At 31.9% G+C, this 61138-nt stretch overlaps 5 protein-coding genes, 1 long non-coding RNA gene and 1 pseudogene across 11 annotated transcripts; 2 read left to right on the forward strand and 5 right to left on the reverse strand.

Annotated features, from left to right (window-relative positions):
* Window positions 1-4935: 4935 nt before the first annotated feature.
* On the reverse strand, window positions 4936-5338 carry LOC129322042 (dirigent protein 5-like; annotated as a pseudogene).
* Window positions 5339-7905: 2567 nt separating this feature from the next.
* Window positions 7906-13649, reverse strand: LOC129284319 (cation/H(+) antiporter 18-like). 5 transcript variants are annotated; one of them, XM_054919740.1, is made up of 5 exons: window positions 13429-13574; window positions 13083-13170; window positions 10637-10864; window positions 9523-10524; window positions 7906-9435 (listed from the first exon to the last, which is right to left on the reverse strand). In XM_054919740.1, exons 3-5 carry the CDS (start codon window positions 10823-10825, stop codon window positions 8176-8178), a joined length of 2451 nt encoding a protein of 816 aa, XP_054775715.1. In that variant the 5' UTR covers window positions 10826-10864; window positions 13083-13170; window positions 13429-13574; the 3' UTR covers window positions 7906-8175. The 5 variants fall into 5 exon arrangements, with proteins under 5 accessions (XP_054775715.1, XP_054775716.1, XP_054775718.1 ...); XM_054919741.1 differs by having other exon boundaries at window positions 13083-13213; window positions 13429-13562; XM_054919743.1 differs by having other exon boundaries at window positions 13083-13135; window positions 13429-13540.
* Window positions 13650-25808: 12159 nt separating this feature from the next.
* On the forward strand, window positions 25809-29606 carry LOC129284425 (uncharacterized protein At5g41620-like). Of its 2 annotated transcripts, XM_054919906.1 has the most exons (4): window positions 25809-26487; window positions 27227-27352; window positions 27778-29348; window positions 29423-29606. In XM_054919906.1, the coding sequence occupies exons 1-3, from the start codon at window positions 26098-26100 to the stop codon at window positions 29299-29301; spliced, it is 2040 nt and encodes a 679-aa protein (XP_054775881.1). In that variant the 5' UTR covers window positions 25809-26097; the 3' UTR covers window positions 29302-29348; window positions 29423-29606. The 2 variants fall into 2 exon arrangements, with proteins under 2 accessions (XP_054775881.1, XP_054775880.1); XM_054919905.1 differs by having other exon boundaries at window positions 25810-26487; window positions 27778-29606.
* Window positions 29607-32251: 2645 nt separating this feature from the next.
* LOC129323195 (uncharacterized) lies at window positions 32252-34343 on the reverse strand. Its single transcript, XM_054969795.1, has 7 exons — window positions 33970-34343; window positions 33725-33894; window positions 33527-33629; window positions 33291-33407; window positions 33034-33204; window positions 32696-32819; window positions 32252-32623 (listed from the first exon to the last, which is right to left on the reverse strand). Exons 1-7 carry the CDS (start codon window positions 34255-34257, stop codon window positions 32493-32495), a joined length of 1104 nt encoding a protein of 367 aa, XP_054825770.1. The 5' UTR covers window positions 34258-34343; the 3' UTR covers window positions 32252-32492.
* Window positions 34344-36826: 2483 nt separating this feature from the next.
* On the reverse strand, window positions 36827-38050 carry LOC129284661 (uncharacterized). The gene is made up of 2 exons (XR_008586910.1): window positions 37493-38050; window positions 36827-37352 (listed from the first exon to the last, which is right to left on the reverse strand). It is a non-coding gene; the product is annotated as an uncharacterized LOC129284661 (long non-coding RNA).
* Window positions 38051-46017: 7967 nt separating this feature from the next.
* Window positions 46018-47491, forward strand: LOC129284347 (uncharacterized). Its single transcript, XM_054919796.1, has one exon. The coding sequence runs from the start codon at window positions 46465-46467 to the stop codon at window positions 47344-47346; it is 882 nt and encodes a 293-aa protein (XP_054775771.1). The 5' UTR covers window positions 46018-46464; the 3' UTR covers window positions 47347-47491.
* A 5384-nt stretch (window positions 47492-52875) lies between these two features.
* Window positions 52876-55969, reverse strand: LOC129322662 (V-type proton ATPase subunit E). The gene is made up of 6 exons (XM_054968982.1): window positions 55650-55969; window positions 55398-55498; window positions 54978-55140; window positions 54490-54686; window positions 54058-54157; window positions 52876-53247 (listed from the first exon to the last, which is right to left on the reverse strand). Exons 1-6 carry the CDS (start codon window positions 55749-55751, stop codon window positions 53215-53217), a joined length of 696 nt encoding a protein of 231 aa, XP_054824957.1. The 5' UTR covers window positions 55752-55969; the 3' UTR covers window positions 52876-53214.
* Between the last annotated feature and the right edge of the window lie 5169 nt (window positions 55970-61138).

Raw genomic sequence — 61138 nt, forward strand, 5'->3', positions numbered from 1 at the left:
GAGGAAAGACTATCATTTTTAACTTATTTTTTTATATAAACAAAATCATATTTTTCAATAAACATTTATTGCAAGCTTTTTAAATTACCTGTCATAATTTTATTATTAAAGTCATAACAAATAACTAATAAAGGCTTAATTAACATAATTAATGAAGGGCATTGTAGTCCAATTTTTTATTTTTAAACACAATTAATTTATTTAATTGATTTTTTTAAACTATATGATATGGTTTTTTTCTCCTACAACTAAAAATAGAGGGAGTATATATTTATTATCAACAAACTTAAGTGTAAATTATGCTGAGGAGCAAAGCCAGAGAACATATAATTACTGAGAATCTAACACATGGACAGTTTGGTTATTTAATTAATTTATACTATTTATTTTCGGCCTGGGAAGCCATTTTTGAGCAAATAGATTGATTGATGCAGGATTTGAATTCTATGACTGTATTTAGAACAAACATTGAATGCATGTACTATCTGAATCATTGAAATTTAAATCATGATTCAAATAAACTCATTCATTTATTAATATTAATTGAAGTATAAATTTATAATTACTAATTTAAATTTTAATGGTTCAAGTGGTACAAACATTTAATATTTATATTAAGTACAGTTATTGAATTTAAATCCATTGATAAGGGGTCTGAATCAATAACTTCTGGAGTAAACTATCCCTCAGTTTACGCATGAGTATTATTAATTGTTCTCACATAATATTGGATTTTAATCTAATTCTTATAAATTGTCTACCAGTCTGTTATCATGACCTTTTGGAGGTAAACTTAATGAAATCCAGACATATCGCAGATCAAATTTGGGTGGTTTGGTGTCTCCTCTGAAAATGGACACGGACACGTAGAAATGAGATGGAAACATTGATTAACGATAGACTTAATGTTACCAATGTGGCAATGCGTGTGGCTTCATAACCATGCATGTCGTTGCTTATTTTTGCTCCAGACAGGGTTATCTGTCTCGGGGTCAAATCGGGTCCCGAGACAAAACTACATTTTCCATACCAAGTGCAAATGCCAGAAAAGTACCCATCCACGTTCGTGGAAATGGCAACACGAATCTAAGACGGCATTACTGAAAATGATGCCTCCGGGACCAGTTCTGGAGTTAGCTGTACCCTCACCAAATTTTGGCCCACCCCACTTTTAATTAATTAATTTGTGGAAAAAGTTAACGTGCGTGACTTCTTCGGCACATGTATATAGCATCTAATTTGTCGGCAATATTTGAGTTTCACTTCTTTCTCGCTACTCTCATCCTCATCATCAGGCTTTGGAGTTTTTTGACCATGCTTAATTAAACTCCATCCGTTTATGGTATCAACTTTCTTTAATTCCACTTATAATAATTAACATTTGTAAGCCGAGTGTTTTTTTCAACTCTAAGCATTCACCAAAAGACAAGTGCATTTAGCTTGCCTTTAGATTAATAGATTTCAATTTCAATTTTAGATTTAAAACCTCACAATTAAAATTCATATATTTAAAATTTTTTATTTATATAATATAAAAAAATTGAAAAATAAAAAGGAGACAAATTGAGATTCAAAAACACATATCGCATATTGAAAGTAACGACCTTACTTTATATTCCATTTTTCAGCATGTAAGATATGAAAATAAGACATGAGATGAAAGGAAAGGTGATAATAATAAAAGTACCAATAATAAAAATGTGAAGAAAATAAGAGGGTGAGTAACTAAAATTTCAAGTAATTGAGATATAGATGGAATTTGAGATTACAACAAAATTATAATAAAATATGAATTTTAATTTTAATTATGTATTCAAATGAAAGATTTGGTTTTGAACCAAATCTAAATTCAAATCTTCATCCAAACACAATATTCTAGAAAATAAAGGAATAAGGATATGGATCCAATGACTATACTTAATACATATATTATTATAAAAAAAAGTTTATATATAGAAATTATTTTTTTGCTATATACAGTGATTTTTAATCACTATATATTATAGCTACATATTCTTCAATATAATATATAGCGATTTTTAATTATTGTATAGTTTTCAAATATACAATTGTAATATTTGGCAACTATACAGCAATTATTTTCAAATAACAAATATATAGACATTATATAGCGGTTATTTAGAAATAACTATTATATATATAAGCATTTCTTTTAAAAAATAGGGGTAGCATTTCAAGTAACCCATCCATTATAATTTATTTTTTTGCTTTTTTTCACTTAAATTTTTAAGCAAAATATAATGAAACAATAGAAAAAAATAAAGACTATAGTAGTAAAGATAACATCTGGATCTAAAATTAACAACAGTTGATATTAAGGTTTTTCACTTAACAACTTAAATGTAAAATAAAAAAAAACTATAGATTTGGAAAATAAGAAAAAGACGAAGTTAAATTAGTATCACACAAAAAAAAAACTACATATATGAAACAAAAAACTACAAATTGTGATTGCAAATCTAGAACACTAGCCTTCCATTTAGCAATATATAATCAAGGACAATGATGAGATAGAGTTGAGAGAGATTGATGTTGGCGAAATTGGGTACCATATAGACTAGACAATAGAGCACGACACCGCATGCACATAGAATGGAGAAGGAACGTACATAACATAGGAGATCTTGGTCGGAGTTGATTGTGTGAGTGTTGGAGATGAAAACTCAAAATTTGGAGTGAGAGAGATTTTTAAATAATAGAGAGGGTTGATTGTGGAGTGAAGCAATGAGGCTAGGTGAGAGAGAGAGAGTTGAGTGTCATAAAAGTAAAATGTAAGAGATGAATTTGAATTTGAGAAATGACAATGAGGGAGAGAAAGAGCATGTGTGCTGTTGGTAAAAAAAAAATAAATGGTTCAAATATAATGACATCATAAATCCGTGTATTATTTAAAATGTGTGTATTTTAAAAGTTTTTAAAGTCTAAAAATTATAGACTATACGACGGTTATTTAAAAGGAATTGTTGTATAGTCTCTTTTTATGAATCTTGCCTCAATTGTATAGTGATTTTTTTTATAACTACTATATAAAAAGCACTATATATAGCTTTTTTTTAGGAATGAAATATTAAACCATTAAAATCTAAATTAATAGTTCTGAATTCATACTCCATATGAGTGATGAATTTATTTAAATTATTAATTTAAATTTTAATGACTCAGATAATACAGACACACAATACTTGCATTAAATACAGTCATTAAATTTAAATTTTAAAAAACAACCAGTAAAAAATTATAGCGCCAAACTTTAACAGAATGATTAGCATTGTCGTAGGGTCTAATTATAGACAAACGATCGACGACCAGAGACGTTGGGATTTTTTTTTAGGGGTGGGTGGGGGAGTAAGGTTACATCTCCCTTTTCTTGCATTATAATATAATTAATTACGTCTCACTCGTCATGCTTTTCTAAATGTTACCCAAATAAGGGCAGCTAGAACGCACGATCGTCTAAGATGCATTGATTTAAAAAAAAAAAAAAATTCCCCTGCTAGCCCATTTATCATTGGTTATTTGCAGTTTCTTTTAATGTTTAATGTAATTTAATTTGTGTGCTGGACATAATGTGAGAAGCCGACGTTCAGTTTCTTTTGTTGATTTTTTAGTCTTTTGTTTTGATTCTATTTCTTTTATTACTGATAGATTTAGTTTCTCTTATTCAGTATATAGCTCAAAGACTTGTATTTCTGTAAAATATCTTTTTACCCTTTTTAATATATTTGATATTTTATCCAATAAAAGATAATGTGAGAAGCCCGTTTATTTCTCCAATGGCCTCACAACTTCATATTTATATTTTTATAATTTCAAGGAGCCAACTGATATACATACATACATATATATATATATATATATATATATATATATTTTGTGCATGAATGTTCCTGTGTTTATAATTACAAAAGAAACTTAGATAGAATTTATATATCTTTGTGAAAAAAAAAGAATTTATATATCTTTTCTCCAAACTAACATATTAAATATATGATTTTAGTATATAATTTTATTCGATTTTTAAAATCAAGCATCATATAATCGGGTTTTACCTATTATATATTTATTGAAAATTCGATCATAGAAATATAAGAAGATGTACCGTATAACTGTTTCATCCCTACCATAGAATCTGGAGCTACAAAGTTGGAGACGGGCGGGCAGCCATTATTGACCAAATCTGTTGACACAGTGATATGGGGTCAGGATCAATGACTTTTGGATCAACAACTCCGTGTCCATGCCGGAACCAGTAACTTTTCTTGCATAGTATTGATTTAATCTAACTTTTTTTTTTGGCCAAATTATTTAATCTAACTTGAAAGCATTTTAATTTATAAAAGTGTTGTTTAACTGAGTCATGTTTTAACTTTAACACAGAGCGTGGTTGATTTTGCAATAAAAACCATCATAACTCTGGTGGTTGCTAACGTGAAATAAAACATGTCCTTAATGATTTTTTCTAACTCACGTAAATTTGTTTTATGTAAAAAAGAAAAAGAAAAAGAAAAAGCATAAAGAAAGTGTGTTAATGACAAACCGGACATGGACTTTCGCTTTTTTGCTTCCCGGGTGACATTCACGGACCTGAAAATCTCAAGCCGTTGAAAAAGCTAGAGAACGAAGCCCATTACAATACAGTCTAACTCAAAATATTCCCTACGGCATACAAACATGCATGCATCCACGTGACTTGGCCCGTTTGCGGTTTTTAAAAGCCCAACCTTTCGCAACGATTAAAGTGCAGAAGAAGCATTTTCTTTTCTTAAATGAATCCTGTTAAGTGAAGCAGTCACAATTACAGAGTCAATGAAACAGAGACGAGTGAAAGGTGCAAGAAAAGAAAAGCCTGATAAGTAATACTCGGCATTACAGTTCCTCACATGGAAGGAAGGAACAAGAATGCAAACGCAGAGTTAATATTGGAGAAAGGGACGAAAATGTTGAGAAGGACTATTGCTAGTAACACCCATACAACTTAGTGTCCATCTTGAGGCGAAAGTAATCTAAACCCTCACTCGCATCAGTCTCAAAAGTCGCAATCCCTCTGGTGATGAAGTCGTCACCAGTTCCACCAACCACAGAAAGATCTCTGGTCTTCTGGCCAATGAAATCAGCTCCCATAATGTTCATGGTATCCTTGTAGTCGCTAGAGTTGAAGATGAGCGTCTAGGTAAACCAAGGCAAACCAAGCATTGTAAGAATCTTTAGTGTCTCAGAAATAGAAGCCTGAAGCTTTGGCCTCAGGAGGAGAATGGAAGTTCCTGTCACTCGTGGCAGGGTCATCGAATATCACCAACATGCCCACCGGGAATTCCATGACATAGAGAAGAGCTTGTGACACTTAATGTTGGTTGTTAAAAATTTGATCATCTTTTAAATTGTGATTATGAGGATTTAAAATATGCATTTTATATATTCCATGATATAGAGAAGAGCTATCTTATTGTAAAACCTTTCATTAGGTTACATAGTTAAAGAAATTATTATTGGACATATATTTTGTTGTTTTCTATAACTATTAATGCAATATTTTGTCTACCTTAAGCTTTTCTCAAAGATTTTGTTGGATAAAGTTATAAATACTCAAACTTATCTAGTTCATATTTGCGGTGAATACTTGCATAGTGTATGACCAAAAGCTTACCCATGTGAGTTGTATTAATCTTTTATGATAGTTTTGGTTTAATGAGAGTCTAAGTTGTGTCCTTTTAAGGGACATTTAATAGTTTAAGGCCATTTTGCTATTATGCTCAATTTTGTTTTAGAAACAATGAGATGCTTTATATCATTTGTTTTTCTATAGGATTTAATTATTCGTGTTTATATGCATCTTGTATCACTTGGTTGTTCATGAGATTCAATGATATTGAGTTGTTTCTTTATTGAGTTTCAATTTCGGTTTAGAGATATTATAATGCTTTATATCATTTGTTTTTCTCATACAATTCAATGATTTGTGTTAATGCACCTCATGTCACTTACTTCCCTATAAGATTTAGGGACTTTGTGTGGTCTCTTTATTGAGTTGTGGTCAAAAGACGCATTATATATCTAGTTCAGTTAGATATATCTATATCATTTATATCTTCATAAGATTCAATAATTATGTTATGGTATGCTATACATGTCACTTGTTTCCCCATAAGAATTAGTGATCTTATGTTATTATCTTGTTAAACTGTGTTTGGAATAAAATTTTATATTCTGTTCTATTCAGATTATGAAATATTACTTTTCTATTTTATTATCACATGCTCCCCTATAGGATATAGTGATTTGCAAAGTCTCATTTTTTGAATTTTATCGATGGTCCAATGTTGTTTAATTAATTCAATCTAAGTGGGAGATTGTTGAAATATTTATAAAAGATTTATATATTATAAATTTGCATTAATTAGATATTGAGCTCAAAACATATTGGTCTTTATGATTTTGTATGGAATGTGATAGGTAAATCACACAAGTAAGCTCAGTGGCAAAGGTTGACCTACAACCCTATAGCCATTACTTATTTTTTATTTCTTAACTGACCGAGTCAAGGATAATGTGAGATTAATTAATTAATTAATTAATTAATTTATGAAGGCAGTTATTAATATGATCCATATAAGTTAATCAGTCGATAACTAAAATATATGACACTTTTGCACTCTCTCCATTATCTCTGTACTCTCTAGAAACTATGGGAATCTAATAGGTTCTAAGTTTGCCTAAACTTGAGGTAATCGATGTGTTATTTTTGAGTTATATATTTTCTCCATATCAATGGATTCACAGTTATGCTTACTAAATTCTACTCTAATCATTTTATGTTGTTTATTGAGACATTAATTTCTACAATATATTCTTGATTAATGCATCGCCCCCGATGAGAAAAAATGAATATGTTAGAGCTCCAAACAAAGCTTACGATTTTTTGGATCATCTAGTAGAACTATTCATTAGTGACTCCTTCTTGGTTTGGATAATCTAAGCCATGATAAGCTCTAAGGTACACGCTATTTATCTTTTTTATTCAACAGTAGACCCATTTTTTTCTTTTGATGGCAGCTAACAAAATGAGTCATGGCTCGCCTGAGCATGGCTTGGGGAGAGCATTGGAATACAAAACGAAGACACCAAAAAAATGACAAGTTAGTTCAATCTCAAAACCTCTTGTCAAATTATTTAGGTTCCAGTCTTCCAGGCCATTACACAGCTGCTTACTAATTAATACTACTATATACGCACATGCTATTGAACCTGAGAAAGAGATGGAGATGCATGCTGCCGCCAAGGGAAAAATTAAGAACAAAACAAAGAATTAATTACAGAGAAGAATGGGCAGAGAACAAGTTCATTTGAGGACATTTCAAGCAAGTATTGAATTTTATTGTTATTTAAAAAAATCTTCAACATCTGTGATGTTTAACAAAAAAACAAACAAACAAACAAAAAGGCCATCTCGTATTGTTGTAATCATCGTCTAATCACTCTGTTACACTATATATTGCTTAAAAATGTTAGGTCAAAATATGCTAGTTTTTTTTATTCCAAATCAGAGCAAGCTGATTCGATTGATAAAGGTCTAATGAAGTAGATAGTAGTAATTACTAGGTTTAATTTAGGAGGGAAAAACTAAAAACTTCAATTATTAGTTGATTTATTAAATAATTTAGAAAATTATATCCCTTGAAAAAAAAAACAAAAGGAAACCATTTTATGACACGGCTTGTTCTGTTTAAATTTAACCTTTTAACAATCAACATCACATTTGTTATCAATGAAATGAAAGGCCTTTGTTACCCATTGACTAATGCCCAAGATTATTACATTCAGGTCTTCAATGGCTGATCAAACTTCAAAAAACATAAAAGTTGCACAAAAACACAAACACAATAAAAATTACAAGGAAGATTAATTGTAATCTTTAGAAAGGCAAAGCCGTGATGAAAGTTGGACATAGATCTCATCGTTGATTTGCAGTTTTACATTTACATCGCACATAAAGTAAAACAAGCTAGATCTCAAAGACCATATCTCTTGCTGAATTTTTCCAATACAGGCCAACACATAGCAGCTACTATTCCCATATATGGAAAATGAACTTGCACAACACATATTTACAGGTACAAACATCATTAAATTAAACTTTATGGAGAGTAGATAAGAGAGTTACTTAGAATCCTTGCCCACATCTGCATTCTCAAATATAGTTGCTACCCTACTAGAGGCGAACGAGGAGTGTGCACGATTCACAGCTTTCTGGCCTTGGTATTGTTGCACCACCAACACTGATGCAGAGGTTGAGAACTCTAAAGAGGTAAGTATATTACATATTGGTCCCAATTCTGGACACTCGCCTTTACCTTTGTTATTTTTCAAAGCTATTGCCACTTCACCTTCTGGCTTCCTTCCTACTAAGAACAAATTACATCTACTATACTCTCTAGCCATCTCCACAACTTCTTCACAATTCTTTACCTTCCTCTCTTCAAACTTCACTGAATTGTTATTTGATACCATTTGTTTCACTTTCGTCAGGAATTTCTCATCTCCTAATCCTTCTTTCTTACTTAATGTCTCCTCATTTATATCAACACTCACAATCTCTCCTCCTGCTACTACATTTTCTGAGCTTCCTGCTAGGAAACACACAACAGTTAAACTAATACCAGGATGCTCTGCCATTCGTAGACCACAAGCTAAGGCCTCTTCATCATCTGGACCCCCAAAGAACAGCACAGTCATTACAGAAGAAACATTACTTGCTGCAACATGAGTGCTTCCACCAAGTCCACGGTCTACTAAGATCCCCACTGAGCACGGTGCATGTGCTAGAACCCTTCGATTCACTGCCCTAAATTCTGATCGAGTGGTTTCTAAGGATCCATCTACTCTTTGGTGTTTATGAAATGGGATGATTATCATTGCTACTCTTTTACTATCTGCAATTTCACATATGTCCTCGTGAATGTTGGACATAGCAGAGATGGCTGTCATGGGACGAATGGATACTCGGTTAAGTTGCTCGAAAGCCTCAAAAGCAACTACAATTTGGTTTGTGTCAGATCGTCGTGATTTGTTCCAAAAAGGGAGCCCATTCTTTCTAGCCTTGTGAACCATCAGTATAGCTGACGGCCTCTCTGTTAATTCCATGAGGTGTAATGCATATAAGCAAAGCCCTTCTCTTTTTCCAGAGCCGCGTGAAGCTTCAACTAGATTCAGCAGTGATGGTATGTTCCTTCCACTGTGGAAACATATCAAAAGTCGAAGCTCAGAGCTCGGGTCTTCCCTCCCAACTGTCCTATGTTTATAGTCAGCCTTTGCCCTTCTTTTAGCTGGTTTATACACTGACATGACTGTAGGTGTTGTGATAAAGGTTGTGAAGATAGCCATCAACACCATGATAGCAAAAGTTTGATCATTCAATACCTACAAAAATTGATTAGAGACTTTAATGAATATGCAAGCTAAAATCCTTCTATACGATTTATGTTCAAAATAATTCAATTTAATTACCTGTCTATCTCTACCAATATTAAGGACGATGAGCTCCACCAATCCCTTCGTATTCATAAGGAACCCAAGAGCAAGAGCCTCTTGTACAGGTACTCTACAGAGGAGGGAGACAACTATGGTGCCAACTATCTTTCCAAAACAAGCAGTAAATATGACTAAAATGAGAAGACCCCATGATTCTGCTCCTTGAATGGTGGCCACATTAGTCTTTAATCCACTAGAGACAAAGTATAATGGAAGCAAGAGACCAGAAACTAGATCCTCTACTTTTTCAACAAGAGCTGAAGAAAAATGCCCTTCTTTTGGCACAATAACTCCAACCACAAATGCACCAAAGAGGGCATGAATCCCAATAAGATCAGTGAGAAAACCAGCAGCCAATACTATAACTAACGTGGCACAAATGTACAATTCACCGACAGGTTCACCTTCAGGGCATCGTCGAGCCATCCATCCAAAAATTCGAGGGAGGATAAGGATGCAACCTAATATAAAAGCACAACCACACAATAGAACCCAGAGTGTAACCAAAGGAGAACGTCCAGAACCAGAAAGAGCAACAGCGAGAGCGAGCAGAACCCATGCAGCAACATCATTAACAGCAGCCGCTGACATGGCCATTCGACCTACATCAGTGGTTAAGAGCTTGAGCTCAGCCAAAATACGAGCCAGCACGGGAAATGCAGTGATGGAAAGTGCCACTCCCATGAATACCAAGAATGGAGCTTTACTGACTTCTTCTGAAATAGTTGTGCGAAGTACAAATGATGTTCCGATTCCTAATAAGAATGGGAGGCTGATTCCAGCAAGGGCAATGGCAAGCGCTTTCTTTCCTGTTCGGCGAAGGGACTTGGGGTCTAGCTCAAGGCCCACAAGGAACAAAAAGAAAAGGAGACCAAGATTGGCCAAAGTGTCCAACACTGTGTGGCTTCTAGAGGGAAATATTTTATTCAAGTAGGTTTTGTTCCGTCCCAAGACTGATGGGCCTAGCAATATTCCACCCTGAGATAAGAGCAACAATTGCCACCAAAGTTTTCAAAATAATATTATGATCAGCACCCAAAATCACACACATAGAGTCATACACACACACAGAGCAAGTGGAGGGACTTACAACAATCTCTGCGATCACCCGAGGCTGCCTTAAAGGCTTGATGAGAAAAGCAAGAATACGGGTAACAATCACCACGAGGCAGATTTGCAAGATGGCAAGAGGGAGAGCATAATCTAGGGGATTATCTCCTTGGAACACTCCATTAGACGTGGCTTTCATGGGCTTATAAGTACAGTTTCCACTAGCCATTTTGCTCCCAAAAGCCTCACTTGCTAATAATTTCCCTAGCTATAATGACAAAATCATATTGTGAGACTGATCTACAGCACAATTAGTATTTAAAAAAAATACATGTTTAAAACAAAGATTCTTTATTGTTTAATGTACGTAGTATTTTTTTTTAACTGAAATGTACGTAGTATTTAAAAATAAGAAAAGGCACTGACATGGTTGAATATGGGTTTATGCAGACTGGTTGCTTTATTTGGTTAATTAGCTATTTGCATCAAGGTTTTCCAAGGGATTGGAGAAAACCCAGACTTACGTAGCTAGGAAGCTCAATAATTAATATGAACTTTCCTTCTGTTGACATCTATTGTTTGAATCTTCGCGCTGCCTTTTCTTCCTCAGTTTATTCAAATTGATTGTGTGTGTGTGTGCATGCTCCACAAAGATTCCGGGAGAGCAAATATTATATGCTAGAAGAATAAATTCAAACCCTTAATCAGTATATTCGAACCAAATGGGGAGACAGAGTCTCAATAAGATGAGGTGAAGGATTCATCCTGGTAAGTTATTTTCCCTGTTTGGGATGGAATCATCAATATAAAATTTAATATTTCAAAATTATATATATAATAAATATAATAAATCAATCTGCTTATGAAATTGTTTCATCAAAATACATACACGAAACCACAAGTATACTTAAAAAACTTGAATGATGTAAAATTTACAACGTAAGCGATGCGAATATAAAAAGATTTGACGAAGTTCGCCGCAATGACATAACCGACATACAGCTGAAATTATTGTAACATGGTCAGAAGAAAATACAATTTACGGAAAGATTTTATATTTTATAAAAATAATAAAATAAATGAGAATATTAAAAGAAAAAAAGAAATTGACCAAAAATTCACTCATCACAATTTCAAAGAATTTAAGTTCTTTCAGTTACCGGCCAAGAAAATATATAGCAAGTGTGCAATATTACGTGGCATTGAAATCCCTACGCCGCGCTTCTAGCTTTATTTATGGCCTTCCACGAAATCATCGGAATGCCGTTATGGCATCCAAAACCGGATGAAGATGATACATTTCAGATTAAAATGACGCCAACACTCTTTAGAGATATATTATATTATCTCATATAAAATCTATAAAAATGATTACTTTATTTATAAATCATAAATAATAGACTTATTTTGGACTTTCAAGAAAACAAGAGCTCATCAGATCCATACATAATTATCTTTTCAATTTAAATGTAACATATATATATATATATATATATATATTGTTGAGACACTTGTTTTAGTAATCCAGTATAAACATAGGTGCACGTTTTTAAAATTAATAATTTAATATTTTTTTAAAAAATATTGTATCTTGTGGGGCCTCATATTATAAAATCGTTAACTAATCATCTTACTGTCGGTGCTAAAAAATATATATTTTCTACATCTGATTTTTCACAAATTAATATATATTTATTCATTAATGAATCTCTCATATGATTTTGGAATCGATTTTTTACAAATTTTATAGTAGAAAAGGTTCTTTCCATCATTGTTATGATAACCGATATCATTGTTAACTTTGAGAGAGTATAAAACTTTTTGAAATTCAAATATCTTTGAAATTAGACTAAAAGATGTAAAATATTTGAGCCAAATGATACAAAATATTAAAACATATGAACTCTTATTGTAATTCTAAGTCCAGGGGTGCATTTATATGTGGGGCTGCCCATGAGTATAAATAATTAAAAAAGATAAAAAATTTAAGAATTACTTTCTCAGGCCTACAATATCGAATATTTAATGATTTAAAAAAATTAGTTAAAATCTTAACCTGTTAAAAAAATTGCACATTTTTAAATAGAAGAAAACATATATACTTAACTTTATATATTTAAGATACTAAATTTTTTATAAATTATTTATTCTATAACTAACTATTGTTATTAATATTATCAATACATTAAAATTCGCTTGTATCGATTTAATTAAATAAAAATATATTAAATATAAAGGCTAATTATCGTATAGAAAGTTTTAACCTTTCAGTTATGTAAATAGAACCTTAATATGCTGATTAAGAAAAAAATAGTATCCTAATATGAGGATTGAAATTTTAATAAATTATTTTTTAAAGGAAATAATAAATGAAATAAGAGCGTAATTAAAAAAATTATAGAAACTATACAATTTTATATTTTGGATAAGTATGATTTCTAAAAAAAAAATGCCATGATATATTGTTACCTAGGAGGAGAATCTACCTTTAGGATCAGAGGGTATCCCCTTCTCTCTCGATGCCAATTCGACCAGTTGACTTTGGAAGGATGGTCATAATCAACACCAAAATAACTGACAATGGAGTGGTGGTAATTAGCCACGGCAAAAAACCACGCTTCCAAACATCAAACGTAGAAGAAACATTTTTATATCGTCAATTAAATGAAACGTGGTTTGGGATATAGCAAAAGTGATCTTACTTCCCAAACCTGGGCATGGTAATATAGTTTTCGGAGGAATGAAACGAAATCAGTACGTAGAAGAAAGACAAATTAAAGGCTGCAAGCTGTTTGGTTGAGAAAGGAAAGAATTAAAATGAAAGGAATATACCTGTTTGGGAGGGCGACGATGGATCTGCACAGACTGTTTGGAAGCGTGATTATTTGAAATTCGTGGCCGTTCCGGAAGCAAATGATGCGAGGTTTCAGAAAGTCTCCCGAGAGCGGCGAGACGATGAAATTTCAGTGATTGACAAAGTATACTGGAGCTGTTTGCTCTTGCGGTATTTATAGAAAACAAACGTACGGTGCGGTACGATTTTTCAAATGCTAACTATGACATTTAATCCTTATTCTCTCTCTCTCTCTCTCTCTCTCTAACAGAATTATTCTCTCGTTCATCATTTATAAAGCTAAAATCTTTTTAAATTTTGTAAACAATTATATATGATTTTTCTCACTTTTAAATGCTTAAAATTAACCCTCCAACTTTTAATTTGTTTTTTAAAACCCTTTTAATTAATTAACTGTTATTTTATTAATATAATTATTGTCATGTTAAATTAATGCAATACATGTGGCACATGATGTAAAAAAATATTTTTATTATTTTTGAAGACAAATAAAGGAGGAAAAAGATTTTTATTTTTATTCTTAACATACCTGATGATACTCTCATTTAGTTAAACAACATTGTTTTCACTATCCGTAGGTAACATAATTTAAGAGAAAAATTATAATATCATTATTCTTTATTAATTAAAATAACCTATTATATTAAACAAATGGAAAAATATATCTAAAAGTTGTCATTAATAAGAATTTTATTAAAAATTTTATCATTTAATATAAGAAAATTATGATATTTTACAAGTTGTTTTTAACAAAATCGGTACATGCCACTTGTAACATTCCATTTGCAAAACTATAAGTCTTGTTTCTAAAGCCACGCACCATCCATTTAAAATATACCCGTGACATATTATTTGAATAAATACTGAAAATTTTATTCAAAAGAGAAAATAACAACTACAAACAAATAAGAATATGAAAAAAATTAAACAAAGCAGATAACGAAATTTATATAACTCTTATAAATTATATCTTTTAGATATTTTTTTCATTTATTTAATATAAAATATTATTTTAATTGATAAATAATAATACAATTATAATTTATTTTAATTATATTACTTGTGAACAATAAGAACAGTGTTGCTCGACTAAAAAAATGAGAACATTATCACGTGTGTTAAAAGTAAAAATGACAATCTTACCCTCTTAAATTGTGTTAAAAATAATAAAAATATTTTTTTCATGTCATGTACCATGCGTATTGCATTAACATAACATGTCAATAATTATATTAATAAAATAACATTTAATTAATGGTAGGGGCTTTGAAAAAAATTAAAAGTTAGGAAAATTAATTTTAACTATTAAAAGGTGAAGGGAACCGTATACAATTGTTTCAAAATTTAAGAATTTTTTATACATTTGAGCCTATTTATAATTTATATCACCAAAAATTAATGCCACTCGTCTTAAACTAATAATATGATATTTTTTCGCTCATATAACTCCAAACTAATATTAAACCCCAAACACACACACACAACTAGTTTTTAATCTCCGTGCACAGAATGCATTGAATCATATAATTGATACGTGATAAGTTATTACTTCTCACCCTTACATATTAAAAATATAAAAAAATAATTTTTTGTTTCAATTTTTTATTAATGTACTTCTTGAAAATATAAATGACATTTTATTTTTTTTATAACACTTCACTGGTGTAATTTAAAATCAAATCTAGATAATAATGTGCATATTGTAGCATCCTAAAAATATAAACTAATATATTAAAATAAATTAAGCATTAATCAAGATTATTTTGGAGTTAAATTATGTGGACTTTATTTTAAGTCAAATTTTTTTAAATAAATAAAGAAGGTTAAGTGAAATTAAATTAAATTATTAAAGATATTTTTCTAACTTAGTATATTATAAATATCATAATTTTAATAAAAATTTATTTGAACAAAAATATACAAATTTAGCTCAATTCTATCAATTTTAGAAGAGTAGGTAAAAAAATAAAAATAAAATAGATATTGAAATAAAAAGAAAGAAAGACAAGAGGTGGTTTTTTTTTTTCCCCATTTTCACAAGAGGTAGTTTTTTTAAAAAGAAAAAAGAAAAGAAAAGCGGGGGCGGGGGGGGGGGGGGGGGGGAATCAGATTTAAATGGGCCGCGTGCCCATTTATGTTGGCAACACCCTCTTCTCCCACAATTCATTTTTTCGGAGCCCTGGTGCGAAAACGTCGAGCCAGTTGCGAGTCTTGCGACTGCGACTGCGATGAGAGAAGGAGGTTTTAAAGGTTAGGGTATATTATAAGATATTTTTAGTGTGATTTAAATTTTTTAAAGATTAGATAAATTTTTTAAATATTTTTTAAAATTTATTTCTGTACTTCATTTTCAAGTCCTTGACAGTGAAAAAAATTAATATTTCCTGTAATTTCAAATTTCTGATTATTTTAATTGTGAGGAAAGTTTTTGCTGTCTTAAAAGGATGAAATAGAGTTGTTGGGAGTATATTTTTATTGCTAGAATAGTAGGTATGAATTATTTGGGTATTTTATCTGAATTTTTGTTGATTTAAGCAAATTCTAGGTTGAAAATAGGCAATGTGAGGATTATATGAGTGGTTAAAGGGTTTAGTTAAGCTTATTAGGGTCTAATGAAGCTACTAAAACTATTAGATAATACGATTATCTAATAAATTAAAATTTAAAATTTTTGAATAAAAATGAATAGTAAGGAAAGTGGTGAAATTAGTATTGTATTGATATTTTTAAATTGTCTCATGGTAGACTAAACTCTCTTGGGCTCTTGTAATGTTTGGGAGCTTACAATTAGATTAAATTCATGGGTGTTCTTTTTGAGTGACTCAGGGGGTGAATGTAACCAAGAATTTAAATTCCTTCACATGCATGTTTTAAGTATTTGTGGTGTTATAAAAATTATGCCATGTATGTTACATATGTAGATGCAATTTTAGTGTTTTTAGAAAATGTATAAGGTGAGTATGAGTTAACTTGTTGAATAACGTGGGAAAAACAAGTAAGATATATGCTTCATTGTAAATTAGGAGAATGGTTGATAACTATTTGAATATAACTTGTGAAGTATGTATATGTAGATAAAATTGAGCATGTTGATTATAAGTTGTGATTTCTTGACATGTGAAATTGCATTATGGTGCATAATTAAAATTATAACACATTATGGCACAATTGAGAATTGAAATGGGTGGGAGTTCACCTAGTTAGGGGATTGATTATATTATAAGTTCATGTGGCACGGACAATATTTGGATAGCTTTTGGTATTAGATAACTGTGGCACCAACTTTGACGAGAGTCTAATATGGTTCCGGCTTAGTCGATAATACCCACTCTATCAGCAATAATCATGACACCCTGCGGGAATTTGATTAACAAGAGAATCCATGATCTAAGTTATAAAGCGGTAATCTTTAGCCAAGTTACCTTTTTAACATTGGAGAGCTTGAGTTTATCCAGTCACATAGGCTAGTCTTCTTATGGATTGTAGTCCATGGATTCAGTCAAAAGAGATAAAAAGAAAAATTAATTGATCATGCATATTTAAATGTTTTATTTTGATCTAATGTTTCTAGTTATTGCTTTACATGCCTTAATATCTATGCATGTATATGTTAAAAGTTTGGATTCCTTGGTTATTGAGATGTTTATTTCATCTCGTAATTAATATTTTCATGTAACACTTCGATTAGTGGCAAAGAGAAGGATCTAGAGGCTTAGAGCTAAATTACATCTTGCATAGCCTCCTTTATTTTTGTGTAGTAAGATATATATATATATATATATATCTATTTATTGTCAACTTATACTTGAACAATTTAACAATCTTCCTCTCAAGTGTAGGTACACAAACTTCTTATATCAAAGAAGCCTTAAATACCAAGTTTTTTTTTAGGGCTAGCCCACTTTTTAGGCTTCAAATGGTATGGTGCATGCAAGTCCCTGTTATAACTAGAGCCAATTCCATTTTAGACTTCAAACATGTACGTGATAATGGGTTTATGGATGAAACCAGGCTCTAATATCACTTGCTACGAATTACACAAATAATAAGTGAAAATAAACAGGATAAAATAATTAAAAATTATAGAGAAGTTAGAGAAATGATAAAAGATGACTATTATTAATGATTATTGCAAAGTTTGAGTTTATTTTCTCAGGAATTAAAAAAAAATTTTATTTCCAAAAGTAAAAAATTTTAGTTGAGAAAAAAATAGGAAGAATGTTTAAAAAGTTAAAAACAGACAACAAGTTAAAGTTCTATGAAAATAATTTTAATGAGTTTTGTACTAATAATAACATTGCTGGATATAAGACACTTGTAGGGAAGCCCAAGCAAAATAGTGTTAGAGAACATATTAACATAAATCTACTTAAAAGAGCATGGTGTATATTCTCTAATGTTGGGTTATAACATCAATTAGGTTTATAGGCTAAAACTACATTCGTTGCATGTTATTATTTAATCATTCACCATATACATTACTTGGTTTTAGGTTCTAAGAAAATTTTGGTTAGGTATCCCTGTTAATTATTCTACTTTAAAAATTTTAAGGTGTCCTATGTATTTACATGTTAATGACGGTACATTAGCCTTTAAAACTAAGAAATGTATATTTCTTGAATATGCATATGAACATAAAAAATATTAGTTATGATGTTCTAACTTTAATATGAAGAAAAATATGTTATGTAGTATCATCCTTATTATCCCAATTACATAACCAAAACTACCTTAATAAAAATAAGAATTATCCAAATAATAAACATTCTAAAGTAATAATAGTTTAAAGAATTATTGCAGAAACACATGATGGTAATATTGTATTAAGACATTTGGAAATAATTTGAAAACATTGAAAATCCATACACTGAGTCATTTGCTATGGCCAGCATCGAAATTGCCTTGTTGGTTTCGAGATTATCTGCAAAGACAATAATGATGTTTTTATAGGGGTGCTTGCAAGAGAATGGCAACAAATACTCTTTTTTATGGCAAGATGTTTTGCATTAAAGGAAGCATTTTATCTACACTAGAAATTCATTAGGTATCATGTTTGTCTTGAATTAGATTGTAAATGTCTATTTGATTCGCTTAGCAGGAATTCTACTTCCGGTTGTGACTGGCAAAGTGTAGAGGTTGTGCAAGAGCTGCTAGACTTGAAAAAGGACCTTATTGATTTCAATTTTTCTCTTGTTGCACGTGAAGTAATAAAACTGTTGATTCTCTTGCAATATTTGCTAAAAAGGGGATGTACCATGTTGATTGGATGATGGTGCCTGCATCCCATTTAGCTTCCTCTTTGTTTTTTGATCTGAAATTACCGCAGGATTCTTTATTTTCCGATTCTTGTATCAAGAACAAGAAAGGGATTGGTTAATTGTTGCTTTCTGTTTGTTTGTTTCTGTTTTTTTTTTTTTTGGGTGAGTTTGTTTGTCAGGCTGTATGTTAGGTTTTTTTTTTTTTTTTAAGTGCTTGTTTTGGCTTTGGCTATTAGTATTTGCAATTCTTTTCTTTTTATTAATAAAATTGATTTTGTTTGACCAAAAAAAAAAAACCTTAACAAATCCACAATCTCATTATCGTTAACATATTGAATACTGATCACGATAATGATTCCACGCATAGCTAAGTCACTCAATTGTAATTATTTTTCTCATCTCTTATCTTGTTGCTTGATTTTAAATAATTCAAAAAATAAAAGGGCTCGGTCATCAAGGGACACATGTTTACATGTGAATCAGTTAATGTTGAATGATTCTTCCAAACATCATCGTGGAATTATGATGGAGCACATGATGTTGCATTTCAATTGGAGTTAACTTCCAGCGTCTATCCTTTTCCTTGGTTTTTTATTATTCTAAGTGATAACATTCATTTAGTTTATATATTGATAAAAAAAGCCTATTTCATGTAAAAAAAAAAATATACCGGCGCCGGTACCAGAATCTAAAATTCAAGCCTCGGAGAATGAGGATATAGATGCTTGACTTTGCATATATATAACTGCTAATTATTATCCCGTGGACTTTGCGCTTAATTATTGGTACATTTAATATTTTCGTATAGAAATCCAAAGCGTCAAGCAAGGTACTTCAACCCCCAACCACGATTTTTTTTTTTTAAAAAAAAAACTTTTGTTTTTAGCCAACGAACCAATCAATAATGACGTCGGTAGTTTATGCCAGCTTGGCAGCTCATTCGTTATTTTCTGTTAAACAAATACTCTTTTAAGTTCGGATCATGAGACATTTATTTTTTAAAAAAATTAGCCTTTGATATAAAATACATGAAAAATTATTTAGTATTATTTTTTAATTTTATCCTTGTTATAAATTTAATGTTATGGTTCACGTATATCGTACATTCTCTTCCTATTTTAGGTGTAAAGTTGAGTTTGTTTTAATATTAAGACATTTAATGAGTTAATCATTATTTTCATAGTTTTGGTGAAATAGCTGAAAACACCTTATAATAAAGGCAGGAAGGAATAATTAACTAATCAAGTAACCAACTAATCAACGTGGAGTTCCCTTATTAATATCACATCACTTTTCTTAGCAGTGTTATCCTATGAATCATGTTCTAGGTTCTTTGCATCAATAATATTCCATCCGTTGATGAAACTATCTTAACTAATTTATATATATTTCTAGTTTCATCGTTGATTGATATCTATTTCATTTGATAACTTGAAATACTTGAAAAACATTTATAATAAGTCATTTCCTACGTCAACTGGGACGTATTGAAAAAATATTTCACTAAGAATTACTTACATACAAGATTGGAGTGAGTACTAATCAATGCCTAGATTAATGGTTTCTGATACATAGTTGCGGCATGTTGTTCTCTAAGACAAGTAGAAAATAAATTGTATTTAATATTTTGATTCTTATCACAATTTATAAAGTACCGTAATTTTATGGGTGTGATTTAATTTAAAAGATTAAAATACTCTGATTTTCCCTTTATTTTATTTTAATTATAAATATTTTTTATTTTTGAAACCTATAGGAACTTTTCTTAATATAAATAGTTACAAGAACACAAAATATTCTCTCTTTTTAAGATTTCATTTCTATCTATCCAATCATTAGTTGATAGTTAAGTTATATTTCTTGAACTAAAATACCCATTTTTTAAACATAAATGTTATTTAAAAATCACTCAAATTAACAAAAGAATTAATGCATTTTTTTACTTTTTTATTTATATTTTAATTTTTTTGGCTATATGAATATATTTATTTAGTAACATTTTCTAAAATTTCAATACATAAATGGGCAAAAATACTTTTTTTTTTGGCCAGGCAAAAATAATATTTTAAGATGCAGTTGTTAAAAATTAATGAAATAATAATATTTAATATAATAAATTGCTCAATATAAGTTATATTGTTTTAATTTTATTAATTTAACACAAAATTGAAAATTATTTATCTAAATATTGACGTAACTATTTAAATTTTAAAAATAGGGAGAAAGAGAGTGTACAATTAAATTATAAGGGTAAAATTTTTTTGACAATATTATAGCTAAAAAATTAAATATTTTAGATGCTTTAAAGAAATATTCTTAACTATGTTGCAATTAAACTAAATTGTAACTTCTTAAAATAGAAGAAAAATATTTATAATTTAAGCAAAACAAAAGAGAGGTCATTGCATTTTACTCAATTTAAAACAATTAAACTTCAAATCGTGGCCATGCATAATTAATCAGAACAAGCAGATTATAAGGTTTATTTTTCTTTTTTCCTAAACCACCCATGAAGCATAAATACCAAATGAAAAGTTGTAAAGTCAACTCCCCTCCAACCAAACATCATTTTAAAGTATTGAACAATAATTGGACTATATATCAAGTGGATTGTTAATTAAAATGATGTAAAAAATGACACCCCCGAGCCAAGACCCTATACGGGACTCAATGTTAGCAGCAACCAAAAAAAAAAAAAAAATCAGAATTTTTTTCATGCATTGTCTAGTCATGATTTTTTTTTTGAAAAATACAATTACAGATAAGTCATTTAAACATGGATAAACTATCTGCCTTACCTGTGATATATTATAATTAATTGTGATTAAATCTTAATTTCACACAAGCTCTTTAAATTGCATGCACTTACAATATTTCTACGTTTAAGAATTAAGATTTAATCAGTTAGAAGATTGTATTATCCAATATCTAGTCAAAGAATTGAATATTATTCCCTCTCTCCGATTCAAAATATAAACAGTTTTTTTTTAAATCTACATATCTATAAAATCCTTATTTTCATAAAAATATATATGACTTTTTTTATTCTTAATTTTGATTATCAAAACATTTCATGATAAGTAAGAGATGACTTTACACAATAATTTTGGTTTATAAATATAAGGGGTAAAGTGAAAAAAATTTATATATGCTAAATTATTTATATTTTAAATCGCCATTAATTACTAGAAAATATTTATATTATGGACTGGAGGTATTATTCCTGTCTTCTATCACAATTCAGAGTTTCATGTTCATATTGATCACTCAAATATATATTGTTTATCATGAACTGGACGTTTCAATGTCATGTATGGTAATTTGATAATCGTAATTTGACATCGACGTGTCAAAATAAATATTCAAAGCGTGGACTTTTTTTGTTTTTCTGAAATCAGGAAACAACAACTAAGAAAAACTCAAAACGAAACTAAACTCTCTCGTTCAACAAATAAGATGCATATCATTTTAGACCTTTCTTTTTAACCAAAATATGAATGGACACCTGTTAGAGAAGTCGCAAACTGGCAATAAGATATTCGCTATCAAATTAGTCAAAGCAAACTTCATCACAATTTTCCTTTGGGAGTAAAACGCAATAAATAATTAAAATACAAGACCAGAAGGCAGCACGTGTTTTGTAATATATATATATATATATATATCTCACCATTACGATAAAATTATAAACAGAATTACAAGATTAAAATAAGTTTTTAGACATCAGCGTCAACAAATCAATGCAGGCTGTTTTTACGGAAGAGAAATTCCACAAAAGAAAAAAAAATTGCTTTCGGCAAAGGAAAATAAAAGCCTCCAATCAAGAACAAATAAGATAAAGAAGATTATTTTTTTAATAGATAATTACTTGACTGAGTGAGATTTGAATATTGTTGGATCTAATTGAGAACATCTCTTCTAAAAATGTTTTTGAAAAAATTACAATTAGATCCCTCATAAAAAAATTAATTATTGTAAAATTCATTTAATGTAGTTTAGTTCAATCATCAATAAACTTTACAGTAATTAATTTATTTTTGTAAAATTTTAATATAATTTTTCCAATGTCTTTTGCATCTGCGCAGATCAGAACCTGATCTTTTGTTCTTAAACGGCTGTGAATTGAAGGAGAAAATAGAGAAAAGAATTTCTGTTGCATTTGTTGCTCGAGAGCTCGTTGGATCCCACTGGGCCCTGTCCATCTTTATCCCCGTTTATCCTCGTGTGTTGCCGAAACCAAAGTTAAAAATGGGCTTAATCCAAAAGAATAAGGACCGAGACCCGCCCTCGGCCCACTGGCACCCTCATCCTAATGGGCCTTCTCTCATTAATGGGTTCCAATTATTTGGATCTCTTTCATTGTCTGCCATATGTTCTTCCTTCTGATTTTTTTCCCCCATTGTTTGCTATTTATAGAGTTGGGAATACCGACAGATTCTACTTTTAAAAGCTTAGCCCTTAAGGACCTGAGCCTTAAAACTTGATTCTCTATTTTGAACCTCATTTCTCAAGCCCAGGCTTGCAAGTCCTTTTTTAAAAAAAATAAAAATAAAATTAAACATTATACATTAATTAAAATATTTTAAAATTAAAAAAAATAATTTTTTTATAATTTTTTAAAAATTAAACAACATACATTTAAAAATCTAGTAATAAAATTTAAATCTTGATTAAAAAATAATTTATTTTTTATAATACACAAACATAATAATTATAGAAAAATAAAAAATATCAGGAATTTTATACTATACACTGATATTTATAAATTATATTAAATTAATTTTAGAATAAATTAAAATTAATAATAATATAATGTGTGGAGGATCAGGTAAGTAGATCATTGGCTTCAAACATGTGTTCTATCAAAATAATAATAATAATAATAATAATAATAATATAACAGGACTTGAAGGGCTACCCGAGTTCGAGCCCTTTTTTACATGGTTTATCAAGGCCAAACCCTCAAGCCCGATTATTTTAAAAAAAATTCATTTTTAAAGTTTGAACCCTAATTTAGTAGATCATTGGCTTCAAACATGTGTTCTACCAAAGAAAATAATAATAATAATAATAATAATAATAATAATAATAATAATAATATAACAGGACTTGAAGGGCTACCCGAGTTCGAGCCCTTTTTTACATAGTTTATCAAGGCCAAACCCTCAAGCCCGATTATTTTTAAAAAAATTCATTTTTAAAGTTTAAACCCTAATTTAAATAGAGCCTTTAGGCCCGATACTTCAGGTTCAACTATTATTTTCAGCTCTAGCCATGTGTTATAAATTAATGAATGGGTTATAAAATATTTAAAAAGAAAAAAGAAAAAAGAAAAAAGAATCAGCATAAAAATTAAATTAGTAGTCCAAAACTACAAATGCAAGAATGGGAACGTGCAGAGTGTAGGAAGAAGCAAAGAAAGATAGGCAGGCACGCTACCTATCTTTACCATGCTGCTGCTCACAATTACCAAATTCGATTCCCTGCCTCCTACCCCAACCCTACTAGGCCTATTTTTATTTTTATTTTTTTATAAAAAAAACAATCTTTACTTCAAAAATAAGATATCTTTTTATAAAATTGATGCGAACACAGCCTTTTAACTATAAATAAAACTTATACCATGCTATGAATCCGGTTATTTATCTTGATATATTTTTAGGATAGATAGGATTTAAATTTATTGGACGGTCTTAAATCAGACCAATTAAATTCTATCTGTTATAGTAATAAATACAAAAAGGTACTTCTGAATTGATATCATCCCTTAATAATTTGAATTTATTGAGTAATAATTGAATTCTTTAATTCAATAAAATACTTCTTTAGAATTTTCAATAACCCGTCGTTTTCGATTACGTAAAAAAATTAGACACTAGTTTATGAATTATGACATAAATTGTATATCCATAAATATGGATATAAGAAAGAACCTAAAGGGATCCCTCTTTTTTTTAATTGTATTCTATTCTTTTTGTATTTTTTTGTTCCTATTCTTCTTCTTTTTTTATGTGCAAAACAAAAAGGGACTTAAAAAAAATTAAAGGATTATTTCGTTTCTGATAGTTATTTATTTAATCAGTGGATAGGAGCATACTCTGGATCGCAGTATTGCCTGATTTTTTCTACCAACTTAAAGCCCCAATTTGTATTCTTTTTATATTATGTAGAAATGCTCTTTTGGAGAATTTACATAATCTTCATTACTAATCCTCCATTCAAAAATATAAAATATATTTTAAAAAGTTAAATGTTTAAAAATATAAGATATTTTTAATTTTTTGAGGTCTAATCATTGTCTTATTTTTTAAAAAAGTGTCTCTATTGATAATGACTTTATATTTATTGTAGGGTATTTAATAAAAGTGAATATAAAAAGATAGAGTTAATTAAAAAATAAATAATTATTTTATTAAAAATAAAATTTAACTAAAAATACTTTATATTTTTAAATAAAGGAGTATGCTTTTTAAATTTTCGGTTATTCAACTATCCTTATTATCAGTAGGAATCAATCAGTATATACAAATTATTTTAATATGTACTATTTACGGATCATTAAAGATTGCAATTTTCCTAAAATTTAATGCGACGAATATGCCCAACTTATAATCTTAAAATTGACATTATAAATAAAAGTAGACTCTTATATAATAGAAAAAGATAACTTTTCTTGTACAAAAAGAAATATTCCCTCAATTAAAAATTTAAGACATTTTTTAAGAGGTAAATATTTAAAAATATAATATATTTTTAATTATAAAATATTATTTTTTTTTAAAATATTTTTATTGAACAAATCACTTTATATTTTTTTAAAAATAAAATACTATCTTAAATAAAAATAAATATAAAAATATTGAATTAGTTTAAAAATAAAAAATTATTTTATTGTGGTATAAAATTTAATTAAAAATATTTTTTTGGGCTGTGGAGGGAAGTATTTGATTTGATCCTATGCATAAAAATATTTAAAATATAAAAAAAAAAGGTTTAGCGTAATTTATTAAAGTAACTTTAATAAAATTAAACGCAATAATTTTTGGTGAATAGCATATGATATTTTGGGGATAAAACTTGGAAACACACTAACACAGTTAGTGCGAGACAGAGAGGCGATCAAAGCTGTTGTCGTGAAGCCATGGCCACGGCGATCAAGGACTCGGACGAGACGAGCAAAAGAAAACAGTGAAAATTCATAGGATACGCTCGCAGCACCGGAAATTTCATTTCACTCACCCACAGGCCACAGGGAAAGAGGAAAAGAGAAAAAAAGAAAAAAAGAAATCGAAAACACAAGCTGATGATAAGAGAGAGAGAGAGAGTGAGAGTGAGAGTGAGTTAATGAACTTGAAAAATATAGAAAGTGTGTGACTGGAAGAGAGAGAGATGAAAAAGGCGGAAAAAGGTAGGGAAGCGGAAGCGGAAAAGGAGGACAATTTAGGGGAAAAGTTGAGGAGAGGGGTATTAGCAGGGAAAAGAGCGGGCCCTGCTACTCCAGTGCTCTCTTGGAGACTTTGGTTTTCGCACGATACCATCATTAAGGATCACCGTCTCCGTCTCCATCTCCAGCCTCTGCCTCCCCCCGTCACCGCCAGAAAGCTTGCCGCTGCTCTCTGGGAGTTCCACCACTACTTCCCTATGCATCGCCCTTCCAACAATGGCGCCTCGTCTGATCCCAGACTTCGCCGCCATCACCACTATCATCTCCACAAGGACAACCCTCCTCACCTTTCCTCCTCCTTGTTGCCTGATGCTTCTCCCAGTTCCCCTGATCAGGCACGCCTTCTCTCTCCTTGATTCCTTTATTTTCATTTTCTGGGTTTATACACTTATCTCTGATTTTTGTTTCTGTTGTTTTGGACCGGATTGGTCTAGTCTCTTCCTACATGCTCCGACCTTGTCTTGGACCCCAGTTGCCAGTGGATAAATCTGTATATTGATTTCATGCATCTCCCTGATTTCGGATTCTTTTTTAAATCTCCATGGACTTTTTTGGGACATATTTTTCTTTTTGATTGATGCTGAAGTGTTGTTTCCTCAAGTATTTGCCTGTTCAAGGCATGGCAAGGTTTTCCCTGTCCGCTAATATTATATTCATTGAGATTGGCCTCGAAACTGAGCCGATTTTTGTCTTGGAATTTAATGCTGTTTAGTGTTTTTTTTCCTGTTAGCTGATCTAGTCAAGTCTCAAATCCTTAAATTGGTGGGGAATTTCTTAGTCAAGTATAATGTTGTAGTTAACACTAAAGGCTGATACATTGCATTATTTCGACATAAAAAATGTTTATCAAGGAAGTAGCCAGTCTTTCTTGAAGATCAACTGATGATTACTTGGCTGTAATTACTGAAAATCTTGACCTAGTATCGTTACTACTCAGAAGTGTCTAACTGCATTGAGCTTACGGAATCTTGCGTACGGAATTGAGCTTGCACTGCATTGACCGTTTCAACCATTCAAAAATGCAAATACCTGTAAAGTTATTCTTCAACTGATGTTTCGATGTTTTCCCATCAGCCAGCTAGTGCGAGCAGTTTGAGGAGGCATGTTGCAGCATCTCTGATGCAACATCACCGAGCAATTGAAAGAAATAATCACGCATTGCAGCCCATATCTCCGGCAAGTTATGGCAGTTCCATGGAGGTAAGCATTCGTTAACTTTCCTTTAAGTGTTCTTCTATAATGCTGACGGACTGATTGTTAAAAGTAAAACTGCCGTGTAAAATACTGATAAGGATTCAGGATGTTTACCACAATCTCCTCTAATATTGTTTTGTTGAATTATAAATTATAAATAAACGTGACACGTGTCAGTAAATTCTGTGACTTTTGACCTTTTTTTTTTTTAATGATAATGGTACCACGTATCTGCTTTAAATCAATGAGGAAACTTGTTAAAGATTTTATTTTGATATCGGTGAGTGCATTTTGTCCAGTTTTTGCTTATAGAATAACATGCTTTTTAACATTTAAAAATCCACACTGAACATGCTTTCATAACTTGATGATGATGGTTGATTTTTTACTGCAATAAATATTGCATTTTGTTGCTGCCATTTTTCTTGCAGATGGCGCCTTATAATCCTGCAGTTACTCCTACGAGCTCCCTAGAATTTAAGGGAAGGGTTGGGGAGCAACATTATAGTCTCAAAACATCCACCGAACTCCTTAAAGTGTTAAACAGAATCTGGAGCTTGGAAGAGCAGCATGCATCTAATGTTTCTCTTATAAAAGCTCTTAAAACTGAGCTGGATCATGCACGTCTCAGAATCAAAGAGTTGCATCGAGATCGGCAAGCAGATCGACATGAGATTGATGGACTGATGAAGCAAATTGCGGAAGATAAACTGGTTAGAAAGAGCAAGGAACAGGATCGACTACATGCTGCTGTTCAATCTGTGAGAGATGAACTGGAGGATGAAAGAAAACTGAGAAAACGGTCAGAGAGCCTGCACAGGAAGTTAGCTCGAGAGCTGTCTGAGGTGAAGTCCTCTCTTACTAATGCTCTGAAAGAGTTGGAAAGAGAGAGAAAAACAAGGGCGTTATTGGAGGACCTCTGTGATGAGTTTTCTAGAGGAATCAAAGAATATGAACAAGAAGTGCATGCTCTAAAACAGAAATCTGACAAGGATTGGGCTGAAAGGGCTGATCGCGATAATTTAATTCTCCACATATCTGAATCATGGCTAGATGAACGGATGCAGATGCAATTAGATGCAGCCCAGACTGGTTTTGCGGACAAGAAGTCAATTGTGGATAAATTAAGCCTTGAAATAGAGACCTTCCTTAAAGCTAAACACAATAACAGGAGTACAGAAAATCTGGTAGCAAGAGATCGCAGGAATTCACTGGAATCTGTACCCCTGCATGATGCTGTGAGTGCACCACCACAAGAGGTGGGCGATGATGATTCTGTGGGCAGCGATTCAAACTGTTTTGAGTTGAACAAGCCCAGAAACAGGGGATCTGCAGTGCATGAAGACGAAATTGTAGACCCTACCGTTGATGAGACAATAAAAGCCAAGCAAACAAGGAAAAAGCCAGTAAGTCGTGAAAGGATAAAAAATCATAGTTCTTCAAGCTTGCAAGTAAAGCTTGAAGAACAGATGGCTTGGGCCATGTCAAGTAACTCTAACAAGAAATCTCAATCAATTGATGCGGAAGCAGAACATGAGAAGACTACAGATACAAGGGCAGTTGAAGGAAGTATAGCTGAGAATTTTGAACAGAGCGAAGCAAGGGAAGAAAGTAACAACTTTGACAGAAAGAATAGCCCCCTTGAATTGCAAAGCTCCAGTAAAAATCACATTATCGACAATCTCATCAGAAGCCAACTTTTGGCATCAGACGGGGGAGACATTCATGCTGAGGTTAGTTGTGGGGAGGCTTCCTGCAGTAACGCTGGATGGAGGAATCAAGCAAGTCCTGTGCGGCAGTGGATGGCAAGACTTCCATCGCAAAGCGCTGAAATCACCGAGTCTTCGAAAGTGCCTCCAGGTTTAAAGGAGAATACATTGAAAGCGAAGCTTCTTGAAGCAAGGTCCAAGGGACAACGGTCGCGTTTGAAAGCCTTGAAGGGGGTTCCCCTTTAAAGCAATGTGAATTGTGATTGCATGAGGAATTGAGTTGGAGAGTTCTGGTAAGTTCTGAGTTCGCTGATAAATTTATAATCTTTTGGGTATTACTTAATTCACCTCTGCCTCTTCCTTTCAGCTCGAGAGTTTTGCTGTGTTCATACTGTATCTGTAACTTTGTGTCGTGGATTTAGTCAATATACTAGTATAGATGTTGTCAGATAGCTGGAAGAATCAGATCAACTTTAAAGAACAAGGAAAAATGTGCAATCTACTGTATCTGAAATGCAACTTGAAACTTGGTGTTTTTTTCCTTCCTGAAATTGATTCGAAGCAAATCTAATCTGCGGCAAACCGATAAATCCATTTTGATAATTGAGACCAACATGACACAAATGTACTCATCAACCGATGGATAGGGAATGTATTTGTTCACTAACTTCGATATTATAAAATGTACAATAGAAACGATCAGAAGAATTGAGTTGAGGTTCTATAAAATACTATCATCTATGTTCCACATAGGCCCAAAACTCTTCATTTGAAATGTACTCGTCTCCAGAAGCCACGGATATTGTTCTTGTATACGTAGTGTTTTCTGGATGGCTATCCCTCTCCTATTCGGCAATTGACTGATTGATAATTTTGGTAGGGAGAAGTTTAGGCTTGACTTGTCATGTCTTGCGTGTTAGCTCAATATATGTTTACTATTTTCATAGCTATACGTGGTTTCAAGTATTGTAAGACGAGGCAATATGCTAATCGCGTTTCACGACAGCACACGCGTCGTGTAGATGAGGTACTCGTAGCTTTTATAATTTAAGGGGGCTGTTATCAACAATACAGTTACTAAATTAATGGCATATTAGGAGCTGAACTAAACAGTCCTTTAAAATACGATACCAATGGAACGTTAATGATTCGTTTAACATATAAAAAGCTAATATATGTTCAACCTTAGTTTTAATTATTATAAAATAGAGAAGATTTTGTTTAATAGAGAAATGTTATGGCAATTAAGGAATTTAAAGGGTAATTAGACTTATGCGTTAAACTGTGATTTCTCATTCTTTTACGTCCTTATACCCTTATGATTTTGCTTGTACCGATGTAAGTGTAAATCTCCTAAAATTCTAACCTCTGTTTCTATAAGATTTTCTTTAAATTGAGTATTTGATTTTTTTTCAAAACCTTTTTTGAGCTTATTTTGTTTCATACCTTGTTATCTAAGAAGTTGTTCAGTTGTTTCTCATAGTTGTGAGCTTGCTTCCGAGACACTGAACATTCTCTATTGTATAAAACTCCTGGAGGGATTTTTATACCTATACTTCTTGTTTATGCCGATATAGTGTTCCCTTGTTTCCTTAGAAATTCATTTATATTAATACTATCTCCCTATTACTTGTATTATCATTTATACTAATACTAACACTCTTTATATTGATACAGTGGTCTTTGTTCCCTTAAAACTTAACTCATACCAATATAGTGGCACTTGTTTCCTTATATTTCACATTATACCCATATTGTCCGTTATTCCGGTACACATGCCTGTTCGGGTACAAACCTCTCTTATTGGAATACAGACTTCATTTATTTTGGTATAGTGTATTTCTGATCATTGTCTTTTATAAAAAGCTATTCCGATGTAATTCATTTATACCCATACATTAACTTTAGCACTTAGAATATTCTTGCTTATACCAGTACAATAAATGTTTATACCAATACAAATATAAAGATTTGTGCTCTGATTTGCGTTCCAAAACTGTGAGCTTCAAGTCTCACTTGTTTCTTATTCCTTTCTCATATTAAGTGTTGTGATTAACTTGTTTGCCTATCTAGAAGTCTTACAAGCACAATCTTAGATGGGATTAAACATTTATCAATTCTTACACTTTTCTTTGTATCAATATTGCATTTAACGCTACTAATATTAACTTACCTACATTTTGTCAGAATACTAAATGAATATAACCGTTGTTTTCTTACTTACTGTGAGTACTCAACTTTTCTTTAAAGCACTGTGCAATTGCCTTATTTGTAGATAAACTTAGATGAAGAATCTAACGGCTTGTGAAATATGTCTAACGGGTTATTAATCATCTTCAATTATAAATAGGCACATTTATAAAGATAAATATAAAAGAGTTATTGAACAATCTTAAACATTCAATTTCTTACCTACCCTCTATAATCATATTTATTATTTGAGTTTCACTGATTGTTAGAGAGAGTTTGTGATAAGAGTTGTTCATTCTTGAACATACTCTAATTATCTCAAATTTTCATACTTGAAATAGAGGACTTAAGTTATGGAAACTTAAGTGGGTTATCATATTATCTTTACAATGGGGAGTAATTCAAACTTGAAGTTTGGTTTATATTGAGACCAATGATTTAAAAATCAAATCAAATTGAACATTCAAACTGTCAGCTGTAACCGCTAACAGTTCAATTGGATCAAAAAATCAATTTCATGATGGAGCCAGATTATATCGAAGTTGAGCCATTATTGAACAAGAAACCAAAGTGGTTTTAAAAAAAAGGGGGGGGAACGGTTTTAAACATAATATTAAAAAAACTTAAAAATTTTAAAAAATAAAAATTAAATTGTACAAAAATCTAACTTTATTTTTGAATAATTGACATGTACAAAATATGATTTGAGACTATTTTTTTATAAAAATGTTGATAATTATATATTTTTGAGTCAACTCATATTTAATTTAATCAAGATTCATCTATATTTGATAAGTTATAAAATTATAATTTATAATATTATTAATGTACAGTTATATTATATTATTTTATTAACATACTATAAATTCTTTTCTTGTATTTATTATATATATATAATATTATTTTTATTTAATTATTACCTCACAGATTCAACCATGTAAATTGTGAATCATTGACCTTTCCAATTCAATATCCAATTTGATTTTGAAAATATTGACTAAGACAATGAAGAGCTCGAAGTAATTTTGATAAAGTGAAGAAAGTCTCAAGTGTGATTTGAAGGCTAGATATAACTTCAAGTAGTTAAAACTGAATTAGGATAAATACGCATGTAAAGCTTCTCTCCTTCACTTTCAATATATTTAGTGATATTATTCCTAAACTTGGACCAATTCACCCCACTCTTGTACATTTTTACGACATCTTCATGGCTCAAGATGATATGAACCCATAAAAGTAGCTCGTTATCAGTTTGAGCTCGTTTGGGAGATGGAGAATACATGTGAAACATTTCCTTTCCTCGGATTCCCTGAAAGTATTGATAGTGTTTGTTCGTCCAAATCTATGACGGCAGTACAGAGCGTGTGAAGTAATGGACCTGAGAGTAGGGCAAAAGGATACCAATCAAGGGAAGATTGAAGAATAGAAATATAAGATATCTCCTTCTTACCTGTCATGTAGATGGGGTATTTTCTGTCCTCTGTGTCTCCAAGAAGTGACAAGAAGTCCTCCTTTGATTTTTTTGCTAGGACAGCTGCTCGCTGCTGTCTGCTGATTGAGTTCTCATCTTGTACCTTCAAAGTAAAGCTTGACGTTTAGTGGATTCATCTCTTTATGGGCTTTTAGGTTTAATCAGCATGTACCAGTATCTTAAACTTCTTTGAATAAGAATTATAGCCGAAGCATTGAGACATGTCGCTTGCGGTGATACACGGCTGAGTGTAAAATTTATAGATACTTGGTGTGGCATGTACAAAGATGGAGAACAGGATTTTTTATTTCACTTGCCTGATTGATTTGCAGATGAAGATACATGTTTGCATGGAAGAATGGTGTTTTGCCAACTTCATGGACTGAAACCCGCTTCCTAGATGCAGTTTCAACGTTTAGAATCCTACGCGTGCTTACTTCAATCAGGTTATAACTATGCCCCACCGAAACATCTGATGACCGGATTCTCTGATGAAACAAGGGGACAGTATGAAAACATCGATTTCATCAAATATCAAGAATTTATAACGAGAGAAAGAAGCAACATTTCTAACATTCATTGCATCATCTATGCTTGTAGCTTCAAGAATGTCCCGAGAAACAAAGTTGCGGCCAATGCCACCAACCACGACCTCATCTTCCATCGGAGGTACTGAATTCAGTGTGAATACCTGAGGAACATCTATCAAGTTACGCTCTATTTATGGCTTGATTCAGGTATAGAAATATCATTAATGAGAAGTCAGATCCTAATTTGGTAAATTTAATCTTACTGCATGAAAATTTTTACCAGTCCATGGCTATTGAACCCAAAGGCACAGCTTGGAAGCTCTCCAGCATATGTGCAAGCTACAAAGAATATTCCATTTGGCAGGATTCCTCTGATCAAGTAGCTGCGAGTCCACAGGGAAAACTTGCTAGTGAGTAAAGTAAAGCCGTTCCATTCACATTTCGAAGCTATCGATGAGCAGCATGTAGCTAAGCTTACGTATGGCCGAGTAATGAAACATTGGCGTCCTCATTGTGGGCTGCAATGGCCACAGTTTCGCTGACGACAAGAACATCGGAGCAGTCATCGGTGGGATCCACATCTGAACTTTTATCAGCTCCTTTCGGAACAAAAGCCAGAATCTCCTTCCTGAAGTTAATGAGTAGTATCTGAAGTAAAACAGATTGTGAGTCAGAGTGGCATTTGCTAGAGCCGGAAGCTAAAGACAGGAAGGTGAAACTTACATGAAGAAAAGGAACACCGCTTCCTTGTGCAGTTCCCAGAAGCTCGTCCCAGTAACTCGGGAATTTGGACCGATTATTATGGAAGAGAGATTGAAGAAGAGAGTGTGAGTGAGGGGTTTGAGCAAAGGGCAGGAGCTGATTTTGAAGAATGAGATCATTAGCGACCCTATTCCTTATCTGTTGGCAGAATCTCTGGCCAATCAAGAAACCCATTTGGTAAGCGTTCTCGCAAGGTCCCACTTGGAACATCTCAAGTGTTTCGTTTCTGGTGCAGGAGGAACTTCCCATTTCACCTTGGCTTCCCTTTTCTGCTAGCTAGGGAAGCAGAGAGATCGGGTTATCTTATCCTCTTACCTATTTGTTTTCCTTCAAGATAACTCTACTTCGTTACATCAGTATCACTATTGGTCCTCAATCTAATCAGACTAGAGCCTTTTTTTCTTTTTTTTCTTTGATGAAGGACACGATAGACAATAGACTATTGACAAAGTATACTTTTTCAATTTGAAGCAAAATGGCAGCACCGAACCTGTCATTTTGTCATATCTAGTCGTCTCCCCTTTTTTTCCCTTGTCTTTTTCTCTCCATTTTCCCAATTCTCACCCTTCCTGAATTCTGTAATTAAAAAAATTATTTAATAAAATGATTTAAATGATGAAGATTGAGAAAATAGAAAACAAATGAGGGGTAAAAAATGAAGAGGCTCCCCTCCCACGGGTGCCACTCCTTTTCAATATCAACAAACATGCTTTTTAACTCTCAGCTTAGCGAGAGTTAATTAGTTCATTTCAATAAATATGACAAGTTATACATGTTAAATTAAAAAATTAAAGTTTATTTTTGTCTTTTAACCTTTTTTTTTGGGTATGCAAGTCTCTTACAACATTTGAGAATAGTATACTGATTACTTTATTATTAAAAAGATTAACTTATTGTTAGTTAATCAAAAAAATTACATAAAAAAGTTCATAAAATTGTAAATAAGTACTTTAAAAAAAATTAATATCAATTAAATCTCTAAAATAATGATAGATCAAAATTATATTTTGGCCTTTTACGTGAGGTAAAAAATAATATTTGAATCTTGTTACTTACATGTAATTTGGGGATTTAATAAATATTAATTTGGGGTCATTTTTTGCAATTTTTTAAATTAATTAATAACTAAAGTTAACTTTTTTAGTGTTAGGTTGATTAAGACATTATTTTTAAATGTTAAAGGAAAAATTACACCATATAAAAATTTATGATGTGAGATGCTCATGAACGAATAGTTAAAGAGCAAAAATATCTCTTAATCCTAAAGTAAACTAGACTTAATAAAAGATGTATGATAAAATAAAAGATAGTCTCTCTATTAAAAAATATAAAGCATTTTTAACAAAATCTCACCCTCAATAAAAGTTATTTATCTTTAAATTAATATTATCTTTCTATATTTAATATTTATTCATATTTAATAGGGTGTTCACTCTAAAATAAATAAAAAATGACTAATTTATTATGGGCACTTTTGAGAAGAAAAAGGTAAGGATTACATCTTAAAACACTGAAAATATCATACATTTTTTAATATTTAGCCCCTTAAAAAATATCAATAAATGAAATATATAAAATCAAGCCTTAAAAATCTAAGTAAAGATATTATTTATTTATTTTCCAATTTAACGCTCATTGTAGTGTCTTTGCCCACGATTCTGTCACGGATAATAGAGGAGTGGCTTGAATTTTTAATATGCTCCATAGGAAAGGTAATTGAAGAATCAGCGCAAGTCTCAATCCCCAACACCTGGCTCAATCCAATGCAAGATTTGTTCCATATTAATTAATCACCTCATATCAAGTAGTACAATAATCAATTCTAATTAATCCTCATAGAACGCATTATTAATGCCTGCTATTTAGAAACTTCTAAAGTCTTCTGCTAAGCCTGTATCCTTATTGATCATCTTTGACAGCACATGATCTACAGCCATTTCACAAAACATTGGTTTAACGTTTGAAAACCATCAATCTGCGCTTTTAGATAGAATGAGTACAAAACAATAGATTTTCCAAACGATCATCGCAAGCAAATTAAATCAATTTGATTATTCTATGGTTATTAAATTGGATACAATCTAAATGGGACAGAGTTTATGATTTGCTAAATATAATTATACGTAAAATGGCATTCGCCAATGGGTCCATTGTGCAGAGGCATATATATGTTAAGCAAGATATGAATTAGTGCGGCGTACTCGCACATAAAGCAAGATATGTGGGAAAAACAATATGAATTATATAATTATAATTACAATTTGTCTCGATTCCATTTGTTCCCCACTACCAGAAAAATTAAAGGAAACAATCTTGCTAGTTTTTTGGGATTAAAAGATATAATCTAGCTGTTGTCACCTCACATGCGATCATCTGCGAGGCTTAGCACATACTATATTTCTCTAATCCTCCTCCAGGAGGGGAAGCAACCTTAGCTCTTCTAATTAGTTTCATTTCTCTGGAGTGACAGTTTGACACATGGTTATTATCTATGAGCGCAACACCTTTTCCAAATGGATCCTCCAGAGAACCACGTCACTGAAAAGTATCACTCTTTTTCCAAATGGATTGGAACATATGGACCCAGTGAATAAAGGGTAATCAAACACTAGGCATTTTAAAACTCCATTATCAATAACCGAGCAATTAAAGCAAAATTCATGATCAAATCTTTGGCCCGTTTGATCAGCATTATTTGAATTGAACAGCCTCGAGGCCACTATACTAATAGAATGATTAGCATAGCAAACGAAAATTTACAAATCCCAATAAAGTAAGAGCGCCTATAAATGAAAAAGACATGCCAATTATAGAGCTCTTAGATTTTGAATTTTGATCCAACATTTTTCTTAGCAGTCGCCTTCTCTTTCTTTAATTTATTCTTTAGGAAAAATAATTCAAACCAAAAAAGGCAGCTACATTTTTTAAAATACTAGAAAATAAAGTGAAAACTGAAAACAACCTCTTTCAACAAAAAAGTGAAAACAACATCATATATTGTTTTCTTTCTTTCTTTCTTTCTTTTGTTTTGCCAACTCCTTTCCCATGGAAGGAAACACATACTCCTTTCGCTCGAACCCACGTTTTGCAAATAGCAGGTGGGCAGTAGTGCCGCTGTCGCACAAGGCCACTGGCCATATATTGTTTTCTTTAGTTACATGGTCGGTTATATTTTATCACACATCATAATTGTTGAGGTGGTGAAGATATTGATCCGATCGTCGTCATCTTTCTTTTCTGGCTGAGTTAGCGGAACCAAATGCGAGTTGCGAGAGATGTACATGTCGCTAATTATTATTGCATCCTCCACGGCACATGCATAAGGGCTAAGGGCAAGACGTTGCCTACAGTTTGAAGAACTTGAAATCAAGAGAAGCAACAAATTAAGAGCACAAACATATAAGCTTCAGGCAATCAAATTTATAAAATAAAAACCTACTAGCTAGCCAAGAAAATGATAGAATGGTTGAAAACAGATTATTACCAGATCTCTCGTCCACAGGGCATCATAACGATGCGCTTCGCAGAACAAATCAATGCTTCAACCAGCAAACCTTAACCTAATCATGTTTCGACAGCAAACAAGAACATTTACAAAAGGTTTTCCTGGCCCAAAACTTGACGAAACCCGAACATAAGAAAACTGATTAACTCGTGGAGCATGTCATGCCTTTTTCTATATGTGTATATAGATGAAAGTTTAGCTGCAGGAATGCATATATTCACACACTTAACCAGGAAAGTGCAAACAGAAAAACAACAGAGGAAGTGAAGATGCATATATATGAAAGAGATATAAAAAAAAAAAGGAGAGGGGGTTAGAAACTTAGAGGAATAATAAAAACAAAAGATAGAAGAAGGGAGCTCCCTTCAGTCCAAGCGCTGGAAGCTTAAGATTCAAATCGTCTCCCGCATCATTCACTCATTTACTGAGCAAAAGAGTGTCTTCGTTTGGTTGACTCAGTATTTGGATGAATGAGTCGGCAGCCAATTAAACCCTAAAGCTACCCATGAGTGGACCGAAGGAAGCTCTCTTACCCTCTTTCAGTGCACTACACAGCTAGCCTCGATGAATTATGAGCCTTCCATGGAAGGATGGGCTTTATATAAGGCCGAAGGAGACGAGTAATCAGCTCAACGTTTCAAATAAGCAGATTAAACAATACACAAGTGACTCTGATTGATCAATTTTCTGTTATAAAAAGATAAAGGAGATAAGGTTATTTATTATTTCATATTTCACTTATCTCTCATCAGCTTGCTGGAACACTAGACTTGGCCAGTTATTTTTTGTAACGATGACAAATATTAGCATCCACGTATGGCGACTTTGAGTATTTAATATCTAATATATCGAAGTCAGGAGAACAGAAGAAGACCAGTGATGTGATCGACATATAGTCTTCTTTCTTTTTAAGAAATATATACACTTCAGCTTATAACAGACATGCACTTGTATGGTGATCGACATGGCGTGCCTGCTTTCTTTATTAGCGTGTGCTATATATTCTCAGTCTCTGCAGACTGTAGCTATTATATATGTGATATGTCATTACCTTATACTTCTGCCGTCTATAGTGGGAAAGAAGAGGATTCTTTCAACTATTCGATGTTTTTAGCCAACTTTTGCTTAACAAGATTAATTAATCTCCTTTTGGCTAAAAACAAATGGCTCACAAGAGGCATATGTGCTTCTTCTGTAAATGTACCATATATATGTCTCCCTATATTATAAATTTCAGATTTTATCAATAAGAGAAAACGAATGAAAAGACATTTGAAACCCTAGAGATTCCAAGAGAAAGCCTAATGTTATTAGAATTTCAGTTTACCAGCTGGTGAATGACAACGCTTTAGACTGGTATAAACCTATTTTGACATGACGTACAATAGCCTTTCTGTCTTTGTAGTGTGTCAAAAGTTTGATGGGAACATTCAAATTTTTGAGTGAGTATATTTTAATTATATATCACAAATGTGCTTCGCTCTGGAGCCCAATATACGCAACAGAAAACTAGTTTGATGCATTGTCGTCGAGGCATGAACTTTAAAAAGTACTAGCCAAACGTGAAACTCAATATCAATGTATAATTTATTCTTTGACAGATGGAAATTATTAATTGAAAAAATTTCAATGAGGATCCTTGTTCAAACATAATGAAAAAGAGAACATCAAAATTTTTAAAATTTCATCGTAAATATCGGGTATTGAATTGAAATTAAATTTATAATGGAAATGATAAAATAATACTCATTAAAATGAATAACATACCGTAGATAAGATGACTTATTCATTATCATATTATATGTTATTCATTTACTTACAAAATGTTATTCATTTTTTTACTCCACTTGTTTTTAGTTTTATTTTCACTTGATTTTATTTCAAGGGCCATAAACAAGTGAAGCAGGGAAACAAATAATATTTTATAAGTAAATAAACAGCATACAACATAATAACAAATAAGTCATTTTATCATGAAATAAATACTTGAAATGAAATCAGGTAAAATTAGGGTTGTAAACAAGTGATGTTGGGTAATTAATAATATTCTATAAGTTAATGAATAACATACAGTATGAAAACGAACAAGTCCTCTTATCTACAATATGTTGTTCAATTAAATGAGGGTAATTTTATCATTTTCATCATAAATTTAATTTCAATTCAGTAACCAATTCGTACAATGAAATTTTAAAAATTTTAGAGTTTTTGTTTTTAATATTTTGATCAGGACTCCCTAGCTAAAATTTTTCCTTATTCATTTGAATTATAACGTATAACGTTTTACCCTTTTTGAAAGAGAATATGGGCATAAAACATTCCAATGAATGAATGATGACAAAAGATTCGATGTGTGACAAGAGAGATGGGAGGTCACCTCAAGGAAAAGAGCAGGATGGCAAAAGAGGAAGTGGGAGCAGAGGTCTCATGTTTTGGACTCATGTCTCCGGCTTTTGCCTTTGCCATGCATTCTGAATGTTATTAATTCCCTTAGTCCCAAACACACTTTTTTTCTTATGGGTATCTCTAATTAATCACTTCAGCTTTAGAGAGAGTAACATAAAAGAATATTTCTCTAAATATACCCTCTACAGACTCATTTTAATTGGTGTTAATTATTCTCCGCCTTTTCTAACCGCTTCACCCTTATCTCCTCAATTCTTATACATTCAGTGCCACGATCTTCTGCTCTAAATATAAAATTTTTGGATATATACCTCCTGATTGGAATGGATGGGCCATAACGAGTAAGAAAAGTACAACCCTAAAATGAAAAAAGGATATGAGATACAAATACTGAGCCGGAGATTCGTGTCTGCAACATGAGATGACCATGTGGAGACGGAGCATAGCAAAACGAGAATCAATGCTAGGCCATAATGGCGCCATTTTTTACTTCTTTCAATTTTATATACATCCAATTGGATAGATCGTGCTAGAGCCCTGACATGACTTTGCGCCTTGGCCTCTGTGTATGAGTTTGTGTTTCTGTTACATGTATTATGTGGATGCTCCTCTAGCCTGTTCAAGGGAATGATATCTCAGTTTCAGGCACTTTATACACCTTGATGAAGATATACTAATAACTTGCCTGAACTAGATAAATGGTAAACGGGATTATTTTAAGTCACAAATGTATAGATATAGATATATATGTACAGTTCGCACTTGAAACATTATTTTGAACTGCATAAAATGGGTTTGATTTTCAAATTTATTTAGACACTCTTGGGAGAAACTTTTTATCACCAACAAGTCATGTATAATCAATATTCAACCTATAACATATAAATATAGTATATGAAACATTTCACCAAAAAAGAAATACAGGAAATTACACCATTTGCAGTATATAATATCAATGTTTAATTTATAAAATTTGGCTGATAGTGGTACTACTGTATTAGTTTCTCTCTTAAACAACCATGTCGAGAACGATTGTTCGCAAATGCAAGGTTAAGAGGTTAACTTTGAAGGAAGTCATAATCTCTCCTTTTTTTTCGAGGATAAGGTATATACATAAACTATATATATGGCCTAATATGCTGTCCTCTTCCTCGTTACTTCTATACATATGTGTAGATATGTATTCAATGCTTGGAATAATTGGGAAGTGAGAGAATCGTTTTTACAGATTCCATTGGGTGTACTTTTATTGATATGACTTCACGAAGCTGGATGAGTTTTAATTTAATAGTCAGTATAAATAAAAAGAGCATAAAAGAGAGAATAACTCTCACTGGCATCTCTCGTCGTTTCAAGTCCAGAACCCTCACGCAAGGCATCGCTCTCTCTCTCTCAAATTATTCAATATTGAAAGAATCAGCAAGTTAGGACAAGGGGCTCAGGAGTCACGCGAACATGATCTTATTCCCTTTGTCTTGTTCATTGTCAAGTCAGAATTTAACTTTTTAATGAGCCGAATAATTCCCCATGTCTTCATCGATCAGCAGATCTGGCAATTTTCTTTCTCGCCCAGATTTAAAAATAAAGTTAAAATACATATAACTTCTATTATCTTCAAAAATATAAAAATCGGACCCTTAAATTGCAAAATTTAACCATCAAGCCCTTGCAGTTAAAATGACCATTAAATTTAACCAAGTGCATGCCACGTCAGACTATTTAAAATTATTTAATAAGTGACATATTAGTTGTTGTCTTTTATTAATTTATATTAATTTTCTAAGGGACAATTTTGTGATTCTATTCTATTCATTACATTCCCTTGTCTTGTGTTCCTTCTCCGTATCTCTCAAGTTGTAAGTCTTCTCTATTTGTAATATTTCATTCTACTTCTGGTCATCTTTTTCATTTTGTTATTCGACTTCTTATCTTCTTTTTTTTTTCAAATCTTGGAATTGTTTCCTTAAACATTTGATCATCTTCTTTGTTGGAAAACATTAATAATTTCTTAGGATCATTTATATAAGATGAGCTAATGTCAAAAACCAATCTTGATTGTACCTGACAACTCATAAAAATGTCAAGGTCCAACCGGCAACCACAGCTAAATGTCTCCCTTTCCTCTTGGCTTTCATATCGTATGTTTTTTACAGGGTTTTAAAAACCAGACCGAACCGGCCGGTTCAACCGGTTGAACCGAGAACCGGCTCCTGGTCCGGTTCGGTCGACTCTTAAAAACCAGTCAGCAGAGAACCAATCAACAACCGGTTAAACCGGTCAAAAACTGGTAAAACCGGACAAAAACCGGACCGGTTCTCATGAAAGAACCGGAAAAAATAAAAAAATAAAAAAAATAAATTAAAATTAAAATTAAATTACATCTTTCTTGATATTTAAATGAAAAGCTTCAGTTATAATTAATATTAATTATGTATTTATCAATAAAAAAATTATATTATCAAGCATCTATAATATATTTTTGAAAAAATGCATATTTAAATGTATTTTTTATTTAATTATGATATATAAATTAAAAATATATTAATTTAATATCAACCGGTTCGACCCCGGTTCGACCACGGTTCGACCAATGAACCGTGAACCAGTGCCTCGTCCGGTTCAATGACCGATCCGGTTTTTAAAACCTTGGTTTTTTTGTGAAGATATAAAAAAAATCGATATAAAATATCTTTATGATTATATTATGGAATTTTGATCATATTTCTTCTTATTTATAATTTATTGCATCCGTCGATCTCCTCTCATTGGTCATAACGATTCGGTTCTTGCACAAAATGGAGTTTATGAAGCAAGGAGTTGAATTTTCTCCTCTCAAAGGAGAGCAAAAGAAAAAACAGTGCAGATCTAAGCTGTTAAATTGAATTTAAAAATTTTTAAAAATATAAATGTAATTTAAATGGTTCAAATTTACAGTCGAAAAAAAAAAGCTAAAGAGAGAAACCTACCCATGAAACAGCCATCACTGAAAGAAAAGGACTCCCAGGGACGAAGAAAGCAAGAGGACGCAATTAAGGGCCAGAGGAATTAGGGATTGCTATCATTAAAATTACAAAATTGCCCAAGCACAAATTAGTTTAGAGCATGTATTTTGATAAATTTAACAGAGATTTTAACAATAAGGGGTTTGTGGTCAAAATTTAAAAGTTAAGGATGTGATTTTTATATTTCTTTTGAAGATGAGGAATGTTATATGTGTGTGGTTCAAAGTTCAAGAGATGTTATATCTAGAACTCATGATATGGGTTGAACTCGCAAACCTAACATGCACCGAACAATGGAGAGGTGGGTTGGCAAAAATAAATTCATTTATATGTAAGTTAAATTTAACTTGTCACATAACTTGAGCCCACCATGGACTAACTTATAAGTTGGCAAGTTAACTTACTTATTTTTTTTAAAAAAAAAATGTTATGACTCTACACAAAACCCTTACCATCACCTTCTCATTCACATTCATCAATCAACTTCACTCTTCGACAATATGAACATGTTTGATATAAATAACTAATGTTATTTGATGCATATTACTCAGAGTAAGATATATGACTTAACTTTATATACTTGTAGCCAATTAAATCATGACCAATGGATCTTATTATATTAATAAAATTAATAATAAGAATTTATTATGCAATAAATAATTTATAAAAAAATTCATATATCTTGATTTAATTGAAAACAAACATACAAAATATATAAGGCTAATTTTATAAGTTTTTCCCAGTTAATTACTCATTTGATCTTATTTTCAGGGTAGAGAGAGAAGGAAAAATTTAGTCTTATTTATAAGACACTTGTCAATTTTTAATGTTCCTTTTTACAATTGTTCCTCCATTAAGTGCTTTAAATAAAAATATATACCAATAATAAGATTTAAAAATATTTATTAGGGATAAAGGTAAAAATTTATTAAATTTTAAGATAAAGTTAATAAAATTTAAAATGTTTTTTAATTTTAATAAAACATACTAAAAATAATTTATAAATAAGATCAGATAAAATATATGTTTTCCTTTAATTTTAATAATACAAGTACACAACCTAGTAACCCTGCATCAAAAGAAGAGAGGCTTTAATGTATAGTACATGTAAAAATAAAATGTTTTACATCCTCACATATTTGAGGAATTTTATAGTGTTACATAAAACACGGACATCTTATACATGATAATAATTAAGATTTTATCATGTTTATGATCATAGTTATCAAAATTATTAGATGACACTTCACAGTTGAGTGAATAATGAAACAAATTAAAATATAGCTGATAGGCATAATGTTTGTTCGTGATGGAGTAAATATTTATTTTGAATTGTATTAATGTATTTTAAATTTATAACATATTTTTTAATGATTTAAAAGGAGTTTTATTATTATTTGAGCAATTAGTTTTAGGAGTAAAATATAATTTTTTTACAATAAAAAAAATAAAAAGAGATAGATTTAAAATTTTTAAAAATGAAAAAAATGTAAAAAAATATTTAATTCACAAGTTAGCTTACCAACCTGTAACTCATAAAGTAGAAATGCAACCCACTAAAATGTGGGTTATGTCAATCCACACTGCACAACTTCTAACCCATAGCAAGCCAACCTGTAACCCGTGGCTTGGCTTGTATTAATAGCATTAGCTATATATTTTGGCTAAAAATTATTAGTGAGGAATAACACATTCTCGACTTATATAAATAATAAGAATAAGAGTAATATTTTAAACTTATTATCATGAATATCAACCTCAATGCTCATCTCATTCACCCATTTTAATTTGAATCAGTTAAAATCTAATTTTGCTTAATTCAGAAAACTAATTGATTTTGTAGAAAAGGGATTTTTCACCTTTAGTGGAATAATTTATTTACCGTACACACTTCTAAAAGTGTGCTGCTCCAATGCATTCAATCTTTTTTATGAGATACTTTTAAGTTTTAATATTATTGTTGAAATTGAGGAGATGCTTAAAATTTATCAGCAATATCTAGAAATTAAATAAGTTTTCGATTTTTACCTTTATTTAAACCCACATGCATATGATGGAATTTTAGACTAATGAATCAACATTAAATAAAGGGAATATAGAAAAGTTGAAATAAAGATCTCATATGTCTCATAAAAAAGGCCAAAAACTTCTACCCAGGCCACCCATTGGCTATTAAAAATAAAAAGGACTAAAGAGAGTACATATATGATGTGCACAAAAAATATTTATTTAAAAGTAATATAACTTGGCCATCAATATGTGTGTGTGTGAATGACGTGATTTACTTTCTTTTTTTGATAACGAAGACGAGGGAACAGCCTAGAGGCTGCTCAAATTATTCCTATCCTCAACGAGTAAGCTAGCAAGAGCAGAAGAAGTAAACAAAGCTGATAAAAACCAGGCCATTCATGAAGAGCTTCCTTGGCAAGACGATCTGCCGCAGCATTCCCTGCTCGAAGACTTTGTCTTACTGTAACTTCCCGAGAACGACCCATCATTCTTCGGATCTCTTCTTTAAGGCTATGATGATGACGGGAGCAGTCCAAGTTTCTCATAATAGAATTAACAGCATCCAGAGAGTCTGATTCCAGCACGTGGTTTCCTTTCTAAGCTCCGCGAAATGCATAAAGCCGAAATTATTTATACACTGATTCCATTATCTGAACTATATGCATTTGGATCTGAGGCCCGAGAGGATTAATTCAAAGGGCTACTTCCTACAACGCAATAAACCAAAATTCAAATCTCAATTAAGAATAGACATTTTATGTCTGATCTTATCTTGAAATTGATACATGTGCATGGATTGTAAATATAAAATTGACTTATTTTAAAAATATTCGTTTGCAGATCACCCTGTTTTTTTTTTTTTTTGAGGTCATCTATTTCTTTTCATCATGGTAATTGGGCTGACAATATCCATAAGTTTAAGCCCAATAGCCTTGCCCACTTTCTGGGCCTACTGGGCTTTCACTTTCCCATTCCATGTTGTGATGAGCTCCCCAAAAATTAAAATGGGAGAAACCCTAGCCTCCCGGGGCGTGGGGGCGCGTAAAGATGTCTCCACATGCCTTTTTCACTTTGCTCGGCTGGTCGGATGTTGCTCATGGAACGGGCCGGGCCTACATGTCCTCCCTTCTCCTGCCTTTGTCCTCTCTTCTTTTTCAGTCGTCGAGTTGGATTCATCATCACCACCATCATCTCCTCCATTTACTGAATTTCTTCCCGCTTAGGATCACCAAAGTGGCTTCTCGGCCGCATCGTAACGTGAGAGATTCTCTCTCACTTTCACACGCCGAGCAAGTGATAAAGGAGACATCTCCCCCCAGTCATCACTCATCACAATGCCTAAGTCAATTGCGACTTTTGAGTCCTCCTCTTGGGTCCCAACCTCGGCATGCCTTCCTTCTTTGTTGAAACTTTGCATCATTGGAATCATAACACACACACCTCCATTGCTGCCCTTTTACATACCCAACAAATCAACTCAATCTTGATCCGCTGATTCAACTCCTCCACTTTCTTCTTTTAGCTTATGCGTTAATGGGATCCAGCATGAGCTGGGATTTCTTCATCTCCTTGGTTTTCACCTTACTTTTCTGTTCTTTTGCGCGCAGCTCGGAGGATTCCGCCACGCAATCGTTGAACTCTTTTGTTCAAGAATATGCTTACAGAACGGTGCTCAAGCACCGCCCTCATACGGGTGCTCTCTACGATGCTATGCTTCCACAGAATCTGTCAGGCATGGATGTTTCAGTGGTTCGTCTTCGGAGCCGAAGACTCTGGAAGAGAGGCGCTAATTTCAGCTATTTTCGAATCCCTCCAAGAACCATCACCATCCCCTACGTCAGAAGATTGGCCATCGTGTGTCAGAACTTGGGCAATTGGTCTTCCCGTTACTACACTTTGCCAGGTTACTCGCTCGTCACTTCAGTTGTAGGTTTCATGGCTTTTGATGCCTCTAATGTGTCAGATTTCCGCATCAGAAATCTGACTCTTAGCACCACGGGGCAACCTATATCTGTTCAGTTCCCGAATAATGCGTTCATGGGTGGCGTGAAGTCGAAGGCAAGATGTGTAGCTTTCAGTGCGAATGGAACATTTTATCTGAGTGAGATGATGTCCCAGAACGTGTGTCACTCCAGAGAAGAAGGTCACTTCTCGATTGTCGTTCCCTTGGAGAAGAAGCGACGACGATGGTACGTGTGGATGATTGGTTCTGTGGTGGGATTCATGGTTTTGATTTCCGTGACTTATTATGTGGGGGTTTCATCGATGAGGCTTCTGAAGGCCAAGAAGATTAGGGTCATGGAAAGACAAGCCGATGAAGATTTGGTTCTTCAGAGTAGGTGGGTTGGCACTAGTAAAATGCCCTCAGCGTCTGTGACTAGAACTCAACCAGTTCTTGAATGCAATTTTCCATAGTTTTTCACGTTTTCCCGTCAGAGAGCTGATATTTTTTCTTCTTCTTGTAATGTAACTGCCATAACTTGGTTTGCCTTGCCATTCCGGGAAATCAAGAATACGCTCTGTATTTTGACCTAAATGAACAAATGATTAATAGCAAGAATGCCTGATTGTCGCCTAGCACCGTAAACTCCGGATAATCAATAGCCTGGAACAGGACAGATCCAGGATTCAAGTTTTGGGAGAGGGAGATTTCGGGAAAAGATTAATGTCTATGTATTAAAACAAAAAATACATGAAACTCTCATAAATTTTAAAATAATTATATAAGACCTTTTCATTTTTTTTTAAAACTCCATACCATTAGTTAACTATTATTTTATCAATATAGTTATTGTCATACCATATTAATATAATACATGTAGCACATGACATAAAAAAATTATCATTTTTTTAAAACAATTTAAGAATGGGTAAAATTATAATTTTTTGAACACACGATTCTGTCATTTTTTGAGTTGAGTGATATTGTTTTTATTGTGTATGAGTAATATAATTTAAAATAAAAATTATAATTTTATTATTTTTTTATCAATTTAAATATCCTTTTATATTAAATAAATGAAAAGAAACATAATTAAAAAATGTCATTGATAAAAGTCATATAAATTTTGTTACCTTTTTTTTTTTCAAACTCTTATTCATTTGTGGCTGTTATTTTTTTCTTTGAATAAAGTTTTCAGTAATTATTCAAACAAAAAGTATGTTTTGCTTTGGAATAATTTTTTTTTTGCCATTGATGATTTGTATTAATTTTATTAAAAAAAACTTGCAAATATCATAGTTTTCTTGCATTAAAGGATAAATTTTTATTTATATAATTCTTATTAATAATAGCTTTTAAATAATTTTCTTTTCATTTGTTTAACATAAAATGCTATTTTAATTGATAAAAATAACAAAATTATAATTTTTTTTCTTAAATTGTATCAGCCATAAACAATGATAATAATATTGTTGAACTAAAAAAAAAATAAGAGCATTGTCAAGTGTGTTGAAAATAAAAATTATAATTTTATCCCTCCTTAAGTTGTGTTAAAAAATAATAAAAAAATTTCATGCCATATACCCTGTGTATTGCATTAATATGACATGTCAATAATTATATGAATACAATAATAGTTAATTAATGGTAGGATTTTAAAAAATAAAATGAAAGATTAAGAGGGTTAATTTCAAACATTGAATAATAGAAAAGGTCATATGAAACTACGTCAAAATTTAGAAGAGTTTTATGTATTTTAGTCTAAAAAAATTAATCTAAAAATACATATGTATAATACACTTTTATGTTATTATTAAGTTTAGATTTAATTTCTTTTGTATCAATAAGTGAATTTGTATTGGGCTTTTTTTAAATTAAATTAAGCAATATATAATCTGCAAGCAATTTTGATCAATTTTATTCTTAATTTTGGCTGATATTATAATTGAAATGTGTGTGTGTGAAGAAAAGGAGAAACAATTTAAATTAAAAAAATATTTATTTGGATATGTCATCCATGAAAACAATGAAAAATATAACATACAAAATTAAATATATTAAAATATGACTATGTTTCTCTCACTATATCTCTCCATATTTAATCTCTATCACTTAGTTAATTATTGTTTAGGTTTTATGGTGTGATATTGTTAATTGAGAAATTAAAATAAATAAGTTATTCATTATCATCAATTGAATGCTTTTAAAAATAAGATCACAATACTTATTAATGATAACCATTAAATGAATATTATATCTATTTTCATGCCATTTATAATTAGTAATTTCATACCATTAAACCCAAACAACAATTAAATAAATACTTGAGATTGTGTATAAAAAAATTTAGAGAGATTATAAAGACGATTCAAATATGATATAAGAATAAAAGTAATAAAATTAAAGCTTTTTTTTTGTATTATTATTGTTTATTCCCCAATGAATAACATGGGTCAAAGATCATCAAATGATCAATCACTAAAGAGCCCCTTCGGGCGGGGTAGCAAAAAAGTGAAAACCCATTCACCAAAATGATTAAAAAAAAAAAATAACAACAAACAAACAAACAAACAAAAGTGAAAACCCACATGCAATTGCAGACTCCATTGAAACATGGTTTAGTTGAATATATCTCTCACTCCCCTTTTGATCCTCCACTGTTGAAAGAACCAGAGTCTGGAAGTTTCTCAATTTATGAATACCAAGGAGACAGAATTTCAACAGCGACTTCTCAAAGGTTTTTTTTTTTTTTTTTTGAATAAAAAGGGCAAGATGCAATAAAATCTTCAAAGAGAAGACAAAATTCAAGGTAGGTTGCACCAGCCTTTGGAAATCTGAAGATAATAGTGAAATCCTTACGTAAGATTCAAGGAGGAATCCAATAATCATTAACTGAAATTTTATCTAAAAATAAGGGACTAAGCCTAAGATTAATTTCAATGTTGTTCATAAACAAAATTTTATGCATTTGTAAAAGAAATTTTAAAGCATGAGAGGCCACAAATCCTACTTACCCTCCTTCATGAGAACAAATCATCATTAATTTAAATAATTTTTAATTTATTAAACTGACTTTTAAAAATATATATTTAAATATAAATTTTATTATAACAATTAAATTTTATTAAATTAATTTTTATCAAATAAACTTTTAATAAATTAAAAATCAAACACACACATACTAAGTGTCTAATGATCACAATTCACATGTTTAAGGAAATAAATGCTGATGGGCTAGCATACAATGCACTCTTTTCAAATCAACAATAAAATTTACTTATAAAACTAACATCATAGTATTTAGTTATCATGAGCTATGGTCTCAGGTACAGACTTTCCAAGTGTGGGTTAATTTATCCTGGAGTTTCTTTTTCAATCAATAGGCTTTTGCCTTTATATGCAATTTAAAAAAAAATACAAAAGAAAGAGAGAGAGAGAACACAAAGCCAATGGGCCTTGTGTGATCATGCCATCGTGGCCATTATATCCGGCAGAAGCAAATCCTCAAAAACCCTCAAAAACAAATTTAAAGATCAAATGGGCCCCACCACTACAATCACCTTTCTCAATCGCATTAAACCAGCTCTTGCAGCTGTAAACTTCCATCGTGTTCTTCTTCTTCTTCTTCTTCTTTTAAAGAAACGACATAAAAGGAGAGCAACTGAGAAAGTATGCAGACACATTTTAAGTCCTATTTGCTTATTAAAAATAAATAAAATAAAATGAATTAAAAATATAAAGATAAAAATAAGATTATCAAAAAGAATTAACACACATTTATAAAAAGAAAGGGTAATTTAGTTTATGAAATTAAGTACCATAATTCATGAGATTTTTAAAAGAAGTGATGATTATAATATATATTAATGAGTTTTACTATACTTGTTAGAGGAGAATAGTAATTTAGTTCATTTTTCTTTATTCTTTTCAATCCATTATATTCCATTTCTTTTTAATAACCAAATGAAACCTTAATATTTAGTTAATAATAGTTGTTTTTCACCTAAGCAAGGATTCCTGATGATAATATGAAGTCAAATACTCTAAGATGAATTTCTATCCTTTAAAACCAGTAATTCAAACTAAACCTAATAGATTGGCCTGAATAAGCTTGAAAAATTTTAAAGCTAAGTTTGAGAGTTTAATTTTTTTTTCTCTCTTTATTTTTTTTACTAGAACATGAATCAAAGCATCAAAATGCAAGCAACCTAGCCTAAAGCTAGAGAACATAACCTATCATCATCCATCACCTTAAGAGAATAAGATGGGGAATGATCAAAGAAATTCCACCCTAGACTAGAGGTAGCATTAGTCGCTAAAAAATGTGCACAAAAGTTTGCTTCTCTATACATGAGATTAATCGTAACTTCCTAATTCCAAAGCAGCATCAATCGAGCTTGATCAATAATATCTTTGTACAGGTGTAACTCACAGTCAATAGAGTAGACTAGATTGAGAGCTTTTACACAATCAATAAAAACTCGAACCTTATAAAAACCTTTGATCCAGCATAGTTGTAATCCATATGTGATTCCTAGAAGTTTAGTAATGACAACAGGAAAGGAGCCAATACAAGCATTAAAACCTGCAACCCAATTAGTAGAATTATCTTGTATTACCCCTCCACACTTGGCTATCTCATCTTTGACAGATTCATCAATATCTAAGCGAACTTCACTTGGTTTTGGTTTGGACCACTTCTCCAAAAAAATTATATTTGTTCCTCGTAGCTTGTTTGAAGTATGAAATAAGTTAAGTTCTGCTTTAGCTATGTAAAATGTTGCTGGATCAGATCTTGTAACTTTCGTATCCTCAGTAGAAAACACGAGCTAATAGCGCTCACATCAGATATCTCAACATATATAACCAAAAAGCACGTTCCAAGGTACTTGCTTGGTAGAAACATTCCTTGCTTCTTTTTTAAAATTCTAATCTATCCATTCAATAGCGTTGAGCAAATATGTTTAACTTGAATATTCAATTTTCTTATTAATGAAATTAAATTAAATTTTAACTTATCTTTCAATTAGCATTGACAAACCCTTTCCCAAACTCCTAGTTCGTACATTTTTCATTCCTAAATGAAGTTTTAATGTTTTAATAACTATTTGTTTTGAATATTTTTTGAAAATATTAAAGAAAAATATAGAAGAGGTTATTTCATATGTTTTCATTTTTACTTTTTTAATGTTTGGTCTCACTTTAACAATGAAATCAACTAAAAGGAACAAAAATTAAAATAAAATAATATTTAACAATTTAAATATTTATAATAGCTTGAATAAGCTTGAAAGGTCAAGATGTTACAGCAAATTTTTGTTATATGAGCTTTTTATATGTTCAAATATTCTAAACTCAATTTATATACGCTTAATCTGATTGAATTACCAGTTCTACTATCCACATAAACAACTAACCAGTAACCACACTAAGGCGTCCCAGAGAACCTAATCCAACCTTTGCTCTCCCATCCGTATCAATTAAGCTCGATCAGGCTATCAACTTTGCTTGTGCCTGATCGCGAATTTGACACTGCATGCTGCCACTTGTAACTTCAATAAAAAAGAAGAAGAAGCACGATCAGCACTAATTCCTGAAGGTACTGATTCCACAGCTTCTCTTCACACAGCCTACTTTTAAAAAACCGTTTCTGTTGCAAATTCTTGGTCCACTGCCAAACTAACCAACTTAGCATCAACTTCTTAATCCTACACAGAAACAATGCTAGGATAGTACACCCATTTTTCCGAATCCTCACCAACTCACCCAAGCCCAAGTTCCATCCGTTGTCATCACTCGAACTCAATGGATTTACTGGCTGAGCATGGCCACAGCATGTACTAGGCATATTAAAGCTTGGCTCATATACTTTTTCGATTATTTCTCATCGCTTATAAGTTTTTACTCTCAATTGTTCCCAATGGAAAATTCATGCAATATTGCAACATGTGAAATGTAGGGAACATGGTAGTGTTCCGGTATAATAAATAAAGGAATGGATATCTAGAAAATGCATTACACATATAAGTTTTTCATTCAAATTACCAAACTTACATCATAAAAGAATAATTATTGCCCTCACTAAAGCTAAGTTCAACAGATTTTACAACACCATCACCAAAGAAGCTTAAGCAACAATATGCTGAACCAAAGATTTATTGCCAATAATCCAAGAAATTCATGAGTTGCCACCACATACCAAAAGGAACAAAGCTAAGACAACCGAAATGAAGTAATTTAAGGGGGCAATGATGCTCATAAGAATACATGAGCATTGGCACGACAGATGCTTCTGGTTCAAAATAAATATTAAAGGGGCAGCTACAGTACAATCAAAGACTTCAAGCAACTTGTCCAAAGAGCTCCTTGCGAATCTGCAAAACAGAAAAGCAATCTTCATCAGGGCTTTCACAATGGACAAGGTTAACTACTTCATCTAATACATTCAAGTGTTACTAAATGCTTGAAGACCACCACATCAACTAAATGCAAACAAAATATAAAAAAAGTGCCAAAGGAAGTCAGACAATAATGGCCTTTCTATTAAGGTGGGAGAGATCAACAATTGGCAAAAGGACAGAGAAAGAAACTGAATGTCATCTATTTAAGCCACCAACCAGAAGATGTTGGAGTTGATGATAAATCTAGTAAAATAAAGTGCTCAAATTGAACATATTGACGAATGAGGCGGCATGGCATTCCTCAAGAGGGAAAAAAAAATCACATCCAGAGATACCAAAATGAATTATGAATGCTATAATGTTTTGAGAACCAACTACTGCTTTGCGTTTCTTCGTTCAAATGTTGAAAGAACTCAGTCCCTTTTTCTTGTTTAAGAGCAAACAACAATCCTAAAGTCCGTCCCACCGTCCCACACCCTCATTCAAGTTTGCTGTCTCAATTGACCATTGCATTCTTAAATAATGAACCCAAAGTAATTATTTCAACATCGGCATCCACATCTAATAATATTTCGCCAGATTATTAACACAAGAAGAAACATGAGATGTTCACACAATTACCTTTCTAAAATGATACAGGTAGCTAAAACGTAATTGAAAATGTATCATCATCTTTGGCAAAGATAACAAGCACTACTAATTCCCATACATAGAGCTAGTTAGCACTTAGCAGTAACAAATTGAAATAAATCAAAAGGCTGACATTTCACATAAAAAAATTACCTCTGGAAGCTTTTTACGGAACACAACATCCAGCCGAGCATCAAGGGTATTTTCACACACAATCTTCCCATCTCGAGATGCCAAAACCACACCTCCAGAACTGGTCAATGGCAAATATAATTAGATCACTGTATACAAGAAAGAAAAATAAAGGAAGCACACTCAAACAAATACAACACTAGATTGCTGGCTACTTTCATATATTTTAAATATGATGCTTTTCCTATATGCCCTGAATGAAACAAAAGATAACAACGAAGAGGAAAGAAGATGTTACACAGTAGAATCAAGGACAAATGGACAATGCTAGACAACTTTATAACTTGCCACCCCAATAAAAACAATGAAAGTCCCACATAGTGGACAGTTTATGTCCAAATAAGAATTGAATCTAAAAAAATTACTTGGGATTCAACTTTGACATAACATTACCAGTAGGGTTCATGAGTATTGTGATGGCTAGGTGCCGGAGGAAGATAGACTTGTTTGTCAACAATTATGTCTGGAGGATGAACATTTGCTTTATCAGCATACTCCTGTGCAGCTGAATCCAGCACATGCTCCACCAAATGTAGGTCTTCTTTCCGACATCGCAGAAGGACAGAAGGCTCTTTCAGTCTTAGCAAACTCTGCAACAGGCAATACTTCCTTTAAAGTCCAAGTCCACATGCTTACAGATGGTAAGTTGCCAATGAAATAACATCAGAATTTGCTATGGCGTGATTTTTAAAGATGGCATGGGTTCAGTGGTCTCACAGATATAAGCAAAAATAGTCTCATGATACACACTGGTATGTTGACACGTATACAAATAATACGTTGTCACAGTATCATGGTGTGGAGGTGGTGATGACGACAACAACAACGACAATAATAACAATTTACACTGATGATCAAACATGGAAGTGTACAATTTTTACCTGAACAATCAGATCTTTCAGAAGCTGTCTGTACACATGGTGATGGTGGTGATGACTCACATTCAAAAGTTCCTTCGCTGCAGCTTCCTTCATGGAATTAACCACATCATCTTGCGCTTGAAGAACTTTTATGCGAGAAGCATTTAGCTGCATAGAGTACTCACTGCAATTAAATTGTTCCATGCATCAATTAATCTCAATCGACACCCTTTTAATCTCAAAGTGGTCCTAATGGTGAAAAATCTAAGTTCTTTAGAGGTCAGGAGCTCCGTAGAGCAATACCCTGGACTTAAATTAATAACCCCCAGGTGGCAACGGTTTAAGATTAATTGAATCTCGAAACGATGTAAAATTTCGAATTCAAGAATATATAAGGAGAGGGGGAAAAACCGAAGTACACTGAGGTAGAAAGTAAGTTACATCTTTTTCCGAATTTCAACTTGCTTCTCTTTGCGCTCGTATTCTTGCCTGATCTTCTTTTTCTCAGCTTCAACCAATTGCAACTTCTCGATGTTAAATTCCTGCACAAATACCGAACAACTCTTCAACATCGAATCAATGGTGATCTAAAATAAAACAAGCGGGCACACGTACAACAATTGGTAGTTCAAAGGAGAAAACATAAAAGATCGAAATCGTTAAAAGGAGAAATCAAAGAGAATAGAGTGGTACTTCTTCAGCGGTGACAGCGATCTCGTTGGCTTTCTCCTCAGCTTCCTGGCGGATAAACCTCACCATCTGCTGGATTTGCTTGGAGACACCTGCGTCGTTCATTTTGTCGAAGCCTTGAGAGTCGAATCGAAGAGGATCGAGTTTATACTGCAATAGCGAGCACGCGACGCCCTTCCTCTTCTCCGATTGCAAATCAGGGAAATAATTTGCCAACGACAACTACTGGACAGCTCTTATACATCTCCCTTGCATCGAACACCGGCAATCGTCAGGTTTTACTTTTCACTCTCAAATTATTTATCTTTTCATGCGATGCATGAGGTCGGGAAGTACTCATACCTATGGGATATTTAATTATTTATATAGTGAGAATTTTATACAGCGGCAATCTCATTTAGCCCTTGAAACATAAAAACTTATATTTAAAATTTAATAAAATCTGAAAAAGCACATTAAGTTTGAGGATTCTTTTTGCAAATTTTATTATAGATAAAAAGAAAAATTTATTCTTATCTCAATAAAATATCCATCTATACATAATATAATATTTATAAATTCTCAACATAATATTCATGAATGTACAACATATCTTGTAAACATTACCTTGAAATATGTTGTTTCAATAAAAGTATGTTATTCATTACGAATTTTATATCATAAAAATGTCACAGGTCTATATATATTTACTAAGTTGAGAATTTATTGATATCGTGTTGTATATTAATAAACATTATCTTATTCATGTAAATGCCTCAAGAGGGGATAAATTAGGCTAATTAAAAATTTAAATGAAATGCAATAATAATAAGTGAGATGAAGGAACCAAATCACCAATCACGAGAGTAAAAAGAATAGAGCTTGACACAAATAATTTATCCTGATTTGACTCCTACCACTTGAGTCTACGTCCAGCCCTCAGGATCCTCCTGAGATTTCTAATTATATTACTAAGATCAATCCGGACTCTTGGTTGTTACAGTACACAAATAGACTTTTCAATAAGTTTAAAATTCTCTCCCTTACAAAGGTAATAATAAATCCCCTTAAGGTCCCGGACCTTAAATTCTTTTGTTTTGAAAATGTAAAATATGGATAAATGGAGTAAGTTCAAGAATGAGCTACTACTATTTTTAAACTCTCTTTAAGAGTATATATATAATCAATGACGCTCTTTATCAATAAATGATACATAGAAGGCAAGTAAACTTTGATACTTAATAAATGCAGAATGTTCTTGCAATTCGTGCTTTTTCCTCTTGCTTCCGTGTTTCATAAATGAATCTTATTTATAGTTGAAAACCATAAATGATCCGTTAGACTCATAATTTTTTTTATCGGAGGTTGCTTGTCATTTGTTTCCTTTTAACTTTGAGTTTCCTTAGATATACGAGCTTTTCTGGTGGTCTAGCTAATGATACGATGCTTTACGATAGAGACTTCCTCTTTTGTACAATAACAACTAAAAACATTAAATGTTTATGACAAAAGTAATTCAAGCATATACATTTTGATATAATAGAAGAAAAGCTTCAGTAATTAGAACAAATATTTGTAGTTAGAAGAACTTCATGAAGATAATTATGTTTATATATCATTTGATAAGGATATAGAGTGAACACAATTGATTATAGATGAAAAGAAGGATTAAAAGATGAGTTATGAAGACTTTTGAAAGAGATATAAAAAAATAGAGCACAAAGCTTCATAGAAGCACCAGTGTTACTATGATCTAACACCGGTGTTATAATCATGAACTGACAAAAAAGAAAAGTTTTAGCATAGGTGTTGTCATTGTAACATAGGTATTGTTTCTAATACATAAAAGATGAAGATTCTTGATATTTTTAGAAGAATTATAATATTTCTAAAAAGATTATTTAGCATCAGTGTTAAAAGAAAATAACACCGAGGTAACATATTGATCAAATCTCTTTGAAGAAAAGAAGAAAGGACAGTACCGGTGTTAAAATGTTAGCACACGTATCGTACAAATTTGAACAAAACTTAGTATAAGTGCTAACTACGTAACACAGGTGTTAATATAACCAAGGATAAAAGAGAAATAAGACCGATGTTAAAAAGATAATACCAGTGCAAGGAAAAAGATTTGAATAAGAGAGACTCAGTTGCGTAAGTACAAAAGGGTAACACAAGTGTTATAATAAGTAGGACTGGTGTCATATATACTAACAATCAATGGAATAGAGGAGATAACAGAGGCAACACTTGTGTTAAAGCATCCAGTACCGGTGTTATCAACCCTTTGAAATATTTTTCAGCAGGACAACTTTAAACATAAAGGATTATAGTTAAGTTAAATACTTAACTAACATGAGAGCATATCTTTTGTTTGTATAAGTTCTCACTTAATCAATTTTAATGTTAAGCCAATTATTTTAATTAAGAAAGCCTGAAACGCACAAAGCTTCTTTTTATTTTGTAATTATCAAAACCAGGGTTGAACAGTTCATCCTCTGCTTACTTGTACATTTCATTTCAAGTTAAATCATGTTCACCAAATGCATTGTGTATTCATGAACATTATGTTAAGGATTCATAAATATCATGTTGTGCATACATGAACATGCTATTGAGACAAAAGCAAATAAATACATCTTTTCATTCATAACAAAATTTACAAGAAGGATTCTCGAGCCTGCAGTGCATTTTCATATTTTATTGGATCATAAATGCAAAATTTGTATTTTGGGAGCCCTTAATGAGATTCTCCATTATTTATTATATTTTTAAATTTAAATTTTTAATATTCAATAAAAAAATCATTATCATTATCATTAATATATTTAAATATGAACTTATTTAAAATCTCGAAATAGAGACTATTAACGTTTACCACGAGTATTATTTTTACAGATGTTGGATGAATTTGTTACATTGTTCTATCACATGACAAATTATAATTTTAATTAAAAATGAAAATAAAAATAAAAATTGGGTTAAATTAAAGTATAATTTTGATCTATGAGTATTTTTTAAAAACCCATGAGCACCCCTAAAAAATTTTATAAAGCAATGTAAAGCATAATTTTGAAATATCGGTGTAATGTTATCTTTTCAATAGTAAAAGTTAAGTGAATAACAATGGAAAGATTTTTGGCTAAAAAAAAACAACGGAAAGATTTTTTTTTTTTACCCACTATTAACTTAAGGTTGATATTTGTTCTATTACTCATGTGTATCTTTTTATTGAAGCCAATATTTTTTTAAACAAATTTGAATATTAAATATAAATATTTTATTCAATAAAAATTCAAATTTTGATGGAGATAATTTTACTGAAAACTTGATGGTGATAGACTGGTAGTTAACATACCAATTGAAATGGATTATATGATATATTTTTCCACAATTCTTTAAGGTTCTCATAGCTCTCTCTCTCTCTCCCCCCTTTTGAAAAAATACTTTGAAGATAAAACTATAATTTAGCTCATAAAAATCATAAACTTTGTCATATATTAACAGGTTTCAAATATGGAACTTTTCTCTCAATAGGAGAAGATCACAACCAATATTGATTAGACCTTGACCACGTAACCCTATCTAGCAAGCATGGATTTACAATGCCACCGACCTAAGGAGGTATTTGATCCTCTCACTCTCTCAGAAGCTCTTCACTCCTAGATTAGGCTTCAAAGTGCTCATCTTTATCTGTCGGTGCCTCCTTCCACTTCTCATCTTATATATTCCCCTCCTGTATCATATTTCCTTAGCAAGCATGTTTCCCATTTCTGTGCAGAGTTGCATGCAATTTCAACTTTGCTTTGCCTCATGTCTCAGTCTCATTTTTAACATCACCTATCATTTATTAGTCTCCTTCTCTATCTAAACATCCTTCCAGAATAGACTATCCTCTCCATTCCCCACTCCTTTCTCTGAAAAATGCTCGGTACATTCCCACAATCTATTAATATCCCTCCATAGTGGAGACATAGACACATTCCATGACACTTAGAGTATTTAAGGGAGCTCTTCTTATTTGTTGCGTTGTGTTTTAACAACTCCCGCAAATCACTTCACTTCACTCTTGAACTCCACGTCAGCTCCAATTTATACACTTTCATTCATAGCCTCTTAAGATTTAAAATCCTTGAGCCTCCATTCTATTTGGTGATCAATATAATATTTCTTGAAAAGCAAAAATTTCTTCCTTCCACCTAGAGACTTTTAGCTAACTAACTCTTGTAACAAAAAATTCTTTTAAAAACTAAGCAGGTACGTAGACTTCTACTTTTGCTTGCTCGCCATTCTTGCATACACAAGGATTTGTTTCAGTGACAGATTTTGCAAGCGTCACCGTTTCCAACGGAAAATTGAAATTTCTTTTCCTTGATGTGAACCAAAGCCATCCCTATATACTTATCCAGTTCCATTCCCGTTTCAAACCTTGTCATCTTCATAATCTCGTCCATCAACTTCTTGTAAATATTGATAGAAAACAATATGCAGAGTCTAGTTATTTATTTATTTTCTTTACCCATGTATCTTTTTAATTCACCTAAATACTTCATTGTAAGCTTAATCTACCTAAGAGATGCTTCTCCACAGAAGCACATCATCAAAGTTTTTTTTTTTTTTTAAAAGGTCAAAAAAAAATTATGAAATTTTCTTTTGGAGACATTCAGTACTATTAAGTGAAGGATGGTGTAAAAGCACTCCCAATATTCATTTAACGAATGTAACCATGCCAAAATCATTTGAGGAAGTAAACATCTGTTATATCCTTCACAGTCATCGCCAAGTGTTGTCAGCCATTCACTTTTCTTCCCCTTGCACGTGTTCCAGATAATGCCTTTTCTCTCCTCTCATTCTCTCCCTCGAACCCCTGCCCCCTATTCTCGACCAAACACATCTTTCATCCTTTGAAACCTCCCACCATCTACGGCCACAACCACACCCTGTCTCCTTCCACTCCTTCTCTTCCATCCTTCCATTGTGCTTCCCACTCGAGTGTCCACAACCACGACGACGTGCAATGGTCTTTGCCTAAGAATGAACACAGTGATTTGGGAGCTTGTAATAGGACTGTAGGATTGCCTCCCAATCAAAAACTCGCTTTTTTCAGTGATATTTGTTCAATAATTCGATTGCTTCCCATCTTCTATTGGACAGAAACTAAGTATTGATGATGATGATGATTAAGAGACCAACGAATTGGCTAGGCAGAGCACTTGGAAGCCTTTGCTGGAGAGACTACGAAAGCTATTCAAAAACATATATGATCAACAACCAAGAAATCCATAGCATTTGAGATAAATATACCCAGACCAACTCGGATCAATCGGTATCATTCGGACCAAGAATGATCATAAAAATAGTAGAATTTGGGCAAACAAACTGTTGTTGAACGCGATCGGAGAGTTGGAACGACGAAGAAGAGGCAGAGCGCAGACAATGCAGTGGCGGAGCTCTAGTTAAGCCAACGATAACTCAACCGAAAGATTCGTCGCCGCATGGGGTGGTGAAGCTGT

This window comes from Prosopis cineraria, unplaced genomic scaffold (genome assembly GCF_029017545.1).
Source record: "Prosopis cineraria cultivar Desert tree isolate PC_DT_omini unplaced genomic scaffold, ASM2901754v1 PC10, whole genome shotgun sequence".
In the NCBI taxonomy this organism is placed as follows: domain Eukaryota; kingdom Viridiplantae; phylum Streptophyta; class Magnoliopsida; order Fabales; family Fabaceae; genus Prosopis; species Prosopis cineraria.

Bases quoted from the DNA above. Each gene is read 5' to 3' on its own strand.
- LOC129284319 (XM_054919744.1), bottom strand. From the start codon at position 10,825: ATGGCTAGTGGAAACTGTACTTATAAGCCCATGAAAGCCACGTCTAAT. The intron at 10,525-10,636 runs GTAAGTCCCTCC...CTCTTATCTCAG, and splicing joins GGGTGATCGCAGAGATTGTT to GGTGGAATATTGCTAGGCCC. The intron at 9,436-9,522 runs GTAATTAAATTG...CAATTTTTGTAG, and splicing joins ATATTGGTAGAGATAGACAG to GTATTGAATGATCAAACTTT.
- LOC129322662 (XM_054968982.1), bottom strand. From the start codon at position 55,751: ATGAACGACGCAGGTGTCTCCAAGCAAATCCAGCAGATGGTGAGGTTT. The intron at 55,499-55,649 runs GTACCACTCTAT...GTATTTGTGCAG, and splicing joins TCGCTGTCACCGCTGAAGAA to GAATTTAACATCGAGAAGTT. The intron at 54,158-54,489 runs GTAATGTTATGT...GCCATTGACCAG, and splicing joins AATACTCATGAACCCTACTG to TTCTGGAGGTGTGGTTTTGG.
- LOC129284347 (XM_054919796.1), top strand. From the start codon at position 46,465: ATGGGATCCAGCATGAGCTGGGATTTCTTCATCTCCTTGGTTTTCACC.
- LOC129284425 (XM_054919906.1), top strand. From the start codon at position 26,098: ATGAAAAAGGCGGAAAAAGGTAGGGAAGCGGAAGCGGAAAAGGAGGAC. The intron at 26,488-27,226 runs GCACGCCTTCTC...TTTTCCCATCAG, and splicing joins CTCCCAGTTCCCCTGATCAG to CCAGCTAGTGCGAGCAGTTT. The intron at 27,353-27,777 runs GTAAGCATTCGT...TTTTTCTTGCAG, and splicing joins GTTATGGCAGTTCCATGGAG to ATGGCGCCTTATAATCCTGC.
- LOC129323195 (XM_054969795.1), bottom strand. From the start codon at position 34,257: ATGGGAAGTTCCTCCTGCACCAGAAACGAAACACTTGAGATGTTCCAA. The intron at 33,630-33,724 runs GTAAGCTTAGCT...GTGGACTCGCAG, and splicing joins GTTTCATTACTCGGCCATAC to CTACTTGATCAGAGGAATCC. The intron at 32,624-32,695 runs GTAAGAAGGAGA...CCCTACTCTCAG, and splicing joins ATACCCCATCTACATGACAG to GTCCATTACTTCACACGCTC.